The sequence below is a fragment of the Benincasa hispida genome, chromosome 8 (assembly GCF_027475165.1).
Source record: "Benincasa hispida cultivar pf3 chromosome 8, pf3_genome.v1.1, whole genome shotgun sequence".
NCBI classification, from domain to species: domain Eukaryota; kingdom Viridiplantae; phylum Streptophyta; class Magnoliopsida; order Cucurbitales; family Cucurbitaceae; genus Benincasa; species Benincasa hispida.
The window spans coordinates 46,394,290-46,466,378 of NC_143485.1; the positions used below are offsets into that span (position 1 = coordinate 46,394,290).

Genomic DNA, 72,089 nt, shown 5'->3' on the forward strand with positions numbered 1-72,089 from the left:
CCTAACTTTGACAACCACCTTCGCACTACGAACTCCGATGACCAATTGGCTACGACAACAAACTCCGATGACCAACTCCGACAACCACCTTTGTAGGCTCCGACAACCATCCCCGACTACAAATTTCGATAAAAACGACGTTCAATGATCACCTTTGAGCGAGCAACTCTGATGACCAACTCAAAGCTTTGACAACCACCTTCGACGACAAACTCCAACAACCAACTCTAATACCACATTCATGCAACTAACTTTGGGCCCTTACAGTCACCTCCGACTACAATCTCCAACGAAAATCATATTTGATTATCAACTTCGATGACCACTTTCGTCCGTCCAACTCTGGGATTCAAAAACCACCTTCGGCTAAAAAATCCAGCAAAAATCATCTTCGATAATCAACTTCGACAACAACTTCCAACTACTATAAGACTGATAACTATTAAAGTATGTTGTAGGGTTGTTGATTATATAAAAAATATTATTTTGTCTACATTAAGTGCAATATTTATACGTAATGAATTCACATATCAAATGAATGTTAAGAGTATTTAAACGGAAAGTATGTATGTAGTTGAAAAGTATGTAATATATAACAAAAAAAATCATAAAATGAAAAAAAAATTCCTCGAACATTTTTTAGCAAGAATTAGTGAAAAATAGAGATTTGTTCTCTGATAATCCTCCAAATTTAGAGGGAATGAAAGTGAAACTGTTGAAGAAATGTGGTGACATTCCATTGGCTGTTACGATGATATATGAGATCTAAATAAAAATATATGACATAGTAAAAATATAGAGTAACAATAGGAAGAAGAAGAAGATGATAATGAAATTCATGGAGAAAAATTGTCTAGAAAGTCTTGGTTTCGCTTTAGTTTCTCATTTTATTTATCCATATTTCTATAAGAAATGTAATGAGTTAATTGTTGTTCATTGCCCCAAAAAGAAAGAAAGAAAAAAAGAGAATTTCTAAAAATTAAAAGAAAAAAAATTACAATCCATATTTTATTCAAATAAAGATCTGTAGAATTATTGAATACAAAAAATTTCAAACAAAAATAGTACTCATAAAAGCATATTATTTAGAGTTCAAAAAATTGCATAAGATATCCAGACATATGTACTCGACTCTGTACCCCAAACACAGACATATAAACTCAGACTAAATAACTATGCACCCCAAACACAAATATCCACAGACATATGAACATCTTATCTCAACGTAGCGTCCTAAACAGCCCCTTAATAGTAATTTATAAATGAGAATAAAGAGTAAAAGAGTACATTCTTTAGTAAACAATTAATTTTGAACCACATACCTCGTGGTTACCTAATATACTTGTATACCTATTGAGCTATGTTCTGTTTGGCCATTAGATGATATATTTTAATTAAGCGTCATACAATTCTTAAATATTCATTTTATTTATTTTTTTAAACAATTTATAGAGTAGGAGAATCAAAATTTTAATTTCAAGGTTGATAGTACAAATACTATACCAATAAAATTATGCTCACATGGTGAATTTTTGTTTTTTTTTTTTTGTGCGGATATTTTTCATATGTGGGGTCTGAGTTTGGCCAATTCCCAATTCTAAATTTCATGATTTAAAATATATGGAAAGTTTTCAATGAATGCCAATTATAAAATAGGGTATGGTTGACTATAATTAATAAATACTTTTTATATGAAAATGGTATTATATTTTTAATGGGCTAATGTTTGAAATAAGATGGGGCTATGTATTTTCTGCATTAAGGTTAGATACTTATCGAGAAAGATTTTAGTATAACACGTGATCCCTTACATCATGAGCAGCTGAAATGCTAATTAAAAACAAAGTTCATCGAAGTTTGGTGATCACTTTGCAAAAAGTAACAAAAGAGGACAAAAGAAAGGAAAAGGAAATTGGTAAAAATAACAGCCACTTTGGAACCAATGATATACAAAATATTTTATACACGATCCGATATAACTTGATGTTACTTGATTTTTTTTTTCCGAAAATAACTTGATATATACTTTATTTTGATTTTGAGTTCTGATATATTAATGTGATATTTTTGATAACCAATAATTATGTACTGTTCTTTACTGTTGATGTACCAAGAAGCTTCTTTTTATTGTATTCGGTATCTTTGATAGAATTATGTCGTGTTATTATAGATTTTAGAGACAACATATTTTTTTAATTACCTAAATTTCCTTCTTCTATACCTGATATAAATTTTAATCTATCAACAAAATACCATATGCAGTGCGAATCTAGAAATTTTAAAGAGAGACACTTTGTAAAAAAACTACAAAAAAAAATAATAATAATAATAAAATAAAAATATTCATAGCTTCGTAGATCAACTAATTTAATACATACTACAATTGTCCTATACTAGTTTTTATGTTTTGAAATTGATCCATGATAACTTTATTATCTAATTTATCTAATAAATCTTTCTCAATAATGTTTATTTGTGAGTTGTGAATGGTATAATACGTATATTTTAATGAGTGACAAAAAAATTATCTTGTAGCTTAAAATTAATTAAAATAAATATATGCATATGCAGGGTGAATATGAAAATTGCTTTTAGAAAAAGGAATGATACATTTTCAATAAAATATTGTTGAAGGTGAGAATTTAGGTTGGAAAAAAAGATCTATGAACAATAGAAATTAGTGCTGGTTTTTTCTCCTTTTTAAATCTTTGTTAAGGCGACTACTGGAAAATGTTAGTCAATGTTTTTTTTCTTTTTAAAAAAAATACCATTTTGATAAGTAAATCTAAAATTTAGTTCTTTAAACTAATTTTTATTAAAATTGATTAAATAATAATGATAATTTTCATGCAACAAAATAAAATATGTGAATATATTTTCAATATTTATAGTAAAAATATTATAGATAACAATTCTATTTTTTTAAAAAAACAACAATATACTAGTGTGACTAAAATTGAACGAACTTCAAAGTATGAAGATCAAAATGTATTTTAATCTTCTATTTTTTTTTTTTTTGGTGAAATTCTACCCTTATTTTATTTTATTTTATTGGGCAGCATGGAAGCACCTACACACACGCATGGCAAAGAGTGACACGGTACACACGCAGGAGATTAATAAAATTCAATTTTAAAGTGTAAAAACTAAAAATCAAACCCATGACCAGTAGTAGTATCATAGTGTTCCTCCTGCCGCTGCTCCACAAGCAGATTTTGGAATTTTATCTAATTTTTGTATATATACAATACTCAGAATTTGTATTAAAAATGCAAAAACCGACGTGCCCCCTCTAGTCCTTACGTGGATTCGCCTATGTTAATGAATGCTAATATTGAAGGATCTCTTATTCAAGAGAACTAGTGAATGGAAGTAAGATTTTTCCAAGCCTATTGTAAAAGAATAAATGCATTCACAAACATATAAGAACAATTATGCATCTTAGAGAAAATTACAACATGCTTTCTTAACTTAAATACAAAGGGAATCAAGCGACGTACCTTTGAAGAACTCTTCTTCACGTAGTCCCTCGATCTACACTGGTCAAGTGTCCCAGCAAAGTCAAAATGATAACGAAGCAACAAACACCCAATGTAATCACGAACTGTCTGATCCTCGAACGGAATCCCTCGACACTACCACTCAGTTACCTTGATATTCTCAGAGTGAGAATCTAGGAGGTGTGGGCTCTGTGTGAATTTGGTAGAGGGAAGGAGAATGTATACGATCGAGCTACACGATTGAGTAATTGGGAGAAAGGTTTAGTCTATCGTATAGACAGTGGATACTCGATCGTCTAGTAACGAGGAGCAATCGTCTAGCAAACTCTCGCTCTCATCGCAATCATCTAGCAAACTCTCGTTCTCGTCGAGTAAACTCTCGCCCGGTCGCTTACAGAGAAACATCTTCACTCGTTTTGGCACTCCACGTGCCATAATAAGTGACGAAGGGACCCACTTTGTGAATCGTATCATTTACAAACTGCTGATTAAATACAATGTCCACCATAAGATCGCCACCGCATATCACCCCCAGACAAACGGACAAGCCGATGTTTCTAACAGAGAAATCAAGTTGATTTTGGAAAAGGTGGTGAATCCATCATGGAAGGATTGGGCCATAAAGCTTGATGATGCGTTGTGGGCATATAGGACTGCTTATAAGACACCCATAGGCATGTCGTTGTATGCGTTTGTGTTTGGGAAGGCTTGTCATCTGCCGTTGGAACTAAAGTATAAAGCAATGTGGGCAGTTAAGAAGCTTAACTTTGATTTGAAGGCTGCAGGGGAAAAGAGAAAACTTCAGCTGCTAGAGCTAGACGAATGGAGATCACAAGCTTATGAAAATACCAAAATTTACAAAGAACGCACGAAGCGATGACATGACAAGCGTCTTTGCGAAAAAAAATCTCCAGGTAAATCAGAAGGTATTACTGTTCAATTCTAGGCTACGACTCTTTTTGAGAAAATTGAAATCGCGTTGGTCCGAACCATTCATAATTAAGGTAAATGGACCAGCGCATTTAAGGTAAATGGACAAAGAGTCAAGATGTATCATGGAGGAGATTTTCAACGTGAGAAAACCTCTGTGGACTTGAGGAAGCCAGAATGAAGAAGAAACATGTGGTCCCTGCGTTGATAAGAGACGCACATTCATCAGGGACGAAATATATCCTTTTTGAGTATCCTTCTTTTTGTTTTTCTTTCATGAATCTATCTTAATTTTTGCACGGTTACTACTCTTTATAATTGCCAACTCTTTCTTTCATACTTTTTATCCTCTTGATATTTATCACACTGATCGTAGTAAATGATTGTGATGGAGCAATGCAATAACCTCAAACACGTGACCGGTTCGATCAGCCCATCGTAATCAAAGAATCAAGCCACCGCAGGAAAAGATGCGATAAAAAATTATGCGGGCGACAAAGCAAATTTGGGGTTTGTGTCTTTCCTTGCCTCATCTTATTTCAATTTTACACTTCCCGCATTTCAATTTAATATTGCTGAATTCTACTATCGCACCCTCTTTAGTTTGACTCAATCTTGAATTTTTTATTACTTTATTTGGTCGCCGTATTCACCTCTTGCCAATTATGACTTCAATGATGATATTCATGCCTTTGTTTCTTACCGCATGTACTAGAGTCAAATTAATTTCAGGACAATCAATTCATGAAACATTTCTAAAATTTAGCGGTCTACCAGCTTTCGGTCAAAACTATTTTTAACGAAATTTTCTAAGTCCATTGCATGAGTTATTTCGTTCCTCAACAATGAGGACATCGCTGTGTGTTAAATTTGAAGGTGCTAGTAATGTTATTTTCAACCTTGTTACTTTTAGAAATTCGATTTAAAAATAAAAATAAAAATAAAAATTGTATAACGTTGAGATCGGATCCTACTCGTAGTTGGATGCCCACATGACACCCGTGGGGGCAGGCCAAAACGAAGGTGTGAATCGTGATCAACACAGAGACCAAGTGATTGCAACTCCGCTGCCAAATAAAGAGATGGGCATGAGTTTTAACTGAGAAAGAGCGCTTTGCTCGTAGTTGGATGCCCGCATGACACCCGTGGGGGAAAGCCAAAATGAAGGTTGGGCACTCGGATCAGTGCAAGATCACAAAACGAATATCTGAATTACGCAAGGGTCAAAATCACTTGAATTGAACAACTCGATTTGAGAAAATTTGAAATAAATCATGCGATGTCCTGGAAACGAGTAAAGATTTTTTTTAAGGTTAAGCTTGCAGTCCCTAAAGATTAGAAATATTTTAAGAAAAGATCAGGATAGAAATTAAAAAGGCATTGATTCAGCAATTTGAATAAGGCACCTTGAGAAGTCTAGGTAGGGTAAAGGCACCTGATTTTTCTAAAAGAAAATCTTTAGTTTGTGCTTGAGGACAATCATTATTTTAAATTTGGGGGTGTGACAACTGGTAGAAATACAAGTTATTACAACTCAAATTAATAAAACAATGAGAGAAAACGATGGTAAAATAGGCAATATTATGTCTGAAAGTGCCAAACTGAAAGGAATTGCGATTGTAATGCTCATCGCATAAAAACAGTTAATTTACCTTTTTTGTGCAGGTATAATACGATGGCGCATATGAAATTGCGATCTAAAGGCACAGTACGATGGCGCATATGAAATTGCGATCCAATGGCACAACGCGACAACGCACTTAAAGTTGCGATTGTGAGAAGTTTCTCAAAAAGTGATCACATAAAGACCTCGCATCAAGGTGACAGCATAATAAACCATGATGGGACGTAAAGCTGATAATAGATTCGGAATTTAGTTGACAAGCCATTAAAAGCCATACTATAGCAAGTACATTGAACTTTCGGTGACTTTTAAACGACGCAACAGAGTAGGGAAATTAATGCCACCCATCATTGTAATCATTAGTAAGAAAAGCAGCTTCACCTTGAAATCTATAAATATCGAATGCCACCAGAGAGAGAGGGATTCACACACATACATATACATATAGATAGAGGATGGAGAGAGCAAGGAGACGAGGTGAAGCCGAGAGAAATTGCTCCTGGACAGATCGAGGACTGCCAGAAAACAATACAAAAGAGAGAAGGCCAACCCTTGCGAGAGTAAGAATCCACAACTAGAACAGAGTTGAAGTGATAAAGAGCAGTGTAAAAGACCACGGGAAGCAAGACATTGCTTACCGGGCTTGTTATTTCTCAAATTCATTTGTTATTTTGAATTCACTACTTTATTTGCAGAAAATGGAAACTTCATTTCGATTTATGTTCAATCTCTCCATACCATGCATGAGTAGCTAAGTTTATGAATGAGTTAAGAAGTACTTAGCTAGCATGATTTAAGATATGAATTTTATGCGATCATCTTGTTTTATGTATGCATCATTCATCATTTGGACATACTTGAGAGAATAGTCTAAAGATAGAATCTAGGCTTGAGAGAGTCGGATTAGAATCTAGGCTTGAGAGAGTCGGATTAGATCACATAAGCAAGAGTAGAAACTTAGAAATAAGTTCTATCTGTTGTTTCCCATACACATCGCATGCGTACTAGAAATAGGAAATGTGGCATTTTGCATTGAGGAATGTAGTACTAATATTTGTGTATAGCATGATCGCATAACTTGTACACAATCTTGGGAAATGTTAACTAAAGCCCTTCTCAGCCCCTTCATCGCATACTTGTGATAACTCTACGCTTTCATCACTCTGCGCTCAACTCCGACGCATAGGAAAATATAAATCAAAATACCATCTACATCTTTTTCACCACCGCAATAGAATCAAAGAGTCTGTCGCATATCTATTTAGTAGTCCCTATGTTCGACCTTGGACTTACCAGGAACCTAAGAAGGCTTATACTTGGGCTTTGTTAGGAAAACTTATATGATCATCGCATCTGCATATCATCGCATACATACATCACCGCATCATAAATCTACGCATCAATGGTTATTGGGTTTTTATGGTAACCGTGAGATAAAAGAAAAATGGTTTTCCTAATTTTAGTAATTGTTGAAAAGGTTTTCATAAAAAGTTTTTTGAGATTTCTCTCTCGCGTAAAGGATCTCATGGAGTTGTCAAGTAAATATAGATTTACTAAACGATAGCTTGGGTGAGCTAAACGATCGTGCAGTCGCGAGCTAAACGATCGTACAATATTTACTAAACGATTGCATAGCTTTTTCTAGACGATCGCTTGCTCAAAGTAAACGATCGTGTAGTGTCTGTAGGCGATAGACCGATCTAAACGATGAGCTAAACGATCGCATAGCTTTTGCTAAACAATCGCTTAGATTTAGTTAAACGATTGGGCATCGACCTATACGATAGGTCTTCGTCATCTCCTGCTTGCCTAGTCGTGTACACGATCGGTGTTTCTTCCTTTGTCTGCCTCTTACCAAGTCCGAACAGAGCCAACTCTCTGGATTCTCACATCGAGAATACCAAGGTCGCCTTCTTGGTGGTGTCTTACTCAACTCGACACAGTCATGGTGCTATGGAGGCCGTTCGTGCTGTGCTAAGGAGTTCGTGACCGAGGCGATCATTGAGGACGAGCACAAAGTGTTTATACCGTGTTGTGGTTGTATAGATCAAGCGTTCGAGGATGCTGTTGTTTGAACGGTCGTGCACAAAGGAGCGTGGAGACACATCCTCAAATGTTCGTAGAGTTTTCTCTTCGTACATTTGAGTTTTCATGCTGTAATTTTCGTATTAATTGCATAATCGTTCGTTTTGTATACGACTGTAAATGTAATGTTCATTCATGATTTTGATTTGGAATAATCTTATTTCCGCTACTCATGGAAATCTCGAATATGATTTCCTTCACTGAGATCGTAGGCTCATGCTTCTTAACCAAAATGTCATTAAGACTGGCCAAGATATAGGCTCGGGCCTTCTCATTCCCACGTGTCCAACGTTCATAGGCCTCTCGAACATTTCGAGTGGCGTTTTGAGGTGGAATATGAGGACACTCCTCTATAAGGACAAACCTGAGATCATCGATGATTAATATTGTTGTGATCGTGTGTTTCCAACTAGCGTAGTTTTTGCCAGTCAGTTTGTCGGTGCTAAGTAGAGCTAAGGTAGCTGTAGCCATATTTACGTTGCTAAAAAACGAAAAAACTTAATAAGTCTATGCAATACCACATTTTAACACCAATTTTAGTTTTAGCAAAATAGTTTCCAAGTATCCTAAGTGAAAAGACTTCTATTTTGCAATGATGACCCAGCGAAACAGGACAAACGTCACCGGTGGGGTGATCAGATGCCCCTTCACTAGGATGAGACACTCTTTACCATTAGGCAGAAACAACTCTTGTAACTGCACCTAACAGTCACAATTCTTTCGGTTCAGATCTGTTAACCCTTAACAATTCTGCGTAAGTGTAACCCGTCGTTTTCGACCCTAAAGTCCCGCCCTAATGCGCCCACCATAGGGAAAAAGCAGATTAAGATAAGAGACTAAATTGACCTTATCCTATACAGGAGACAGATAAAGAATTGTGGAAAACTGTCATCCTATAGGGGGACACTCTCAGGGTGCCTCAAGGCGATGAACAGAAATGTTATCCAACCTAACGAGAGAGACCGTGGGATATGTTGTCGCACGTTCTGCTCCCACTTACCATGAACATTCTCTCCATCCACCTTGATATTGACCTACCCAGATACCATCCTTTAGGGGGACACTCCCAATGTACCACAAGGAAGAGGATAGATCTCACGGTGTGAACATAAAGGAAGAAACGCGAAGAGGTTTAAATGAAGTATTATATACCCCCAGTACTTCCCACTGAATGTTCTACCTAAGGATTATTAACTTAGACCATCCGACTACTAATTTTATCTAAGTCAGTTTAATTTGCTAAAAGACAACTATTGTCTTTAAAATTAAATAAGTTCAAGTAGTCACATTAAACTCTTTAATGGATTGTCCTCAAATTTACATGCATGCATCAAATCTATCTAGTGCACCTTTCCAGGTAGGTTCCGAGATAGGAGTGTTCCATTTCCGTCAGCTAAAATACCCCAGTCTAGACAGAACCCGCCTTAGACAAAAGGTCCCTTATAGATAGATTTGCTACACTTTTAATCTTTTATTACTCAATTTAATCCTGTTAAATTGATTAAAAGATTAAACCTTAGGTTGATAATCTTATTAGAACCATGATCTTAGATGTCACACCCCGTTCCAGATATCCCTTCTAACCTAGAACCAAGCGTGAAGACGTTAAACATCACTTCTCTCTATGACATCTAACGTCCAAACTCTTAACATATCCTGTACTTAAGATCAAACCCAAACTTCCAAACCAATTTTCAAAAATAATCTATGTTAATTGACAGAGTTTAGGAATTTGATTCAATTTAAATCACAATACTGTTTAAAGAGATTTATAAACCAACAGAAAAGATTATTTTGAACAAAACCTCCCATGACATGTAACTCACAAGTTTTAGCTATTCTGGAATACTTTCAAATACATGCACAAACAATACAACAGATGTTTAACAACACTAGTGGCGTTTGACGGCTCAGTAGGCACCAAGAACTTGTGCTACCTGAGGCTGGAGGAAAAACATAAAACATGGAAAGCATGAGCTAAAGCCCAGTGAGTGGTAGTTTAATATAAACATAAGTTATCGCTTCCTAAGTCATCAATAAACTTTATCAAATCATTCAATAAACCATTGAACAAAGTATAAAAGATTCAACATCTCAAACACGTGCTAGTAAAAAAGTGCCATGATCAACTCTCATAAGCACATTATAAAGCATTCAGCCGTTATAAAAAACCCACACCAACTCTGTACCCAAATACTCATTTACAACGACGGGATACTCTAGACAAAGAATGCCCCCCGCGGTGTAAACCAAATCACAAGGTCGTACGTGCACGCAGAGCTGCCTCAAGGCTAAGCATAGATATACACCACAGGCCCAGGTTACTCAGGACTCCCCGGTATACTCTGGCCACATCTGACCCTGGTGGTAGCCCTCTGATAGCCTGGGTTGTTAAACTCGGATTTCTATTTTCCTTACTTAAGCAAGTGATAAAAGGAATTAACTAAGTGAAAGTTAAATCCTAAGTTAAGGGGAGGGAAATTTCTAAGTGTTAAGTAGATTTTCCTTGAATAATTTAAGTTGAGTTTTAATTGGTAAAATTGTAACGAAATTTGTATAATAAGTATGTTGATGAGAAAGTTAGTGTGGAATGGTGAAGAAAGAATGGGGATTTGAAAAGAAAAATATGGAATTGAGTTGGGAAAGTTGGGAAAAATGATAAGTGGGTTGAGCTAGTGTAGAATAATATGGGAATTAAGTTTGGAAAATTTAAGGAAATTTCGGCTAAGTATAGAGAAGTTATGTGAAATGCGTTATGGTTAAAGAATTAAGAAAAATATGGAAGTTATGTGTAATGCGTGTTGTGCACAAAGAATTGGAAGGCAAATGACTAGTGGCACAATCGTGTAAAAATTGCACGGAGACAAACAATGTTTGCAGTAGCTAAGAGCAAGATCGTTGAGAGTGAGCTCAACAAGATCGTTGAGGGCGAGATCATTGAGAGCAAGATTTTGAGCGAGAGAAAGAGTGAGATTGGAGAGAGCAAGACCAGCGAGAAAGCTGGAGAGAGCGAGAGTGGAGAGAAAAAGAGAAAGCTGGAGAGAGCGAGAGAGAGAACGAGATTGGAAAGAGCAAGACCAACGAGATTGCTGGAGAGAGTGAGAGTGAAAAGAGCAAGATTTTGAGCGAGAAAGGGGGGGGGGGGGAGGGGAGCGAGACCAGCGAGAAAGAGCGACACTGCCGAGAGTGGAGAAAGTGACACTATCAAGAGTGGAAAGAGCGAGAGCGCCTATGCGTTAGCCTTGCTTTGTCCGGTGCTGCATTCGAACATCACGCCCATGCCTCGTCTATGCATTAAACGGTCAAGCAAGCTTCTGGGCGATGTATTTAGACGCGTTAGGGTGGATTATGCATTTAAAAACCCTAATTTGAATACAAACAAAGCTTGAAGACGTAAGGGCAAACGTCAATTAAAATCTAGGTGTCCGATTAAGAGAAATTCTTAAATCCTAAGAAATTGTGTTGGATGTGTTTGGGAAGAACACATTGAACCAAGGTGAAGTCAGCTTATGTTGATAAAGGGAGGATTAAACATTTGGCCATATAGCCAAATAGGTGCTGTCAATCCCACGAGCAATTTGAACACCTATAAATAGGGAGTTGGGATTTCATTTTCAAATCACACAAAATTATAAATTTCGTAGAGAAAGTAGAGGGCAGTGAGGGTTCAGAGGAATGTGTCAACTTTGGATGAGGAGATCTTCCAATCTACTTGTGCATTTGGAGTAATTCCAAAGCTATCTGAAAGCTCTGGAAGTCTAGTTTTCAGAGTAGAGCTGCCGGAGGAAAAGGCTCAAAGGAACTGGGCTAAAGGTTGAGAAGAATGCAGAAGGGTCAGACTGTCGGATCAGTCTGGGCCAGTCTTGAAGATTTTGAGATTCGGCCAAACCACGAGGAATTCTAAGCTGAAAGTTTAGGGTAAGATTCTAAGACATTTTAGAATAAGTTTGTAGAAGGAAGTAATTCCAAATAAGGTTTGGAACTATGAGTAATCTAAGTTGAAAGTTGAATCTGGATTCTAGGGGTGAAAAAAGGACCCAAGGAGCTACTAGAATGAAAAGTTCCTAAGAGTTCGAGGTGAGTGGCTAAAATGTTTTCGAACTAAAATGTTTTTAAGCTGTTTTGGATTACAACATTTACAGAAAGCATATTTGTGAAAATAATTCTCATGTCTACTAGTTTTATAAAGTGGTTTCCAAGCAAGTTTGAATTGTGATTTGAACGCATGCATATTGTTGAAAAACTATTTACATATGTTGATTTTATCCAGCATGCGCTATCATCTTTAAAGCCATGTTGTATATGTGTTATACTGTACATGCTTTAAAGATAAAAGTTGTTTATAAATAATTTTGATAAAATGTGATGCCAAAGTACAAGGAGAAGGCATCCACCCAACTAGATACTTAAGTACAAGGAGACGGTATCTATTGGTACTGAAGTACGTTTGAGAAGGTACCAAGCCAACGGGATAGTGAAGTACATTAGAGAAGGTATCCTAGTAGCTCGATACTGAAGTACAAGGAGAAGGTATCTGAGCAGTAGTACCTAATGTGGCCACAGGTGAATAAAGTCAGAGATTGAGCAAAAGGGTTCTCTCTGGACTAGTAGTTGGTGTTGGGATTATTTTATCAGTTATACAGTACTTTGATTTGAGAAATGATTTTACTGTTTTATGTTTAAAACAGTTTTATATACATTACGCTTGGAAATTGTTTATGCTGCATTAAATTATATTCCAGATAAAACTATCTTCTGAAATTATGCATGAGAATTTACTATGTTTTCTCGGTCACTCATTGGGCGTAAGCTCACCCCGTTTTCAAATGTTTTTATCTTTCCCCCCCACAGGTAGCGGTCAAATCCTCTGAAGACAGCTCAGTATCTGCTCTGCCACTAAAGGACGAAAAGACTTGTAACTGTTTGCTAGGTGGTTACTGTTAATATTGTACACATGTTACTATTGTTCATATAAGGACTAGGGATTGTGGGTTTTGGGACTTGTAAATCTAATGTTGTAAATACTCTAAACATATTAAGTTTCTAAGTTAATAAATTGTGGGCCTACAACCGTCTCGTTGCATATAATTTGTATTTGGTATCAGAGTTATTCCGCAAGAGTTTTTAGGCAGAAAATGTCAGCCTAAGGGTTGATAACTGCTGCAGTCACGCCTTTCTCTAGGCTAAGAGGGTGATCTGGGACGGGGTGTGACATGGGTAGCGCTACAGGCGCAGGTTCCTCTGGACTTCCTGGTATATTGTAGCCACATCTAACCCCGGTAGTCATTTGATCGCCTGAGCGATGCTACTAAAACACATTCAAGTAGCACGGGAAAATAACCATCTCTCGGGTAGCAGAATTAGTAGTTTGAAACCACTTTCACAAACATTCAGCATTTTTAAATTCAACATCAAAAGGTTTTCATATAAAACCATACAAGTCACAATTGTGTAAACTCTTGTTCCAAACTACATTGTCATAAATCAGGCTTATATAAACCAATGATAGTTCAGAAATCCTGATTTAAACATTTTTGAAATATTAGTCAAGTAAAACAGATCATGTCATCACATTTCATAAATCATAGTATACTATCATATATAATTACTTTATATATCAAAACATTCGAAAATAAACCACTCACTGTTAATCGGGTCCTCCTCATAATTTCGGTTTCTCCATCTCCCGTTTATCCTGAAATAATATTGATAATCCTCTAGTTATCCTCCACATGACCATAATCCAATTATTTGAAAATTAATTTTCAAATATAATGAATTTCACTTAAACTTTTTCCATCTCCCTAATTTGATTCAAGGTAGAGTTTGATTAATAATTTGGTCATTCAATTTCTCTAAAATTAACTCAAGACCTTAAAATTAATCTTCAATAAGAACTAATTCTATTCCAATTTTCCCCAATTTTTCTCATTAACTCTCATTAGGGTTTACTTCAAATTAACCCCTTAATCAACTTCATAGTTGACTTAGGATATCAATTTCTTCTAATTTCAAATTTAAAGTATCATAACAATACCAATTGGATCCCTAATTATGCTTGAGAACATCTCAATTAACCTGAAATTGATTTTTTAGCTTTTAATGACGGACAATAGATGACAAACAAGAGTCAAACAGCAAAGTCAACTCTTTCTTCAACCTTTAGCCCATTGACCTCTGTTTTTCCGATGAGCGTTTCAGACTTAAATTCATCATTTTCTGGCCATTTAAAGCTTAATTAACGTATGCAAACCTTTTACCCATCCTCTTAATTAACTTACCTCAAAGTTTGGACGTCCGAATTGCCCTAGAACTCCTAGAATCGATCAAACTCTCCATGGTACCACTGTTTTTCCAGTGAGAAAATGTAGAATTTTCAAAAGTTAAAATCAGAAATTCTAGCCAATAACGATCAAATTAAAGACCATAGAACTCTAGAAGGATCTTATAAGTAACTTACCTTTAAATTTGAAGCTTCGAATTAGCCTCTTACTCCACGAATTTGTTAAAAACCCGAGCATCCTCTGTTTTCGCAATAACTCTAGCGCCAACGTTTTTCTTCGTTTTCCTTACTTCTCTGGCCAAATTTCTTCAAATCAAGCCTGCAAAGAGCTTCTTCTTTACTTCCTCTTTAATTTTCTTTCATTTTGCCCAATTTTCCTTCACAAGAACGACCCTAATTTGAAAACAACTTTGTCCTCTTCTTCGGTCGGCCAAACTCAGAAATTTCGTAATTCCCTTTCTCTCTTTGTTTTCCTGCTTCAATTTTTGGTTTAACATGTGCCCAGATGATTAACCCTTAACCTCAAAGCCATCCAATGTGAAATTTCAATAGAAAACACCTTAATTTTTCCAAAATCTCTCAAAATCTCTTTTTTTTTTCTTCTTCCTCTCTGTTCTCATAATTTTCCCCTTAATTTCCTTTTACTTCCAACACATTTATGCCCAATAAGTCTTAAACGAACCAAATTTACTTTAAAACTCAGAAATTACCAAAATTTTCCCACTTTTCAAAATGTTGACTTTTTTTACTTTGATTTTGACCATATGACCATTGACTTTGACAATTGACTTTGACCTCTCCTGAGCATGCAAATTCATCATCAAATTTACTTTACATGCTTAACTAGGTTCGTTACCTCAAATTATTCCTCCAATCCTTATTTCATCTTCTTAAATGAAACAAACGTCAATCCAAATACTTTTATTTTTAATTATAAAACTTAACAAGAGATCCACATCAAACTTTATCTCAAGTCCCCAAGTTCAATCTCAACTATGTGCTTCCTAATATTCCAAGAAAGAGTAGAAGAAGAAAGGGCTTATATTAGATCTATCCCCACCAAGTTTTAAAACACTTTTAAAACCATGATTCAAGCCTAAGTCCGCATGCATGTCTTTCTTATAGATTTTAGTTCTAATTTCCTTATAACTCTTATAAAAGAAACAACCAAAATCCAACCACATTACCATGCACAATTAGGTATTTATAACACTTATAAATTTTAACCTATGTGTCATACTTCATGCAATGTCCATTCATTACTATATATAACTCTTATATACTTGTAATGAACCAAGCAAACATGCTTCCATACACCCTTATACTATAACACTTATAATATAAAGATGATGCATGTCTATGCTTAATGCATGCATAAATATAACTCTTATATTATATGATGCATGAGCATGCTCTTATGTAATTTAAATCATGCTTCTCTAAATCATAACACTTACTATTAATGATGATACATGACCAATGCATAACCTAATGTGGGATTTCAACTATATGGCATACTATATGACATATAATCAAACATACATCTAAGTACATTCACAAAAGATTAATGGATCGAGATGAAAAACCTAAAAAACCGGAAATAAAATTCTATCTATTACATTTCTCCATTGAGCAAACCGTTTCATAGGTGAATTGGGTCTTGAACCGCCTGGGCAAAACCTCCCTGATCATTTAGTAAACTGATTGAGTATACACGATCGTTTAGCTACGATCGAGTACCATTTACAATGCAATGAAGCATGAGGCACTTGATCGTTTAGCGCACCAAATAGAAACTCACAAGTCTAAATGATCGTTTAGACGACGACGTTGCTGAGAAGCATGATCGTCTAGACGATCATATAACAAGCAATAAGTAACAATTTAATCCGCAATCGTGTAGTCAAGAACTAAGCCATGAAGCTTGTTGAGCTATATGATCATCTAGTACACACGCATCAACATGCTCCCGAGTATCCGATACTCAATGATCGCTTACCCCATCGTTTACACGACCCGACCAACACTTGGTCGTCTTCATCCTCAAAGTACAATAACTTCTTGCCTTGAAGCCAAGCCTCATCACAGGTGACTCAACAGAGACTCAAACACTTTGAATTTACAGACTGATAGCAAGTTAATACGCCAAAAAACACAAGAGCCTTTACAATTAACTTTGAATGTAAAAGAATTAAATAATTAGAGGCACCATCCCAAAAAACTCCATTAATCCACATCCACAAAACTATTTAACAATTAAACATAGTATAGACATACTCTACCCACCGAGAAAGTAAATGTTATTATATACATCAATGAATTTGGAATATCAGAAACTGGCTCTGATACCAATTGAAGGAACTCTTATCAAAGAGTACCTATGAATGAAAGCAAGATCGTTCCAAATTCATTGAGACGGAAATATCGCATTCACAATCAGGCATACGAGTTATGCATCTACGGACAAATTACGACATGCTTTACAAATTTAAACAACAAAGGAACGAGCGACATGCCTCTAGAAGAACTTTTCTTCCCTTGAAATCTCGCTCTCGTTCAAGCCAGTAACTCTTGCTATCACTGAGATCGTCAAGTCTATCGTCCACCAAATCTCTCTGTTGCTCACCACTAAACCATCTTCTTCATGAACAGGCAACAAGGAGGATAACCACTCAGTAACCTCAATATTCTCGAAGTGAGAATCCAAAAGGTGTGGGCTATATTGGATTTGGTAGAGGGAAGGAGGAAACAACGATCATTTACTACAACCAAGCAAGTGGGAGAAAATATGTGTCTATCACATAGATAGGTGCTTGATCGTTTAGCAAAAGGTGCACGATCGTTTAGTAAAACGAGGTTGATCGTTTAGACGATCGTTGAGGTAAATTGCTCGAGCGCGCGATCATTTAGAAAAGACTATACAATCGTTTAGGAAATATGCGCGTGTACACGATCGTTTAGGATAAATTGAGCTATCATGTATGCTCTCGTTTACTTGACGATGGGCAGTGTACTAATTCGTGTAGCGATTATCCGATCTTAATGCAAAATGAAAACTATTTTGATTTTATCCTTCAGTTACAAAAACTGATTGTAACTTCCCACTATCTTGTTCGGTTATGTAGAAAAACCACCAACAACTATCTCATAATGTTTAATTAAAAATAAATATAGTCATATTATATTTATAACTTATAGTTTAATATCACATCATATGAAACATATAAACTATATTATTTTCTCCTCTAATAGATATAAATCATATTTATATCATTTTCCTCCAATTAATGTATCTTATACATCATGTCAACTATATCATATATAATTGACCAATTTAGTTATATCATATATAATCAAACTTCTTTTTGTCAATTTGAACACTTCAAACTGACCAAAAAACTGATTCTCAACTTGAATCCATTGAGCTATCAATGGGACCTTATGGACCTGTGGCTTGAAGTTCCAACGATACATGAATAGCTGACTAAACTCTTTAGCTACGAGATCTACCATCCGTTAACTGTCAGGTATTCCACTAAAGACCAACAGTCACTCTTCTCACCACAGATATATTTTTATGTCCATCGGATATAACATCGGATATAACCAATCAACAGTACGATAACCCTTCACAGATGCTCATAAGTACAGTTGGGCCAATTTACCATTTTGACCCTATAGTTACATCTAACTTCTTAAGAACCACTGATCCCTCTAATTAACATTACAACATAGTCTTAGTGTGGACACCTCTCGGCCATGAGAAGGTGTGTGACCCCACATCATTCAAGCCCCGGAATCAGCCTTTAAGGAAGCAATCTATCTACTTACCCCTGCTTCGGGGAAAGAATGAATTTCATCTTGTGTAGCTTAGTTCCCAGCTCCCAAATCAGACGAAACCCCAAAGTGTTAGGTTTGAATCGACAATCTGGCCACTCGCACCCATGCAAATCAAAGAACCGCCCTCAAATCCAGGAGTTCCCAACTCAAGATTGAGATCATGTTACCTATGGTTATCCTAATGAAGTGAAGTCTCTGTCATGAACGACATTATATAACGAGATTATAACACTTCATGGTCCGATCTTATACAAACTCCTTTGTAAAGGACGCCCCCGCCCGCATGTCTCCACATGGATGATCAGGATTAGACCATCTATAGCAAGTCACAACACTTGTAACTATTCTACAAAGCGAGCCGCATTCATAACATTACCAATATAATGTTTTCCTCCTATATCCATATACTGTAGACCATTTTGGTTATCACTTAAGACATGATCTACCTATATTTCTTCACATACATGCTTAAGTTACAACGACAACCAGAGATCTTAATTTATTGGTTTGTGGTAAAACAAATTAAACATCTCATGTTTCATAAACAAAAGTGAAGAAAATATCATATATTATTACATCACAAGCGTTTGTTCAATACAGTGTTTACAAACTACAGAACCCAACAAGAGTTTAGGGCATCAACCCCAACAATAGTTCCGTCCATAAAACCTAGTTTGTTATTCACGGTAAGACCAATAATCATGGACTGACTCCATAAAGTTTAATTAGTTTCCGTAAGCAGATTTGAAAGAGGAAAATGTTTGTGCTATCAAAAGGATGAAGAAAGTATGGATTAGCATATTGTTCTAGAACAATAGATTGATCAGCTGTCAAGAAGAATTATCAAGGTTTGAAGTAATTTCAGAGTCTTCTGAATCGGAAGGAATGATGAAGAACACAAAAATAACTATCTTGACAGAAACATACAGAAGATTTCAATTGATACCATATTAGACACTACGTGATAAAATTACTCGTGTTAATTTATTATCATCAATGGATGGCATATATATAGCAACCAATACAAAACTAACTGAGGTAACTACAACACTAACCATAGTTAAGAATAACAAACTCTAACTAACTCTAATAGAGAAACCCTGGAAAAAATCTACTGGCTTAACAAGAGACACCCTATCATTGTCATATCAATAAATTCTAAGAAGACAAATGTAATTCTTTAGAAGAAGAAAAAGCGGTCTTACAGAGGGAGAGAGGAGCTTCCACTTTCCAAATTCAAATGTCAGCTACGATTGAAGAAGAAGAAGAAGCTTTAAAATGGTCTTCAATGGCGCCCCAGCACTGTAATAAATAAGCCGATTCCAAAGAAAAAAAATGAAGAACAAACAAGTGATGGTAGTGAGGAGGGGAAAAACATAAAGAATCGAGAGAAGAAACCACAGATGCTGAAAAGAAGAAAAATAAAATTTGAAGGTGCCAAAAAATCCCAAAAAATTTAAAAACTCACTATGGACGCTGAAAGAAGAAACCACCAAGAAGAATGTTGGAGGAGAGAATTGTGGGCAGAACGTGTTGTTTTCAGGCAAACTACAATCGTCGATCCGGTGGTGGTGATGAGGAAATCGGACTCGTGGAAATGAGGGAAAATGGAAGGGGAAATCGAAGAAAGGGGAAAGAGGGGAGGGGAAATGGAAGGGGAAATTGAAAAAAGGGGAAAGATGGGAGGAAATTTGGGAAAATGAAAATTGGGGGGAAAGGGGAAAGGAAAGCATGCCTGTAGTGGAAATTTAAAAATGGGTGGAGAAGTTAAAAAATAGGGAAATCGAGAGGGGGAAAATGGGCCAAAATGTTTTCACTTGATTTTTTTGCACTTTTAACGACGAGGTAATATGTTGCTACAAATTATTAACCTTTAATGACATTAGTGCATATTTCAAATCTTTTTAATGATGCTGAGATAAATTTTGTTGTTAATACTATATTATGCAACATGTGTTTTAAAGCGCTGCTATAAGTTAACTTTTTAACAACAAAAATGATCTGCACCATTGAATTTTTGTTACTAAAAGTGATTTTTTTTTGTAGTGATGTTTTAGTGATTGTCTCTGATTACGTCTCACATGATGTCTCACAGGATGCTAATTTTACAAAATATTTTTTTCCTTATCTGAAATATTTTGTATATTATTTTCTCTTGGCTGCTTTCCTTGTTGATGGTCTACCGAACTTGAATGAGAACTTTTTCTGCTATTTAAGGTAAGAAGTTATCTTACCAAGGTTGTCACTTGTGTGTTGTGAGAGTAATATTATTGTGTTTTGTCACATAGGAACTAATCTCTCTATATTCAAAAGTTCAGAAAGCAAGAAATACATTCAGTCTATATCGACTTGTTTTCTCATTATACTAGAGGTGTTTGAATCATCCTTGAAAATCTATCATTGTTCTTATGGGGAACCTAAAGCATTATTGATTGAGAAACGATTCTCATATTTAGGAGGATCCTAAGGTAACATTGACTGAAAAGTTATATTCATACTTAAGGGAAGTCTAAGTTCTTCAAGTGAAGGTGCATTCACAAGAAGAAAGTTGAAAGATAAAGTCTTGGTAAGAGGGTGTCTTCACACTTAGGGGGGGCCTAAGTGTTTCTTCACTAATTTTCACATATTAAAGGGGAGCCTAAGTTTTATTGAGAGGTGTCTGATCACATCTAGAGGGAGCATAGGTGATCAACAATAAGTTAGGCTTTATGTGTGATACTATAAAATTGTTATTACTTTATAAATAAATACAATATTGTAAACGTTTGACTTTTTATATTAGTGAATTTATCTTTCTCGGGCACACTACCTCTCAGACATAGGTGGTATATCACCGAACTAGATTACCAATTTATGTGTATTACTTGCTCAATTAGCTATTGGCACTTTGTTTGGCGTTTCAATAATTTTCATCAGTAGAATATTCGTGTTCTATGTGATGAATCACCTAAATTTTATTCCAAGTTCAAACATCTTGACGTTGAATTGACGATATATAAAAACTCCTAAACTATTTTCAAGTTGAAACTTTAATCTTTTAAATTATCATTAGATCTCGTAGTGTGTTGAATGGGTAACGTTTTACCAAATATTTAAAAATACAAAAAATTAAGAAGAAAAGGAAGATATTTATTTCCTGATAAGATTTTTTATTTTTTATTTTTATTTTTAAGTAGCTCTTCCATCCCCTTCGCTCCTAATAAAAAAAAAAAGTGTCAAAGATAAGGTAATTTTGAAAATATAATTAGATACCTATTAAAATGATCAAATTACATAATAACTCAATACAACATTATGTAGAAAAAATTATACAACCTCAGTCCTCAGTAAATAACCATTATTAGAGACGTTGGTTAAAGAATTAAATAGGATACAAATTCAAAAGATTTCTCCCATGCCATCCAACGATTATAAAATTATTATCAGTTACACTTTCACAGCCTAGTCCAATAATTCTTCGATCTAGATGACTTTTAGGTATTTGTTTTTCTTTTTCTTTAAGAAAATAGGTTGGATAGAGAAATTGAAATTCTAATATCGAAATCCATAAAAGAAATTTATACCAGTTGAGTTATGCTCATGAGTAAATATGATTATAGTTGTAGTATATATTAAAAAAAAAACAAAAAAGAAGCAGTTACGAGATTTATGCATGAAGTACACCTGTCTCCAAAAGGATATAAATGAAAGTTTCCTTCATTCATGAGTGATCAAGCAAGAAGCATGAGCCAAAAAGTTGAGCTACGCCATCAAAATAACTGACAAACTTTTCCGTTATAACATTTACCCTTATCACTCCTATAAAGCCACAAATTCCTCCACAATAATCCCAACAAATCTCCTTTACAAGTTCTCTCTTTTTATAGCCCTACATATATATAGCCCACATTCCCCACACAATCTCTCTATCAAACCTCCATTTCAATATTACCTGTTCTGATCATCTCATCTCCTCTTTGATCACCATGATCACTGAACAATGTCGGTTTGCCATGGCCACCGTTCTCATCGTCGTACTCATATTCCTCAAATGTTCGAAGGAGATGGTTGTAGCGGAAAATTACAGGGTTTCGGCGGTTTTCGTGTTTGGGGATTCTCTTGTGGATGTTGGCAACAATAATTTTCTTCACTCAGCTGCAAGAGCAAATTATTATCCTTATGGGATTGATTATGATGGTGGTCCTACTGGGAGATTCTCTAATGGACGAACAGTTATAGATATGTTTGGTACATATACTTAACCTTTTTTTTTTTAGTCATTCATAATTCGTGATACTAATTTTAAGAGTTTGTGTGATTAACATGCAGTGGACATGCTTGGAATTCCCAACGCTCCAGAATTTGCAAATCCGGACACTTCCGGGGACAGAATATATAACGGCGTCAACTATGCTTCGGCGGCTGCCGGCATACTCGACGAGACTGGCAGACACTACGTATGTTTTATTTGTGGGCTGTTGTTTTCGTTATATTCTTAAAGCTTAGTGTGATTTTAAAATGATTACATTATTTTTGTTATGCATATATTACTTCTACCGAAATTTGAACATCTAATCCCAAAATATATAGTCGATATCAATTAGGACAAATGATATTTAGGATTAGGAAACAAATAGGTGAAGAATAAGGAACTATAAAGTTTAAAGAGTTGTGAACTTTTGAAGCTCACAGTGTAAGTAGTTAATAAAATATAAAATTGATATTTTTTTAGTAGTATGATCTATTAATTCCTTAGATGAAATAAGAAGTGGAACTCACAACTTCTTGGGTCAAACTTTGACTTTAGAACATGCATTTAATCATTCATTGATTTTACAATTTTAAAAGCAATTCTCCATCTCAAAATTTGAATTGGTTTTGAATAACTTATTTAAGTAATCTTGAATACAACAAAAGTGATTTTAACCATTTTAAAATATGATTCCCAAATACATCTAATATTAAATTGAATAAAAAGTTTGAATGTATAGTAAAATTAATTTTGGTTAAATTTAATTTATTTTTTTTCTTGTTTTTTCACAATTTCTTTATCATGTTTTTCAGAAATACTTTGTTTTCATAGTGATCACATCCCAAAAACCAAAAACAAGTTTGTAAGACGATCATTATTTCGTTTATCGGTTTTGGTTTTTGAAAATTATATCTGTTTTCTCATCATTTTTAGTTTTTTTTTCTTTTTAAAAAAATCATTTTTAAAGTAAATATTTGAATAATTGACCAAATTTTAACAACAAAAGTTATTCTTTTAATTTTAAAAACTTGCTCTAGATTTTGAAAACACTCCTAAAATGTAGATGGCGAAAAGAAATTAATAGGTATAAGTGATGTTTATAAACTTTTCAAAAACAATATACATTTTTCAATAAACTTTTTCTTATAATTTTCAAAGCTTAGAAAATCTCGATAATATAATAAATGATTAAATTTACTAGTAAAATTGGATTTATAAATCAAAATAAGCATAAGTCAACTGACATATGACTTATATTATCAATCTTGAGTTTAGAGGTTCGATTCCTTCACCTCATATATTATCAAAAGAAAAAAAAAATAGTATTTACAAGCTTGAGCATAAATTTATATCAGTTATTAAGATTGATTATATATGTAAAAAAAACATATGATGTATTGGTGTACTGTGTGAGTACAGGGAGATAGGTACAGTCTGAGCGAACAAGTGGTGAATTTCGAAAGCACTCTAAATGAGTTGAGGAGATCGATGGGGAGTTGGAATCTTACTCGTTACTTATCAAAATCCATAGCTTTTTTGGCGTTTGGAAGCAACGATTACATAAACAACTACTTGTTGCCAAATCTGTACACTTCTAGATTCAGATACACCTCTAAACAATTTGCCAACCTTCTCCTAAACCGCTACACTCGACAGCTTCTCGTAAGTTTCTCATATATCCAAGCGTTGTGCAAAACTAGTAGTTATGAAATAATATAGCCATGCATATTATTGTGTGAATGCATGCACAGGCACTGCAAAGCGTAGGGTTGAGAAAGTTTGTGGTGGCCGGTGTAGGGCCGTTGGGTTGCATCCCAAACCAGAGGGCAACCGGCGTTGCCATTCCAGGGCGGTGCGTCGATAGTGTGAACGAGATGCTTGGAGCTTTTAATGAAGGGCTGAGATCGCTAGTAATTCAGCTGAATAGCCAGCATCCTGATTCCACCTTTGTGTATACAAATATCTATGGCATTTTTGGCGACATATTGAACAACCCCGAAACCTACGGTGAGTATGGACTAGGCCCAATTTATTTTAGTTCAAGTTCGGAAACATATATAGTTTTGGTTTCTGAGTCTAGTTTCTAATGGATTTTTAAGCTTCAATGTTACATTTAACTATTGATTTTTTTTTAATTTCTTTTTACTTTTATTTCTGTTACATCCCTAGATATTGGTTTTGAGTGTTAACAGCTATTAATTAATTGTAAAGAAAACTTGAAAATAATTAAATTAGTTTTTGTTACTATTCCATAACTATTGAAAATAACTAACAAATCTACCATTATAATTATTTTAAATTAATTAACTAAAAGTTCATGCTAAAAACTAAATAAAAAAAATGGATATTAGTGAAAATTTGAAAATATAAATTTAAATGTAAAATATTGAAATTGAGGGACAAAATGAGAACTAAACTCAAAATTCAAGGATAAAAATTTAAAATTTTGAAATCTAAAGATCGAATGGAAATAATTTTTTTTTAAAAAAAAAGTAAAGCCGTAAAATTTAGAAACCTAGACTAAACAAAAAGTAGATTCAAAACCTAACTAGGACCAAAGAGTAAGTAATAAATTGTGAAAATTAAACTCCCATTTGGTAACCATATAATTTTTATTTTTGGTTTTAGAATATTAAATCTAGATTTTAAATTAAATTTTGAAAATTTTAAAATATAATTTCAAAATTTTGCTTTTGTTTTTAGAAAATGCTTAAGAATTCAAATATTTATATAGCAAATATAAAAATCATAAGTAATAAATTGTGATAAAACAAGTATATTTTTTTAAAATAAAAAAAAAATGGTTACCCAAGGATGTTAAATTGTTTGGGATTAATTAATATGGTTTGTTAATTAAATGAAAATGCAGGGTTTAGAGTGGTGGACACAGCGTGCTGTGGAGTAGGTCTAAACAGAGGCCAAATCACATGTTTACCGCTCCAATTTCCATGCCTTAACCGAAAGGAGTACGTGTTTTGGGATGCCTTTCACCCAACTGAAGCTGCCTCTGCCATTCTTGCCGGCCGAGCTTTCCGAGGTCCGCCCTCCGATTCTTATCCCATCAATGTCCAACAGCTGGCCCTCATCTGAGCACCGCAAGGTTGCAGTCGGTGTCGCCGCCTTCTCTTTCGTCTCTCTCTCTTTCTACTATGTTTTTATATTCTCTCTCTGCTTGTGTGTGTGTCTGTTTTCTCATGTGAAAAAATACAGTGTAGCAATATGAATATGTTAATCTCACTCTTGTTTCTTCTTTTCATCTTCCTAAAGGGATTGTAAGTTTGAATCTTGTTTTGTTTCAAGTTTATGTTTTATTTTGGTCATATTAATTTAGACAGTCTTTGTAATTTTGATTTTTCTTTTGAAATATATCCAAATTTTAGTCTTATATGTTAGATATTATGTGGTTAGCAATATTTATTTAAGTATCACAGATGTTATCTGAGTTTCCTCTGCGTTTGTGGTTTTCTAGCAAAGGGATGTTCTACGTAAATGTAGATTTTGCAAAATATACTTTCCTTATCGGGTTTTTCCTTCTGCATTATTATTTGCAGATTCTTTCCTTTTTTTAGTCTGTAACTACTATGAAAGTTAAGGTTGCTCGTATGTGTTTCCGTTATGCATATTTATAGGACGATGGGTTATCTGGTTCGAGTTGGTCGTTTTGTCTTTACGAGAGCAACATTGAAAGTGTATCGGTCATGTAAAAAGGAGAGAGTTGCATCATTTGGAGACACACTCCGATCTGTTTACTTTCTGTATGGTGATTCATCTGAGAAGGGATTCTCAAAGCTTAGGAGGAGCCTAAGCTATTCAAGCAAAGGGGACTTTGCTCCTAGAAGGAAAGATACAATTCAAGTGAGAATGAGTCACACAACTTGAAGGGAGTTTGAGTCTTGCAAAAAGGGAATCTTGGTTTTAGGGGAAGCCTAAGTTTCCGTGAGAGGAAGTCTCAAACCTAGGGGGAGCTTAGGTATATGATATAGTGATTAAACTGTCCAAGAGCCATTATAATTGTGTTATCATCACAAATAAATACTTTCTTTCTTGTGCACACTGCCCCCCAGACGTAGGTGGTTTACATCGAACTAGATTACCAATCTCTTGAGTTCATTTGCCCTTGAGTATTTCTTGTAATTTTTGTGTGGAATATTGTAACATTGTAAGTAACGTAGCTATCTCGTAGTAGTCAACTCCTTTCTTATTTTCAATTAGTATCAGAGCGGGTTACCATTATCCTTGATGTTGCGATTCGGCCTTTATCAAATGGATGGAGTAAAGGAAGGAGATCTATTACACACCCTCTGTTCTGGATGGAACAAACTATGCATACTGGAAAGCGAGGATGTCAGCCTTTCTAAAATCCTTAAACAACAAGTCCGGGAAGTCCATTATTGTTGGTTGGACCCATCTGTAAGTGGCTAATGAGAAAGAGTCCATGAGCAATTTTGTTAGAATGTTAAATTTTGGAACTAATTGCTTAGAAAAAATCTTGCCTGAAGGCAAGTCTTCTAGAGCTGTTGGTGGTATTGGCTTTACTAGTTCTAAGTCTGGCAATAGACATCAAAGTTCAGATAAAGGAAAACAAAAAATTGTGTTTGTTAGAAAGCAAAAAAACATGGAAAAATGCTCAACCATAATGTTCTACTCTAGTCACTTTCAAAGCAAGAATCATTCGAGCAGAAAGAAGTGGATCTGTCACTTCTGTGGAACTTAGAACATAACTCACGATCATATGGTTATTTCAATATCAGAAAATCTCATTCTCCTGTAATAATGCAAATTTGGAGAGTAAAAAAAAATCCAAACCTCTATATTGTTGTACTTACATTCCTTAGATCTTCAACCAAAGGGGATCGGTTCTTCGTTAATGGTTGTTCTCGACATATGACAGAAGAAAGAAGTTATGTTACTAATATCAGAAAAGTAAGATTAGGACAAGTTACATTTGGTGATGGAGCAACAGAAAAAATCATTGGAAAAGGAATTGTCCGAGTATGGAACTTTTAATTGGTCCAATTTGATGATTAATCCATCATGTCACCACCTTAGGTATTTTTTAATCATCTATTGGGGCCTTATGGGACTCATGCAAGTTGAAAGTCTCAACGAGAAGGCGAGTGACACATGGTGCCTTAAATTTACAATGGGTGGATTATTCATCCATGGAAAGAGTCAAAGGAGATTTTTTAAATCAAAATCCCAAAAGATGCTTGAGAAAGTGGTAACATGACGAATAACCATTGATTAATACCTGAGGTATTTTTTTTAAATCCACCAATTGTAAATATTCACCATTGATTAATTATCCATGGAAAGAGTCAAGGGAGATTTTTTAATCAAAATCCCAAGAGATGCTTGAGAAAGTAGATGTAGGTTGAGTTTAACCAAATCACTATAAGAATTACGGTGCCTTCTTCTCTATGTCTTTCCTAATTATTTTTACATTTAATTTTAATTGCATGTTTTTGTTGGTTGAGATTGATTGAGAATATTGTTACATAATTTTCAATTTGTAAATTAACATAAATTAGAGTTTTTATTAATTTAATTTGAAAATATCTAATTAGATTAAATTGAGCATATTTTTCAAAAAGTTTAACTAAACCCTATTCACCCCCTCTAGGGTAGCCATACCGATCCAAAAATTGGTATCATAGCAAGAATGCTCTATTGAAATTTAATTTTTGTGATAAACTTCATTGTTAGATCATTATGGCAAACTTAGTTACACATGGAATTGTAGAAGGCCATTCTATCTCTAGACCTCCTTATTTTGATGGCTTAAATTATGCATATTGGAAAGCTAGAATGAAAATTTATTTGCAATCTATTGACTATAATTTGTGGTTAATTGTTGCTAAAGGTCCATATGTTCCCATGAAAAAGGTTGATAATGAAGATAAGCCTAAATTAGAAGAATTGTATGATGAAAATGAAACGAAAAAGTATTCTTTTAATCCTATGACTATTAGTTGTTTGTATTGTGCTTTGAGCACAGATGAATTTAATGGAAAATTTATGTGTTCTTGGGCACAAGAATTTTTTAATACTGTTGAGATTACTCATAAAGGAACAAATCAAGTAAAAGAATCTAAAATTAGCATGCTCGTTCATACTCTTGAGACTATAACTGATATGTTTACTAGAATTACTAACATTATCAATGCTTTGAAGGGACTTGGTAAAGTCTATACAACCTCTGAAAATGTTAGGAAATTCCTTAGGTCTCTACCTAAGACTTGGGAAGCAAAGGTAACAGTGATCCAAGAAGCAAAAGATCTCACCAATCTTCCATTTGAGGAACTCATTGGTTCATACATGACCCATGGGATTACTGTAAAGGAGCACTTGGAGGATGGGTCCAAAAAGAAGAAGAGTATTGCATTAAATATCATCTCCTTAGAAGTTGACTCCGAAGATGAGGATGCCCTTGACAAAGATGACATTGCCTATTTTTCATGTAAGTACAAACATTTCATTAAGACGAAGAAGCAATTAGAGAAACACCTATCGACTCAAAGAGAGTTAAAAGATGAAAAGAGCAAAAAGGATGAGGTGATTTGTTATGTATGCAAAAAGTCGGCTCATACAATAATGGATTGTCCACTCCTCAAATCATCTAAGTGAAGGGATCGAATCACAAGTGGAAGCGTGTATCACGTTGCAATTTTCTTTTCGATTTTACTTAAACAAAATATGGTATAAAAATAATAACATAATGGATAAAAATCAAGAATAGCATGCATTTAAGAGAAGAAAAGGGGGAAGAGCTAAACCTTACCTTTGTAATTCCCAAATTCTTCACGACTTCCTCCACATCTTCTCTAGAACGTCTCTTCAATGATCAATGAACACCATCGTAAGTGAAACCTTGTTATTCTCTGGGATCCCAAGAATTGTTTCCAAGACTTGGAAGAGGAAGAAGAAGTAGTAGAGAAAATAAGAAAGATTTTGAGAGAAGTAGTAGGAGACTAGGATTCAGAATTCATAATTCAACTGTGTCACAAACATGGGCCATGAAGACCTATTTATAGAGAGAAGGGGTGACCTCCTTCTCCTAGTCTTTCCTTCCCTACTCTAGTTCTAATTTAATTAAATAACTTTTATTTAATTAATTAGTCCAATAATTAAATTTTTGAGTTTGGTGTCCTAATTCCCCGGAGTCTTGTAGTTTGTAATCTATACACATTGTTATGAATAAGATAAGAGTTATTTTATTTGACATCTACTCATATCCAATAAACAAAGCTTCATGGTTATTGTATGAAAACTTAAGCATGTATATGAGATATACAAGTGGATCATACCTTAAGTGATAACTTAAATAAGTATGTAGTATAAGGATTAAGGAGGCATACTTGATCCTGGTGAAACTACGGATACGGCTCGCTGTGTAAAGGTTTGCAAGTGTTATGAACTACTACAAATGGTAGATTTTGACTATTCATGTGGAGATATGCAAGCGGAGGTGTCCTATACAAAGAGTTTGTATAGGATTGGACCACGAGATGACTAGTCTTTGTATATAACGTCGTTGATACTGGAGACTTACATCTCACCTAAACGACCATAGGTGACATGACCTGAATCCTGAGTGTTTTGGAAATTCCTGCCTTTGAGGACGGTTCTTTGATTAGTATGGGTGAGAGTGGTCAGATTGCTAACTTAACATGCCTACCTTTTTGGAGACTTGTCTAATTTGGGAGTTGGGAACTCAGTTACACAAGATGAAATTCACTTCTTCCCCAAAGCAGGGGTAAATAGATAGATTACTCCCTTAAGGGCTGATTCCGGGTCTTGAACATAATGGCCACAACTTCTCTTTGGAAGAGAGAACTCAGTCATAGTAGGACTATGACTTATGTTCATCAAAAGGGTCAGTGGTACTTAAGGAGTTAGATGTAACTACAGGGGCATAACGGTTATTAGCCCAACTGTACCAACGAGCGATCTATGAAGGGTTATCGCACTATTGACTGGTTGATATGGACACATAATATATCTGTAGTAAGGAGAGTTCAGTTGTCGGTCTTTAGTGGAGTGCTCGACAGTTAACAAATAGTGGATCCCGTGACTAAAGAGTTTAGTCAGTTATTCACGTACCGTTGGAGCTTCGAGCTACAGGTCCATAAGGTCCCCTTGGTAGCTCAATGGATTCAAGTTGAGAATCAGTTCTTGGTGTTGATTTGAAATGTTCAAATTGGCAAGAGGTAATTCGATTATATATGATATGATCAGTGTGGTGTATGAGATACATCGAGTGGAGGATTGATGTAAATGAGATTTACATTAAGTACCATGAAATAGAAAAAGAGTTATGGCTTATATGTTTCATGAGATGAAATATTAAAACTATAGGTTATAAATATACTATGGTAAGTTGGTTATCATATATATTTATAATAATACTAATTATTGGATAATTATCTCTTTTTCTCTAATAACCAATTGAGTTGGAGGTTATTGGTGGTTTCATGGTAACCGGGAGATAAAAGGAAAAATATTTTCCTAAATTTAGGAGACTTGCTAAAGTTGTTGAATTGAGAGTTTCCATTCTCAGAATTACTCACGGTTGGCTGTCAAGTGGATTAGATTCACTAAACGATAGCTGAAGAGAGACTAAACGATCGTGGAGTGACAGTACACGATAGTTCACTTAACTGACCTTTAGCTAAACGATCGTGGAGCTTTTGCTAAATGATCACATAGCATTTGTTAAACGATTGGGCATCATCTATACGATAGACTTTGTCATCTCGATTGTTCTTCCTCTGGTCTCGTCCTCTAACCAAGTCCATACAGAGCCCACACTTCTGGATTCTCACATCGAGAATACCAAGGTAGTCATTGTGGTGGTGTCGTACTTAACTCGACATAGATCGAGGTTTGTGGAGGTCATTCGCCGTGTTCGTGATCTTGGAGATCATTGTGTTTGTGGTCGTTGTGATCGTGCTGTGTTGCGGTCGTGTGGACGAGCATTCGTGTGTTGCAGTCTTGGAGATTGTTAGAGCATTCGTGATCGAAGTAGGTTGAAGATGAGTCTTCAAAGGTATGTATAATTCTATCCGTTGATCTTATGTAAAGCATGTTGTAATTTCGTTTTGTGCATGACTTGTAAGTTTCCGTTTCTTGATTGTAATTATGTATGTTCAAATACGAATGTAATTTGGAACGATCATTTTACTGCTCATGGAAATCCTCGCGTCCAGTTTCCTTCATAAATAACCATATATATTAAATCTAATTTAATGTATATTATTAATTAATTAAAAATAAACATCACATGTTTATTTATCTCTACTTATCAAAAATTAATAAATTAATTAATTAACTAACTATTAATCAATCAATTAAACGACTATATTAAATCATATTTAATATAGAATTAATCAACATATAATTATCACATATTTATATGTATACATCTCCTCAATATTTGAATCATATTCAAATATTTTTCTCTCTTAATTATAGATCACATCTATAATTAACCATATTATATTAATCTCATTAACATGCAATTGATTTGAATAATTCAAACCATTTCTCTTATATATCCTTTAGTGAACTAACAAGGGTATGGACCTACAGATTAGAAGCTCCAATGATGTAAGATTAATTAATTAAAATCTTTAATTAAATTAATCAATTTTCATTAACTATCAGTTACTCCACAAAAGATTGATAGCTCCACTCTTCGTACTGTAGATTTATTCCTGTGTCCACGGATATAACTAATTAACAGCGAGTCGGCCCTTCACAAATTGCTCAGAACTATAGTTCGATCAAAATGCCATTTTACCCCAGCAGTTACATCTAACTTCTTAAATATCATTGATCCCTCTAATGAACAAGTAGTTTATAGTCCAACTATAAACTGACACCTCTCTAGCTAGTGAGAGGTTGAGGCCTCAATGTTCAAGACCTGAAATCAACTATTAAAAGAGAAATTTATCTACTTTCCCTAAAGTCGAGAAAGAAGTGAATTTCATCTTGTGTAGGCGTGTTCTTAGCTCCCTGCTCGGACAAGTCCCCAAAATCATAGGTTTGTTGAGTCGGCTAACAAGGCCACTCTCACCCATATAAATCAAAGGATTGTCCTCATAGGCAGAAGTTCATAACTCACTCAGGATTAAAGTCAAGTCACCTATGGTCATCCTAGTGAAATGTAAGTCTCTGCTAGTAACGGTGTTATATAGAGAGACTATTCATTTTGCGGTTCGGTCTTATAAAAACTCTTTGTATAGAATACCTCCGCTCACATGTCTTCATATGAACGATCAAAATCAAATCATTTATAGCACTTTACAACAATTGTAACATTTACAAAGTAGGTCGTATTTGTAGTGTCACCAGGATAAGGTACCCAACCTTATCCATCTACAGACCGTTTAGGTTATCACTTAAACATGATCTACATGTATGTCTCCACATACATGTTTAAATTTCTTAAAATAACCTTTGATCTTAGTTTATTGGATTGATTTAATGAAATCTAAACATCAATAAAATACTTCTTATTTTATTAGATATATAATTTGTCTTTACAAACTACAAGATACACTCGATTTAGGACATTAACTCCCTCTTGTCCTGTAAGTGGAATGTACTGCATCAAATACAATACAATGAATAACTGGAGTATAAAGTATTAAATACAAAAAGTGGGAAGTACAGTATCAAATACAATACAATAAACTAGGGCATACGAAATACCTAACAACATTTCCCATTTGCCGTAGATTAAGTAACTCATATCTCGTAGATCTATGCTCTCTAGGTGACCCTAAAAAACTTTAGCCATGAGAGCCTTTGTAAATAGATCAGCAACGTTGTGCTTCGAGGTAATCTATGTGATAATCACATCTCTTCGTTGCATATTCTCTCTAATGAGATGATACTTGCACTCTACATGCTTTCCACATTTATGACTACGAGGCTTCTTGGAGTTTGCCACTGCACCGTTGACGGGCAAAGTCATATTTGGAATAACTTCCAAACCTGTCAAAATTTTTTTGAGCCACACAGCTTCCTTAGCAGCTTCACAAGCAACTACATATTTTGTCTCCATTGTGGAATCTGCAATGCATCCTTACTTAATGTTATGCCATACTATAGCTCTTTCATTTAGAATGAACACTGGTCCTGATGTGGATTTCTTAGAATCCTTATCAGTCCGAAAATCAAAGTTAGTGTGTCCTGTAAGGATCACATCCTTAGCACCATACATAAGCATATAGTTTCTCGTTCTCTTAAGATACTTGAGAATGGCTTTTACTGTTGTCCAGTGATCAAATCTTGGATTGGACTGATATCTACTGACCACTCCCACTGCATGACAGATATCCTAGTACATAGATACATAAGGCTACCTACCATAGATGCATAAGGAATTCGTCTCATCTTCTCAACCTCTTGGGGTGTCTTAGGACACTGTTTCTTAGAAAGAACAATTCTATGCCTAAAAGGTAGTAAATCTTTCTTAGAATTCTGCATCGAATACTTGACAAGAATTTTGATAATATAGGATGCTTGAGACAAGGCTAGCATTTTGTTTTACAATCCCTTATAATTTGGATCCTTATAACATATTGAGCTTCACCCAAATCTTTCATTTTGAACTGAACAGCTAACCATTCATTTATTTCTATAAAAAAAACCTACATCATTCGTAATGAGTAGGATATCATCCACATAAAATACCAAGAAAGCTATTAAACCATTAATGATTTTCTTGTAAACACAAGGTTCATCAACATTTTGATTAAAGTCATAGGTTTTGACCATAGCATCAAACCTCATGTTCCAAGATATAGATGCCTGTTTCAATCCATAGATGGATTGATTAAGCTTGCAAACTTTTTGCTTTTGACCATGTATTATAAATCCTTCTGGTTGAGTCATATAGATTATCTCTTCAAGAATACCATTCAAAAGGTAGTCTTAACATCCATTTTCTATATCTCATAGTCATAATATGTGGCAATAGACAAGAGAATCTGGATAGATTTTATCATAGTAACAGGAGAGAAGGTTTCTTCATAGTCCACCCCCTCAACCTGGGTATAACCTTTTACTACTAATCTAGCTTTGAAGGTTTGCACATTTTCATCTACACCTCTTTTCCTCTTGTAGATCCACTTGCAACGTATAGGTTTTACCCTATCAGGATAGTCTACAAGTTTTCAGATAGAATTAGAGTACATAGACTCCATTTTTAGATTCTTGGCCTTAATCCATTCATCTTTGTCAACATCTTTGATTGCCTTATTGTAAGACAACGAATCCTCAACATCATCATTAATGATGTTTTGGGCTTCTGTTAAAGCCACATAGCGAACAGGTGGATTCACAACCCTCCCATTACGTCGAGGCAATCTCAACTCTTGAGATGGATTAGTTTGACTAGACGAACCAACATTAACCATTCTTGTTGATATACTAGCATCTTCAACAACTGTTATTGAAATTTCAGTAGTGTTTTCAAAAAAATTTCTTAAAACTATTTTGCTTCGTGGTTTCTAGTCCCCTCTAAGAATGTAACGTTTGTCGATACAAACACTTTATTTTCATTTGGATAAAAATACCCACCTCTCATTTCCTTGGGGCGACTACAAATAGGCATACTTTTAGACGAGCACTACAAGAATGTTGGCCTTTAATGTCGGTTGGAAAAAGTGAAACCAGATGTATAATGTCGGTTTTGTTTTTTTAAAAAAAACGGATCTTTAATGTCGGTTTTAAACCGACATTGTAGGTATACCTTTAATGTCGGTTTAAAACTGACATTAAAGATCCGTTTTTTTTTTAAAAAAAAACAAACATTAAACATCCGACAAACATTAAACATCCGACTTCCCCCAATTTTTTTCATTTCCCTCTCTTCTCCTGAAAAACCCTCCCTTTCGCCGACTTCCCCTTCAATCTGTCATCACCGATCATCCATAGCAGATCTGGATCCACCATAGCAGATCTGGATCCACCATTTTTTTCATTTTTTTCATTAATCAGATGTTGCACAGGCATTGACCGGATCTGGAATTTTGGAGCTGGAAGGCTTGACTGGACTGGCGGGTGATTCTGCGCAGGTGAAGGTCTTGACCGGATCTGGAAAAAAGGAGCGTCAAAGCTCACCAGAGGAACTGGGGTTGGGTATAGAGAACCCGATCTTGAAGCTCACTAGAGGAACTCACATGGCGAATAAAAGGTTTTTGCTCAAGGGGCACCTATTTGGATTGAGCGAGTAATTTTGGAGCTTCTTCTGAAGCAACTTCATAGTATTTATGTTGTGGTAAGAGATTGACCAGAGGAAGAATTTATATTTTTTAAGGATGTATGATTTCCAAAATATATTGTACATATCTGGTTTAAGAATGGGATCAATATTGATCGACTGGTAGTGTAGAGCATCTTTCACCGATGAAACTGTGTGAACACCATTTGTAGTGAGTTTACACATGAGTTTGTCCATCTGCCCGATGTCTTTAGGAATCGCAAAGAGTGTTTAGCACGATTCCGTTGATGGACTTCTCTGTCGAATAGAGGACTTCTGGGTTTAATATCCCATTTTGATTGCTCAAAGTTCTAGACCGCTTTAATAGAGTCATTTGGGATCATTGATAAAGGAAAGAGTCTAGGGAAGCTATCAGAAAGAGGACTTTTGTCGTTCCACATCACTCTCCAAAATGAACTTTGTTCACCACTATTGATCTTCCACATGACGATATTTGATTTGATCCAGTTAAGGCCCTTAACAATGGACCTCTAGGTGGCTTTCAAGCTACTGTACCTTCCAACCAAAGGGATGTCCATTTTTGGCTAAATTGCTGAATTCGTCGTAGCCAAGTCCATTTCTGGCTGAGAAGTTGAAGATCGTTGTTCTTCCAAACCCTTGCTCTGATCAAGAATGCAAAAGTAGATGAATATGTGGTATGTCCTTTATGATAATACACCATTGATTACTGAATTATGGTTGTTTTTATTAACATTATCTTTCTCTCATGTGAATCTATCAGGTAGGATTTGATGGGCTTGGTGGAACTGACGAATTCAGCACAGAGGAATTGGAAGATAGATTGGCAAAAAGTCAAGTCATCTTCCATGAAGGTGAATCATCCATAAATGCTTCAAAATCTAGTGCACAAACCAGGAGAAGTGTACGACAAAGTACAAGATCAGACTCATCAGATTCAGAATAAGTTAACATTTCAGGTGTTGGAGAGCTTACTAGTATGTCGTTCTGTATTAAAATTTGAGAGTATTATCAATATCTGCAAGTTCAATTATGTCTTTACAATCATTTTATGAATGGCAGAAATGTGGCATTCTTACTTGTATCAGTGCACGGAAGCACATTTTTACTTCATGATATCTCTAAAGTTCTTGCAGTTGCTATTTATTAGGAAGATAAAGTTATGGGCTAGAGAAACATGAAATCATCTTGTGTACCGAATCATGTGGGGGAGTCTTTTTTGACTGAGCAGTTACATGTTTTGTGTTTAACCTATAGTTTGTTATTTCCACCATCTTAAACCCCCCTCCCCTTCCCCAAGTGGTTGTTGTATATTTTCATGTTTCAAATGAGTTTAAGGTGAAGAAAGAACTAGAGTTTCTCTTTGGCTATTTGATCCAGTTTATTTTAAATTTGGCTTAGATGTTCTGAATTTTTATTCTCTGTTTCCTTTAGGGAGAAGTTTATTATCTTTCACTCCTTTATTGACCTGTGTTTCAGCTTGCATAAGATATGAAAAAAGCTGACTATAGGTGGACTTCTGAAACATAAGTTGATTACTTTGGAAGTTTAAAGGTTAAATTATAAATATCTCCAAGTTTGTGTCAAATAGTGCCTTAATCTCTAAAAAATGTTGTTTACTGTACATCGTGTCCGTTTGTTTCTTTTAGGTTATAAAACCGAAAAGAAGGAATTGTCTCATTGTTTCTCGTTATCTGGATCTAAAAAACTGACCATACACAATGTAAGGTCTATAGGTCCTCACATTAAAAAATTATTGTAATAAAATAGTAAGAAGACTAACGTGGTTATTAAATGGAGTCTTAACGTTTAAGCATTTCTGGGATTTTGAAGGACTTGTTTTTCTTCCTCATGTATTTTCGCCTGTTCCTTGGTCCAATCAAAGACTAGACAGGAAAAATAGAGTCTTAGTGTAGACCATATTAATTAAATTCTTTAAGTAGTTCATTTATGAAAAGCATCAAAAGCTACATGTGTATTTTTGGAGTTTTACTTAACAGGATCCAAAGTGGAAATGTTTCTTCTAATGTGCGAAGATATGATATATAAAATTTTAGGATCAAATTATTGATATCAATGTCATGATTCGATTCCAACGTATAGTGCTTTACTGTTTTCCATGTGCTCCATTCGACTATTTATTTGTAGTTTAGATTTGATTCAAGGTGCTTGATTTTGTGGATTGCATTATGGTAGTTTGTGGGTTATTCATGCACTATGGTAGTTTTTGTTACAACTTTTGAGATTTGAAGTACATTGTGAGCTAAATTTGCTTATTGATGTATGTATTCTTGAATATTCATTTTTTAGGAATTCTGATAGTTCTGTTGAGAACAAGTGGTTGTGAAATATTTTTAGGAGTGTGTTTCTTTAAACAGGTTCAAGATAAGTTTTTGGTTTTGTTGTGGTAAGCATCGTTATGCTGTCGAAAATTTTGAAAAAGAAGATTCTTGAAAAATGAGTAAAGATTTTGAAAAATAAGATTCTCTAAGATTTTGAAAAATAAGATTCTCTCATTTATTCAACTATTGAGTTTTCTTGTTTTGCAGGTGCAACAAAAGAGTAAAGATTTGGTATCGCAACCTCTTTATGCTCTTTCTTGTCTGATCATATTTTCACTTTCAATCCTTTGTCTTAAACCTTTTTTGTTTATGATCCTTTGAACAACAGTGGTCAGACAAAGATGCCTATAACTAGACACTACTGAAGCTGGAGGGGTCTGTTCAAGAAGAATTATGAAGGGATCCATACTTACCAAGTGGAGAGTGATAGTAAACTCATAGTGTTTGTAAAATCATACTGTTTGTATTACTTTTAATTTGTGTTTTCAAGGCCTGAATTATTGTATGGCCTTTTAAATTATAATTTTATAGCAGAATTTGTGGATTAAATGTAATAGATTTACAATCCATATATGAATAATATGTCATAGCCACAACGTTCGATGATGATGTATCATGTTATACTTTTTGACCAAAAAAATGGATTCGACAACGAAATTTCAAAAAAAAAAGGGACAGATTCGGGCTTCAATGTCGGTGAAGAATTAAAAAAAAAAACACAGGCTTTAATGTCGGTTGGAAATTTCACTGAAGGTCTTTAATGTCGGTTGCAACCGACATTGAAGGCTACGTTATTGAAGCCCTTTAATGTCGGTTTACCGGCATTAAAGGACTTTAATAACACTATCTTTAATGTCGGTTGTCAACCAACATTAAAGCCCTTTAATGTCGGTTTCCCGAATTTCTTCTAGTGGAGGTTCCAGCTTTTTGGAGTTTGTCATAAGTGTTGGGTTTTATGTCCTAAAACTCGCAATTTATAAAATGATAAACATTTTCTCTTATCAATATACTTGTTATTGATCTCATAAATTGTATGAAAGTCTAAATCCAATAAACTAAGACCCATGACTATTATATAAGTACTTGAACTTTATGTGGAGACATAAGAGTGGATCGGGTTCGAGTAAATAGTCAAAATGATCTATGGTACATGAATGAGGTTGGGTACCTTATTCTGGTAACACCATTGGATGCGCCCTACTCTGTAATTGTTACATAGAGTTGTAAAGTGCTACATACGATGTGATCCTAATTCGTACATGTTATGACATAGAGTGTGGGCGTCCTATGCAATGAGTTTGCATAAGATCAGGACCAAAAAATAAGTCACTTACTTTATAATGTTGTTTACTGTTTAAGACTGACTATTTCACCTAGATGACCTAAGTAACTCTATCTTAATCCTGAGCTAACTATGAACTCCTGTTTATTTGGGATTGCCCTTAGATTTGCATAGTTGAGGGTTGGCTCAACAGCGCCGACTCAATAAGACTCATATTTCAGGGGTAAGATCGGATAGATATCTGGGAACATAGGGTGCAAGACATAGTTGACGCCTACCCGATTTAGGGATAGGAGAAAGGTTGTTTTCTCAAGTACTGAATCCAGGTCTCGAACAAGGGGCCCCACCCTCTCACTGAGCTGAGAGAGTTTGGTTTGGTGATTGGATCACAAACCAGTTATTCATTAGAGGATCGGAAAGGACTTGAGGAATAAGACATAATCTCGGGGGTAAAACAGATATTTGACCCAGCCGTTATTACAAACAACCTGTGAAGGGTCGACTTGCTGATTATGGTTAAATCATGTGGACATAATATATCTACAGTGAGGGGAGTGCAACTATAGGCTTTAGTAGAGTGACCCATTAGTTAACGAATAGGGATTAATTTGGTCTAATGAGTTTAGCCAATTAATCTCGGATCGTTGAAGCCCATGATCTGTAGGTCCGCAAGATCCCCCTACTAGCTCGTAACAGACTAGCTCTAGAATAGCGTGATAAGTTAATTTGAAACGTTCGAACTATAATTAAGGGAATTTGTAATTATATGAGATATAATTATGCTTAATTTTAGAATTAAACGGAATAGGAGAATTTATATATTTAAATATGATTTAAATATATAAATATGGATATGTGTAAAAATTAATTTAATATTTGATATTAAATTAATTAAGTTTTATTTAATAATTAATTTATGAAATTAATTAAAATTTCATTTTTAAATCAAAATAGATTTATAAAATCAAATTTTGATTTTTAGATAAAATTGGAAAAATTGGAAAACAAAAATACAAAATGGAAAAATGGATTTTTCCATTATCCATCTTTGAACTAGCTCACACATATTGCAATATCTTGGCCTTGTCTTCTCCAAGTATGAGCTGCAACTCATGCAACTTTTCTCTTTGCATGTTGATCTGCAATAAAATGAAGAGATTGGAGTGAAAATCGGACATGCAAGCAAAAGAGTTTTGAGAGAAAAACTGGTTTGAAGAAAGGTTCTTCAACAAGGTTGCAGCAGTGAGCTTTTCTCCTTCATCCCTTGATTCAAGCTTGTTTTGAGTCCCACAACTCAATCTAGAGCACCAAAAGAATAGTGGGGAAGATCTTGAGGTGGTCTATAACAAGATATGGAGAAGATTGCAACTAGAGAAGGAGCTTTAAAGAAGTTCTACAAGAGGTATGTCTTGAAACCCATTTTTCTGCAGAAGCATACTTTATATTATGCCAAAATTATTGAATTTGAGTGCTTAGATGATCCTTGTGCTTCCGCTGCTATTGATACAATCCTACAATAAGCACATCGGCTGGACATTTCCAAATTCTGAAGTGGTATAAACTACCTTTACGGTCTCTTCACAACTTCAAAGGTGTTTTAGAAACATTCTTTGATGGAACGTTGTTCAAAATATAAATAGCAATCTCCACTGCAAATCCTCAGAATGAGTTAGGAAGTTTAGCATAACTCATCATAGACCGAACCATGTACAACAGGGTTTTATTTCTCCTTTCTGATACACCATCTGCTAAGGTGTACCAGGGGCTGAGAGCTGGGATGTTATTTCATGTTCTATCATATAGTTCTGGAATTTTAAGTCCATATACTCTCCACCACGATCAGATCATAGTGGTTTTTATCTTTTTGCTTAACAAATTTTCAACCTCAATCTTATATTCCTTGAACTTTTCAAGTGCTTCAGACTTATGTTGCGTTAGATATAGATACACATATCTTGAATAATCATTTATAAAAGAGATGAAATATTCATACCCTTCTCTTGCTTTTACATTCATCGAACCACAAAGGTCTGAATGTATATGTTCCAAGGCTTCTTTGACTCTATATCCCTTTCTAGTAAAGGGTCTTTTTCCATATTGCCTTAAAGGCATGACTCACATATAGGTGAATATTCTTCTAAACTATTTAGAGGTCCATTTTTCACCAATCTCTCAATCCTAGTGAGATTAATGTGACCTAACCTTAGATGCTAAAGGTGGCTATTTTTTTTAGGAGAAACCCTTAGTCTCTTAGCAGTTGTTTCCATTCTAAACATTTTAGTATTTAGGACAACCTTTGTAACTAATGGACTTAGAATATATAAGTTACTTTGTTTTGAAGAAAATACTATCTCCATTCTGTTTTTTAAAATAAAAACTTTACTTCTAGAGAAGGACAGAGAATGATTTTGCTCAGTCAAATAAGAAAAAGAGATTAATTTCCTTTTCATATTGGAAACTACATATACGTCATTTAATAACATATATCATTTCTTGTCTAAAAGTAACTTAAGCCTACCTACGACAATAGCTGGAATGGCCTCACCAGTACCAACTTGAAGAGTCATCTCCTCAACTTCCAATTGTCTCCGGGAATTAAATTTCTAATAGGAAGAACATGCGTGATTAGTAGCCCTTGAATCAACTATCCAGTTAGAATCATTATTCTCTACTAAGCACGACTCCATGACAAGTAAATCGAATTTACTGTAATTGGATCTTTTCCTATTCTGGAGAGCAATGGGATCAACTTGAACACCTTTATTATGAACTCCGAGTTTTTCTTTTAAGGTCAAACCTCTTTGATAAACTTCACTAGAGGTAGAAACTTATGAAAGTTTTGAAAGTTTCGATTTCCCTAATCATGTCTATAAGTTGGAAAAGGCTCTTTATGACTTAAAACAAGCTTCAAAAGCTCAATATAATAGACATACTAACTTTTTACTTGAGAATGACTTTAACATGAGAAAAATTCATACTACTCTCTTTATTAAGATCAAAGAAAATGATATGCTTATAGTGAAAATATATATGGATGATATTATATTTGGTTCTCTAAATGTATTCATAGTGAGTTTGAGATGAGTATGATGGGAGAACTTAGTTTCTTTCTTGAACTCGAAATTAAACAACTCAAGGATGACATTTTCATAAGTCAAGAAAAAATACACAAAGGATATGCTCAAGAGATTCAAATTCAATGAAGGTAAAATTTTAAAATCTCTTATGAGTACTACCACCAAGCTTGACAAAGATGAAAAAGGTAAATGTGTGGACATAAAGACTTATTGAGGTATGATCAGATCTTTACTTTATTTGAACGATAGTAGAGCCGATATCATGTTTAGTGTATATATGTGTGCTATATTTCAATCTTATCCTAAGGAATCACATTTGCATGTCGTCAAAAGAATATTTAAATGTTTGCTTGGGACTATTGATGTAGGCTTGTGGTATCCTAGAAATGTTGAATTTAATTTGATAGGATATTTTGATGCGGATTTTGTCGATAGTTTACTTGATCGTAAGAGTACTAGTAGGGCTTACCAATTTCTTGGTAGTTCTTTAGTATCTTGGTTTAGTAAAAAGAAAAATTCAGTTGCTTTATCCACTATCAAAGCAGAATATATTACGGTTGCTTGTTGTTGTGTTCAAATACAATCATGATTGGCTCGAGAGGGACTCGGTTTGGTGGTTGGACCACAAACTAATTGTTCATTATAGGATCGATGGGACTTGAGGTAGTCATAGAGGTAAAATGGTAATTTTGACCCAGTTGTAATTATGAACAACATGTGAAGGATCGACTTACTAATCATGGTTGTATCGAGTGGACAGAAATATATCTACAGTGAGGAGAGTGCAGTTTTGGGTCTATAGTGGAGTGACCCGTAGTTAATGGATGTCGATTAATTAGGTTAAAGAGTTTAACTGATTAATCTCGAAACGTTGGAGCTAAGATATATAGGTCCATTAGGTCCCCTTACTAGCTCATATCAAACTAAACCTTAGAACAGTGTGATAAGAAAATTTGAATTACTCAAATTCGGTTTAGGGAGTAAGCATTAATTATATGTGATAATTGACATAATCATATATAGTTTAATTGTGAAGTAAACTATATTATAAAGAGAGTTGGAAGTATTTAAAAATGATTTAAATATTGAAAATATGTATTGATATATATTTTGGTTTGAATATTATACATGAATAGAGATTCATATTCAAACGATCAGCTTTGAGAGAGATCAGGATTGGTGTGATTATTTAACTTGATATTTAATATTAAATTAAATAAATATAATTAATTAAATTTGTTTAAATTAATTTTATTTGAAATCAATTATTTGAATTATTTTTATTTTAAATTAATTAAGAAAATTGAAAAATCAATTCAATTTTTGGTGGTTTTGGTGGTTGTGGTTTTATGACTTGCTTCATGCATAAACTCACATTATGCCACCTTAATTTACACCTAATCCCACCTTAATTTTTTGTCTTCATTGTTGAAGAGGTTGCATGATTCTTCTTCTTTAAAAGGAGAAGAAAAGCTAAAAATTGGGGGTGGGTGTTCATGTGAAATTGCCATTTTTTTCCTCTCAAAATCCGTAATACCAAAAGCTCTCAAACTCATATTCTTTCTCCCAAATTTCATCACAATCAGTTCCCACGAACCATTCTAAGAGAATAATGGGGAAGACCTGTGTTCATGATTAAAAAAAAATCAATAGATTGAAGAATTTTGAGGTTGGTACTCTAAAATTCTATTTTTTTCCCTTATCTATGCATGTTTATGTTTGAAATTCCTGTAAATTAAGAGCCTGAGATCCGAATTGCTTCCGTTTGAGTGTCAAACATTCCTTTCAATTGGTATCAGAGCAAGTTTTGGGCTATTAATTCTCTTAAATTTCAGCTTGGTAGGTGCATTTTCATGAGATGAATGTTTTGTTTAGCTAAAATGGATAATTTTGGTTTTAGCTCTAGATTTCAAGCTTTAATTCATTACAAATGTTGTAAGGGCCCGTTTGTTTTTGGCTTTAATGCTTGATAAGTGTCTGTAATTTATTTGAGTCATTAGAGTTGGGAATAGGTTGTAATTAGACGAGAATGAAGCTAGAAAATGCAAAACATACGGTATATATATGTTTGCAAGCTTGTGTTTTCTTCCAATGAACATGAGAGGCATGGAAGAGCATGCTAATTTACTGGCTTTTCCTCTAAAAAATTCAATAACTCAGTTTGAGCGGTTTGGAGTGTTCCTTGATATTTTTAGGTTTTTTTTTTTTTATGAATTATTATTGTAATATTTCTATTGTTTCAATTCTTGGGATGCCAAAATAGGTCCATTTTGGTATATTTAATTATTTATGCATTGTGAATATATGATCTAATTAAATTGAGTTCTATGAATATATCGCATGCCATATAGATTAAAATCCTACCATAGAAAAATAAGTTTCATGCATTGAAAGTATTTTTATAAATGTTATAATGTAAAGTATGCATGAATAGAATTTCATGAGAATTAATATGAAGAGGTATATTAATTAATAGAATGTATGTTGTATGTTTTCATTTTCATTAACCATGATTTGTGTATGCATTATCTTAATTAAACGAAAATGAATAAAACATGTAACATGAAACTACCTTAGCTAACATAAGTGTTACATTCGTGTTTTAGATGGATGTTATAGGTTTTTGTTTATTTTACAAACGTTATAAAATATGATAGACATTTAAAACCTACAATAAAGATAAAAGCATGCCCACTTAGGATTAAAAAATTCTAATACGATTAGAAATTACAACTCTTTTTTTTTAAGTAGTTAAAAATCGGATAAAGACTTATAAAGCTAAAGTAACAAGAGAAATCACGCGGTGAGGTCTTGTCTAAGGTCGGGGGTATTTAAGTTGACGGCTTATGAAACACCTTATACTAGGAGATCACTCCGATACTTGAGTTAGGTTAACCCGATTTTAAGAGCATGTGTGAGCGATATGAGGTCTTAAATTATTTATCACCTGGACATCATAAGTAAAATCCTATGTAAACGTTATACTTGGGCAAATCACCTAGACTTAAGTATTTTTTTTAATAGTCGAAATATGCTCAAGTAAAAGTATACCCAACCGTTTAAAATTAGTGGGATGGAAAAGGTATATGCAACATATATCATTTTTTTCTCACACTCTCTGCGAAGTTCATACAATGAGATTCATACTCGGCCTCGTGTCACCCTAGGAGCGGTCTCCATTCGGAAGGTGTTTGCATGGGTCAATAACAAGGTGAATGGAGAAAGTATTTATAGTAAGTGGGAGAAGGAAGTGTGTCAACACATCCTACAATCTCCTCCATTAGGTTACACCGTAAGATTCTCATGTTTCATCTGCATGTTGCCTTGGGAGCAACTATCCATTCGAAGGGGCATAACATGGGAGTCGAAACAATGCAAACTTCAGAAATAGATAAGGTCTCTTAGGTTTTGCCCCAACATTGTTTTTTTTCCTTTCGCTAGCTTGTTGGAGCAAACCTCTGGTGTCTGAAAATGGTGGGTTACACTTATGAGAAATCGCTAAATGTTAGTAGTTTCTTGAGCAAAGTAACGATAACTAAATGCTATAGGAATAAGAGTTATTCTGACATTAGTATTTAGTCAAGAACGTCTTGGTTTAGTGAAGGGCTAATTGATTTCCCCTCGATAGTAGTTGCTTTGATTCACTGAAATATCATTGCAAATTAATAATGAGTTTTTTTTTCTGTATATTATTACTTTTGCTAAATCTGATTGGATATCCATGAAATGGATTAATAGAAATTCACTAATAGAATTTGTTCTATATTTCAGCATGTTTAGCTCACTAATACAATTACTCACCTCAACATGATTTGAGGTTCGTCTTAACAGAGGAATGTTATTTACTTCCTGACTCGCTTGCAAACCGAAAAATTTAGGATGCTTATGATAGATGGACAAGGGTCAACGATAAGGCCAGTATATATTTTAGTTAGTATATCTGATGTGCTATGTAAAAAACATGGGGGCATGGTCACCCCTAAGGAGATCATGGATTTATTACAGGCAATATTTGGACAACTGTCCTCATCTATCTGACATGATGCCCTCAAGTTCGTATACAACTCCCGTTTGAAGGAGAGTACTTTAGTACGAGAACCTGTTCTTAGTATGATGTCCACTTCAACGTGGCAAAGGTGAACGGAGTAGTCATAGATGATAAAAGTCAAGTTAGTTTCATAATAGAATCTCTTCCGAAAAGTTTCCTACAGTTCTGCACTAATGCAATGATGAACAAAATAGAATACAACCTTACTACTCTCCTCAACGAGCTGCAGACTTACTAATCTCTTATGAAGAGTAAGAGACAAGAGGGAGAGGCAAACACTGCTACTACTAAGAAGTTCCAAAGAGGATCGTCCTCGAGAACTAAGTCTGGACTTTCGATTTCTAAGAATAAAGATATTTAAAAGAAGAAGACGGATCAAAGGAAAGGAAAAGCTCTTACTACTCGCAAGAGCAAGGAAAAAACTTTAGATAAAGGAACGTGTTTCCACTGCAACGAAGATGGGCACTAGAAGTGTAACTGCCCTAAATACCTTGTAAAGAAGAAAGCTGAGAAAACTGAGAAAGCAAAACAAGGTAAACATGATTTACTCATTGTAGAAACATGTTTAGTGGAGAACGATAACTCTACCTGAATACTTGATTCAGGGGCCCCTAATCATATATGTTCTTCTTTTCAGGAAACTAGTTCCTGGAAGCAACTTGCAACAGGCGAGATAACTCTCAAGGTTAGATCGGGAGAGGCCGTCTCAGCTATAGTAGTGGGGGTGATCAAGTTGTTTTTGTAGAAATAGATTCATTTTGTTAGAAAATGTACTTTTGGCTTCTAGTATGAGGAGGAACCTTGTTTTTATCTTTTGTTTGCTAAAGCAGATGTATAAAGTATGTTTTGATGTTAATTTAGTGTTCATTAGTAAAAGAGGTACTGAAATATGTTCTGCAAAACTTGAAAACAACTTGCGTGTGTTAAGACTGACTGTGGTGAAATTTATTTTAAATATCGAGATGTTTAAAATGGTTGTAACTCAAACTAAAAGGCAGAAACTTTCTCCTAGTACCTATCTTTGGCACTTGAGACTTGGTCACATTAATCTCAATAGGATTGGGAGGTTGGTTAAGATTGAACTTCTAAGTCAATTAAAAGGTGACTCTTTACTTCCATGTGAGTTCTTTCTTGAGGGTAAAATGACCAAACGACCTTTTATTGGAAAAGGGTTGTAAGGCTAAAGTGTTAGGAATGTCCTAAACTCGCAATTCGTAAATGTTGTTAATATATTCTATTTTTCAATACAAATATTGTTGAGTATTGTATTCAATAAATTATTATTGATATTGCATTCTTTTTTGAAAATCCAATAAAAAATTCATGGCTATAACATAAATACTTTAACTTTATGTGGCGACATAAAAGAGGATCAAGTTTTAGTATATAGCCAAAATGGTCTATAAGTATATGGATGAGATTAGGTATCTCATCTTGGTGACACTATTGGATGCGGCCTATTTTGTATACTGATACAAATGATGTGATCCCAAAAACATTCATGTGGAGACATGTGAATGGGGAGGGGGCATCCTGTGCAATGAGTTTGCATAAGACCGAACCTCGAAATAGTCACTTTTATTTATAACAACTGTTTACTGTTAAAATTGACTATTTCAAACTCAATGACCTAGGGTACCTCGATCATAATCCCAAGTTAACTATAAACTCTTGTTTATTCGGGATTATCCTTTGATCTGCATAGGTGAGAGTAGTCCAACAGTACTACTCAATAACCCTCCCATTTTGGGGATTAGACTGGATAGATAGCTTAGGATATAGCTTTGCAATATAGAATTCACTCTTACCCGACATAGGGTTAGCAGATAGGTTGTTCTCTTAAGCGTTGATGCCTAGTCTTGAATAATGGGGCCTCGCCCTCTCATCAAAGAGAGGGTTATGGTTTATAAGTTGGACTATAAATCAATTGTTCAATGGAGGATCAATGGGAGCTTAAGAAGGAAGATGTATTTACAGGGGTAAAATGGTAATCTTTGATCCAACTGTAAATACGAACGACTTGTGAAGGGTTGACTTACTGATTATGGTTAAAATGGACAGAAATATATCTACAGTGAAGAGATTGCAACTATCAAGCTATAGTGGAATGTTTTGGTAGTTAATGAATAGTGATTAATTTGATTTAAAGAGTTTAACCAATTAATTGCAAATTGTTGGAGCTCATGATCTATAGGTCCATAAGATCTCTTTACTAGCTTGTATTTTCGACTAGTAAATTGAATAATCTTGGTGAGATTTGAAATTAGGGTTTAGAATTTGAAATGTTCAAATTCAACTAGGGTTTCTATTAATTGTATTTGATACAATTGAAATGTTTAATTTTATCAAAATTAAACAAAAAGCGAGAATCCATTCATGTTTAAATTATGATTTAAATATTAATTATATGAAATTAAATTCATTGTAGTGAAATTGGTGTTTTATTAATTTAATATTAGATATTAAATTAACAAAATTAATTAAAATGTTTAATTAATTAGTTTTATCTAAAATTAATTAATTGAATTAATTTTTATAAAACTAATAAACAAATAAATTAGTTTATTTATTAAATTGATTTTAGAAATCATTTTTGAAAATAAAATATGATAAACGAATGGGAAATTTCCAAAAGTTGGAAATCTCCACTAAAGGTGCAAGCACCTTATTTATCAAATTTCAATCAATTCATGAAGAAGGAGTTGACCTTCATGCAAGCTTTGAGATTGGATGTTGAAAGCTTTATAAATTGGAGTGTTAGGTTGAATGATTAACCAATCATTCAAAATTTCTACAAAAATTTTGCAGAATTAGAAACCCCCAGCAAACCCTCTTCAGTTCTATTAAAACCAGTTCAATTTAATATTTCCACCACACAATCCTTGCAAGAGAATAGTAGAGAAGATCTTTGTGGTGGTCTACTTGAAGATTGAAGCATCTTTTCGTGGAGCTCAATTGGTTTTGAAGAAGGTTCATCAAAGATATTGTATTTAACAAACTCTTATGAAATAGTTTTTCTAAAGCATGTTCTAAACTCAAATTAAGTGTAATTAGAATGCTTATTGATTCTGTTTTTCTCCACTGCATGTTAGTTTACTCCATTTCAAAAAATCCTTAGAGCCGTATATTTGGATCTTTGTGGACCAATGAATGTCAAAGCTTGAGGAGGGTATGAATACTTCATCAATATTATTGATGATTATTCTAGGTACTGCTATATCTACCTATTGCATCATAAGTTCGAAGCCCTTGAAAAATTCAAGGAATATAAAGTTGAGGTTGAGAACCTATTAGGTAAGATGATTAAGACACTTCAATCAAATCGAGGTGAAAAGTATATGGGCCTAAGATTCTAGGACTATCTGATAGAATGTGGAATCACGTCCAAACTCTTAACACTTGGTACACCTCAACAGAACGGTGTATCAGAATGGAGGAACCCTATTTGACATGGTTCGTTCTATGATGAGCTACTCAGTTGCCTGATTCATTTTGTCGATAAGCAGTAGATATTATTTTATATATTTTGAATATGGTTCCCTCTAAAAGTGTTTCTGAAAAACCTAATGAGTTATAGAGAGTGCGTAAAGGTAGTTTATATTATTTCAGGATTTAGGAATGTCTTGCACACGTGTTGGAGCCAAATCCAAAGAAATTGGAACGACGTTCAAAATTATGCCTATTCATAGGATACTCCAAGGAAACGAAAGGTGGTTTGTTTTACGATCCTCAAGAAAACAAAATGTTTGTATCGATAAATGCTACCTTCTTAGAAGAAGACCACAATAGAGATCATCAACCTCGCAATAGACTAGTATTAATTAAAATTTCCAAAGAAGCTACAGATGAATCAATAAGAGTGGTTGATCAGGATGGTCTTTCAACAAGGGTTGTTGATGAAGGAAATCGGATGCGGGATTTCCGTGAGCAGCAGAAGGAAGACTATTCCAAATTACAATCATGAATCAACAAATCATTTATAGTCGATTTCAATACAAGAGGTTATACAATTTATAGAGAAATTACAGCATGAAACAATAAATGCACAGAGGGAAAACTGTACTAACAACGGCAGAAGCGTCTCCACGCTCCGATGTGCACTTTGATCGAACAACAACAACCACGAGCACTCGATCTACACGACCGCAACACCGCATGAACACAGCACGAACACTTCGCGCTCATCCTCAATGATCTCCTGGGTCACGAGCTCCTCTGCAATAGCGAACGGCCTCCACAACACCACGAACGGCCTCCAGAAAACCTCGACGGTGTCGAGTTGATTCTGACACCACCAACAAGGCGACCTTGGTATTCTCGATGTGAGAATCCAGAGGGTGGGCTCTATTCGGACTTGGTGTGAGGCAGACGAATGGAGGAAACAACGATCGCGTACACGGCTGGGTAAGTGGAGGAAGTCGAAGACCTATCATATAGATCGATGCCCAATCGTTTAGATAAAACTATGCGATCGTCTAGCAAAAGCTATGCAATTGTTTGGCTCTATCATCTAGCTTGGTCTGTCGCGTATAGACTCCACACGATTGTTTACTTGGGCCAGCTATCGTCTAGCAAAGCTATGCGATCATTTAGTAAACACTACACGATCGTTTAGCTCACACCTGCACGATCGTTTAGCTCACCTAGCCGTCGTTTAGTAAATCTATATTTACTTGACGACTTTCGTGTGTTTCTTTTTGCCGGAGAGAAAACTCAAAATCTTTTCAAACTTTTTTGTGAAAACTTCTTCTTCAAAAATGGGAAACCACTTTTCTTTATACTCACGGTTACCATGGTCCAATAACCACCCACTACATTTGGTTATTTAAAAGAAAAAATATTAATTATCTAATAATTAATATTATTATAAATATAAATGATAACCCACTTATCATACTATATTTATAATCTATAGTTTTAATATTTCATCTTATGAAACATATAAACCATAGTTCATTTTCTATACCATGGTACTTAATGTAAATCTCATTTACATCAATCCTCCACCAGATTTATCTCATACATCATATCGATTGTATCACATATAATCAAAATACCTCTTGTCAATTTGAACATTTCAAATCAACATCAAGAACTGATCCTCAACAGAATCTAAGCTGCCAAGGGGACCTCATGGACCTGTAGATCCGAAGCTCCAACGGTACATGAATAACTGAGTAAACTCTTTAATCACGGGATCCACCATCCTTTAACTTCCAGGCACTCCACTAAAGACCGACAGCTGAACTCTCCTCACTACAGATATATTATGTGTCCATCTTAACCAATTAGCAGTGCGACAACCCTTCACAGATTGCTCGTAAGTACACCTGGGCCAATAACCATTATGCCCCTGTAGTTACATATGTCTCCTTAAGTACCACTAATCTCTCTAATGAACATAAATCATAGTCCTACTATGATTGAGTCTTCTCTTCCAAAGATAAGTTGTGGTCACTATGTTCAAACCCCGGAATCAGCCCTTAAGGGAGCAATCTCTCTGCTTATCCCTACTTCGGGAAAGGAGTGAATTCCGTCTTGTGGGTTGAGTTCCCAACTCCTAGATCAGACAAGTCCCCAAAAAGGTAGGCATGTTGAGTTGGCAATCTGGCCACTCTCACCCATACTAATCAAAGGACTGCCCTCAAAGGCAGGAGTTCACAAAACACTCAGAATTGAAGTCATGTCACCTATGGTCATTTAGGTGAGATGCAAGTCTCTAGTATCATCGGCGTTATATACAGAGTCTAGTCATCTCGTGGTTCACGTCTTATAAAAACTTTTTGTATAGGACACCCCCGCTCCACGTCTCCACATGAATGGTCAGGATTTACCATCCGTAGTAGTTTACAACACTTGCAAACCTCTACAAAGCGGGTCGTATCTGTAGTGTTACCAGGATCATGTATCCCACCTTAATCCTTATGCTACAGACCAATTTAGGTTATCACTTGAGGCATGATCCACTTGTATATCACATATACATGCTTAAGTTCACATAAGATAACCAAGGAGATTTGTTTGTTGGATATGAGTAAGTGTCAGAATTAAATAACACTTATTTTATTCATTGAACAATGTGTATCTTTACAAAACAACGAGACTTCGGGAGAATTAGGACACCAATCCCAACAATCTCCCAACTGTCCTAATGACTCGGGAGACTAATGTACAATACAATATAAAACTTTACAATATACAATAAACTAGGGCATACCCCAGTATCATCTCCCACTTACCCTAGACAAGATGTCGCATATCCCGCAGACTCAAACTCTCCAGGTGACCCTTGAACACTTTAGTCGTGAGGGCCTTTGTAAAGGGATCAACAATGTTGTGCTCCGATGCGATCTGCTCGACTATCACATCACCACGATGCACAATCTCCCTGATCAAGTGATATTTTCGTTTTATGTGCTTACCTCGACGATGACTCCGAGGCTCCTTCGAATTTGCCACAGCCCCGCTGTTATCACAATAAAGAGTGATAGGCAAATCCATATTTAGATTTATAAGAAACTTCCTCAGCCAAATAGCCTTTTTAGCTGCTTCAGAAGCCGCTACGTATTAGGCTTCCATAGTGGAGTCCGCGATGCATCCTTGCTTGATGCTTCGCCAAACTACAGCCCCTCCATTCAGAGTAAACACTGACCCCGATGTCGATTTACGAGAATCTCGATCGGTCTGATAGTCAGAGTTCGTGTATCCTATAAGGATCAGATCCTTATCTCCATACACAAGCATGTAGTCCCTCATTCTCCAAAGATACTTGAGGATCGTCTTGACCGCTATCCAGTGATCAAATCCTGGATTGGACTGATACCAACTGGCAATCCCTACTGCATAGTAAATGTCGGGTCTAGTACACAACAGTGCATACATCAAGCTTCCTACAGCAGAAGCATAGGGAATCTGTCTCATCTCCTCAACCTCTTGAGGCTTCTTAGGACATTGATCCTTAGACAAAACGATTCCATGCCTAAAAGGTAACAAACTCCTCTTGGAATCCTGTATCCTGTACCTGATCAACATTTGATCAATGTATGATGTCTGAGACAAAGCTAACTGTTTATTCTTGCGATCCCGAATGATCTGGATCCCGAGAACATACTGTGCCTCACCTAAATCTTTCATTTGGAACTGGGCAGCTAGCCAACTCTTAATCTCAGTCAGATATCCTACATCATTCCCAATGAGTAGGATATCATCCACATACCAGGAAAGCTACTGAGCTGTTGATGATCTTCTTGTAAATACAAGGCTTATCAACGTTCTGGTCAAAGCCAAACAACTTGACAACAGTGTCAAATCTGATGTTCTAAGATCATGATGCTTGTTTCAGCCCATAAATGGACTTATTAAGCTACTCTTTGCTCTTGATCTGGAATTATGAACCCCTCTGGATGAGTCATATAGATGGTCTTCTCAAGATTACCATTCAAAAAGGTAGTCTTGATGTCCATTTGCCATATTTCATAATCATAAAATGTGGCTATAGACAGGAGAATCCTGATAGACTTTAGCATGACAACAGGTGAGAAAGTTTCCTCATAGTCAACTCCTTCAACCTGGGTATAACCCTTTGCCATGAGTTTAGCCTTAAAGGTTTACACCTTTCCATCTACACCTTTCTTTCGCTTATAGATCTACTTACACCCAATAGGTTTGACCCTATCAGGTGGATCAACAAGCTCCCAGACGTTATTGCATAGACTCCATTTCCTGGTTCATGGCATTAACCCATTCATCTTTGTCAACATCCTCCAATGCTTTCTTAAAAGACAATAGATCCTTGACCCCATCATTTGTAATGACGTTATGGGCTTCAGTCAAACCCATGTAGCGATCCGGTGGGTTCATAACCCTCCCACTATGTTGAGGTAGTCTCAACCCTTGAGCTGGTTGACTAGACGTCCCGACCCCAACAACTCTCGGCCTATTCAAAAACTCTTGTTGAACCCTCAAAAATCTCAGTCTCACTAGAGATCTCACGTAAAACGAGCTTACTTCGTGGCTTATGATCCCTCATGTGATCTTCTTCCAAGAAGATAACATTAGTGGAAACAAACACTTTGTTCTCATTCGGATCATAGAAGTATCCTTCTCCCGTTTCCTTGGAGTAGCCCACAAAGAGGCAAACCTTCGAACGCGGTTCCAACTTCTTTGTGTTAGTCGCTAGCACATGTGTCGGACAGCCTCAAATCTTGAAGTGGCGTAAACTACCTTTACGGCCTCTCTATAACTCAATAGGTGTTTTAGAAACACTTTTTGAGGGAACTTTATTCAGAATATAACATGCAGTCTACACTGCATAACCCCAAAACAAGTCTAGAAGATGAGCATAACTTATCATAGACTGAATCATGTCCAACAAGGTCCTGTTTCTCCTTTCTGATACACCATTCTGCTGAGGTGTACCTGGTGCCGAGATTTGGGACGCAATCCCATGTTCTATCATATAGTTCTGGAATTGGAGGTCCATATACTCTCCACCACGATCAGATCGTAGTGTTTTTATCTTCTTACTTAACAAGTTTTCAACTTCAACCTTATACTCCTTGAACTTGTCAAGAGCTTCAGACTTACGTTGCATTAGGAAGAGATACCCAAACCTTGAATAATCATCTATGAAAGAGATGAAATATTCATACCCACCTCGAGCTCAACCATTCATCGGACCAAAGAGGTCTGAATGTATAAGCTCCAAGGCTTCCTTGGCTCTGTAACCTTTTCCAGTAAAAGGTCATTTGGTCATCTTGCCTTCAAGGCATGATTCATATACCGGCAAAGAGTTTTCTTCTAAACTCTTTAGAAGTCCACTTTACACCAACTTCTAAATCCTACTAAGGTTGATGTGACCTAACCTTAGATGAAAAAGATGGTCGTTTTCCTTTGGAGAAACCTTTGGTCTTTTAGTTGTTGTTGCCGTACTGAACATTTCAGTGTTAAACATATGACTAACGACCTTAGTACATATAAGTTATGTTCCATTGAACCATAAACAATCTCCATTCCACTCTTGAAAATACACTTTATTCTCAGAAAAGGAGACGGTATAGCCTTGTTCAATGAGACAAGAAACCGAGATTAAGTTCCTCTTAATTTGAGGAACTACAAAAACATTATCTAGTAACAGATAACATTTCTTGTCAACAAATAACTTCAGTCTGCCTACAGCAACAGTTGAAACAATCTCACCATTACTGATAACAACCAGAAATGTACGTTATTACAGTGCTAAGTTATTAAACAGTGCAAGGTTACATTGATAAAATATGTAAGATTGCGTCCAAAAAGCATTAAGTTCATAATATTGCGGTCGCATGCGTCCATCGCATTAAAATAGTTTACTTATGTATTTTTGTGCAGAATATGCATTAACGTAATGTGGAAAATTCGATCACAAGAAATCAACAGCTGAGCGCATCAAAAGATTGCGTTTTCGCAAGGCTATACGGTGTTTTGCGCTCTGTTGAAGAAGGTTGTCGCATAGAGCTGGTGCAACTTGGTGGGCACATCTGGGTGAAAAGCATAATAAATCATGATGGGACAGAAAGCTGATGACGGTCGATTTTGAATTAAGTTGACAAGTCGCTAACGAACTACTATAGCAAGTACACTCAACTTTTTGGTGACAAATATTCGGCGCATCAGATAGAGAATTAATGCCATCCCATCAGTGCAATTATAAGATAGAAGAAACTTTTTACCTTGAAGCTCTATAAATACCGAAGGCAACCTTCAATGAAGGAGTTCGGACAGTTAGATAATTTTCCCTTAGATAGAAGTAACCTTGTTCATAGTTTTTCTTTTACTTCGAAGGCAGAGTGAGAGAAGGGAAGAGACGCTGAAAGATCGCTCTGGTCAGCTCGAGAGAGAACCAAAAGGCATGGAAAAGCATAGAGAGGGTCAACTTTCACGAGAGCGAGACTATCTTTTGAGCATAGTAGTGAAGAGTAGTGTAAAAGCCTTGGGAAGCAAGAGATTGCTACTAGGCTCTTTATTCTCATTTCGCATTGTTATTCTGTATTCAAATTCTATATCTATAAAATGGAACTTACTTATCTACATATGTTCACTCTCTTAAAAGCACGCATGAGTAGCTAATCCATCGAATGGGTTGAGAAGAACTAAGCTAACATGACTTAGGACCCTAATTGCATGCGATCATCTTTTCTTATGTTGCGCCCAAAACCTCTTTAGAGCTACTCAAGAGAGAGTCTAAAGAAAGAACCTAAGACTTGAGAGAGTTAGGTTAGAATCTAGACTCGAGAGAGCAAGATTAAATCTGCATAAGCAAGAGATAAGAACTTAGAGATAAGCTCTGTTTGTCAACATGCATCGTATGCACCCTAGAGATAGGTTATGATATTATGTGGTCACCATCACATAAATAAGAATAGAGGGTTATGTGTAGGTTCTATAGACTTTATCGCATATATCACATGCGTTCTAGAACTAGAAGCCGTAGCATTTGCATTGAGAGATGATTTTCTATTGTATGTGTGTTGAATGATCGCATAACATGAACGCAATCCTAGGAAGTGTTAGTTGAACCCCTTCTCAACTCGTTCCCCGCATATTCATCGCATCTTCCATATTATCAACTCTTGTCTTAACTCCGCCGCATACTTTTTATACCGCAAACAACAACCCAAAAATAACTCTTGAATTATTGGTTACCGCAAAGTTTTCTTAAAAATTACTACCGCATACTGTTTTCCTTAGTTCCTAAGTTTGACCCTGAACTTACTAGGAAACTCAGTAGGATTTATACTTGGATTCTGCTGAGAAAATTTGTTGCACAACGCATTTTCTATCACCGCAATTTCTTTCATAAAATCACCGAATAAAATAATGCATCAAGTTTTTTGCGCCGTTGCCGGGGACTTCGGCAATTTAGTGTGCTAACGATAATTTTTCTGATTTCTTTGCAGCTCTCGATCTCTGGTGAATTACAACCCAAAGATTGAGAGGACGTTTCGACGAAGGCTGAGAGATAGCCGCCAACAACAACCACTTGAGAAAGATATATGGCGGAGTAACCTGGAAACGGAGCATCAAATGAAAACAATGTCATGACGAATCCAATCCTACATGCAAACGATCGCAATAGGCCCATTCGGGACTATGCATCGCCCAACCTCTACAATTTCTCCCTAGGAATCATGAGGCCTACCCCTGATGGATCTCGATTCGAAATGAAATCGGTGATACTGCAGATGATCCAGACTGCTAGACAGTTTGGAGGAAGTGTGGCGAGGACCCACACGCCCACCTTCGGAGCTTCATAGAAATATGCAATAGTTTTGTGTTCCCGAATATCTCCACCGAAGAAGTTCGATTAACTTTGTTTCCATTTTCTTTGTATGATCAGGCAAGACAATGGGCTTATTCTCTCGAACCGGAAGAGATAACTTCGTGGGAACAAGTCGTGGAAAAGTTCATGAAGAAATATTTCCCACCAACCGAGAATGCCAGGAGAAGGAAATTAATAATGAATTTTGAACAAGGAACTGACGAATCGCTCAGAGATGATTGGGCGAGGTTTAAGAGGCTAGTAAGAGACTGTCCACATAACGACTTACCAGACTGCTTGCAGATGGAGATTTTTTACTGAAGACTGAACCTTGCTTCGCAGACCGCTGCCAATGTGGCAGCAGCTGGTGGTCTGCTTGACAAAACATATGAGGAGCCCAAAAATATACTTGATCGCATTTCCAAAAATCACGAGGACTGGTAAGAAAGCGATCAAAGATCAAGAATTAAAGATAGTGACGTGAACAATGGGAACATTGCATCCCTTCAGAACCCAATGACTACGATGATGAGTTTGATACAAGGCATCGCAATTAATAATACGGGAGCGAAAAAAGGGCAGGTCAACACAATTTCTCAAACGACCGCAAGTGTGTCATCTGTGGAGACGCTCTGTCACACCCCCTCCCTAGCCTTAGCCCCAAGACTTGGAAGGGAGCATGAGGGTATACCAATAGTATTCCAAAACAACATTTTAATTTAACATTTCCCCCTATCTATTAAAGACTTTAACATGTTTACCATAATTTATCTAAGTTTCATACATATAGTTCAATTTCCTATGTTTCTTTATCACATGATTCGAGTCGTGCCTTGAGAATTTACCAAGTCCTGGTGTTTTGGTGGTTTGTAGACTCCTTCCTGAATGCTCCGCTTTGCTACCTGAGGGGGGGGGGAGGAGAGGAATAGAAGAAAACATTTGGAAGAGTGTGAGCTACTAAGCCCAGTGAGTGGTGCTTTTTAAAATAATAATCACTTTGCAAAACATATTTTTGGGAAGTCAATCACATAATCACAAGTTCAGTATAAATTATGCATGATCATGTGTAAATTCATTCAATCATCATCCTCCAGTTCCATGCTATACTTGGCATGTTCATATCATGTACATACTATTAATCATAACAACTTTTTATGGAAACTTTCCTATAACCCACTTTTCCCGTCAATGTGCACATAGACAATTCTTTTCCCGCTAGTCATGCTTAGGTAACTTGACTATATTTCCCGCCGGTCGTCACCGACTATTATTTCCTGCCAACCAAGGCCGACTATATTTTCCCGCCAAGTACCTTTTTTTAAGCATGCTAACTTATGTAGTCCGGGTATAATCTCAGTTTCCATAAAAATTTCACAGACAATATCATGGTAAGCAGCATAACATCATCAGCATGCATTTTGCACTTACATATGCATATATTCACATATCAATGTATAAAACTAAATAACCACTCACCGTAAGCAAGTTTTTCCACTAAAATCACCTTGAGAATACCTTCCCTACTCCAATTTAACAAAATCCTAAAATTAGCCTCTTTAGAGGTTATTTGGACTGTGGTAGGCAACTGAGCATTTGGTTGTGAGCAGGGTGGGTGTGTTGTGCCACACAGGGGCTGATGCATTGGGCGTGCATTGCACGGTGGGGCTGCTACGTTGGGCATGATGCGTCGCATGGTGGGGCTACTGGGTGGGCTAGCGCGCGGGTTGTGTCAAGCGAGGCGCGCTGTTGGACGGACGCAGTGTTGCAAGACGTACGCGCAGGGTGCCGGATGCGTGGGTTGGCTGTGCGTCCGGGCTGGCTCAATGCCTCACCAACGCAACCTATGTTCCTTCGCACTCCAATTAACTTGGCAGCCTAATAACTCAAATGTAACACTCCAAATATGCTCTCAACACAAGATTTTGGTGATGATATGAATAAATCCCTCTCTCCCAACCCCTCTATTTATAGCCATTCCAAACTCACCCCCTTGTGACAACTCAACTCCCATTTGTCTCACTTTGGAGCTGCCAACACTTAGCCTACTCCAGCCTAGCCTTGAGTTGTTCTCACCTCAACTTGCCAGCCAAAATTTCCTTTTTTGCATGTAATCTCTTTCACCCACCTCCTACTTAGGGTGATAAGACCTCCATTGCATGTAATCTTCTTTGTCCACCTCCTACTAGAACTTTGTGTGATCCTCTTTTTGCCACCTAAATCACTTAAATACTGAAACATATTCCTCTATTTAAATTTTTAAGACTTATGATCGTATAACTATTGGCATCTCTCCTTGGAGTTCCTTTCCATCAATTAGCCTTACTCTTTGTCCTTAACGCATCAACTTACCTCCATTGAAATTCCGCTTAGCCATTGCATGAGTTGGCCATCACCAACGCATAGGGTGGCCACTCACCCTCGACGCATGGCTTGCTAGGTATGCTTGCTCGGCCTACTTGGCATAGACGCACAGCGCTGACCATCGACGCATGGGCGTGCTGCCTAGGCGCTTGCTTGCTTGGCCGCATAGACGCGCTCAGCTGCATAGGCACGTTCGGTCGCATATGCGCGCTCGGTCGCATGGGCGTGCGCTTGGCATAAGGCATTGATGCATGGCTACTCGGTAGACTTGGCAATGCTTGACGCATAGGATGGGTGTCCGGCTTGCCCACTCGACACATAGGCAGGGCGCTCGGCATACCTACTCGACGCATAGGTTGCGCGCTTGGCCTCAACGCATGGCCTGTGTGCTTGGCATCGACGCATGGCCTGTGCATTTGTCATCGATGCATGGCCTATGTGCTTGTAATTGACACATGGCCTGTGCATGCCTTTGCATTGGTTGTATGCAAGTCCTAAGCCATTTTTCAAGTCTTCTTGCTTCCATTCTCCATGCACTTCTTGCGTTTAACATGCCTAAGCCTTCCATATGCTTTGGCCCATTGGTCACCTTTTTGGATAATTTACTATTAATGTTTTTCATTCTTTGCCCCAATATCCTTACTTAGGATTTTTATTCTCTATTCAACCTCCCACTTTAGATTTAGTGTTAGAGTCTTACACGCTCATCCGATGGAAGAATGCCTAGGAAATCCGCAGTTAATATGCTTCATAAAGAATACCCCTATTCTAACACGTACAACCTCAGGTGGAGAAACCACCCCAATTTCGCATGGAAAATCAACAACAAAGCTTTCAACCAGTGGCGCAAAAAGAAGAGCCACTCAGATTTTTCCTGCGAACCAACGATCCAACACATAACCAAGCAAGTAGTTCGCAGACACCGCAATCTTCATCCTTAGAGAGCTTGTTGAAGCATTATAATTAGAAGAACGAATCAGTGCTTCAGAATCAAGCAACGTCCATCCGAAATCTAGAAATTCAGCTAGGACAGATTGTGGGCGAGCTCAAAAATAGACTGCAAGGAGCTTTGACGAGCTCAATTGAGCTTCTTTGCAACGCTGAGGGACAGGGAAGGAATAATGCTTAGCAGTCTCCTTGCTAAGCGACAAAATGATTGCGGAAGTAGGGGAGAAACCCATAACGACCAAGGACCCGTTGACTTATAATTCGGAAAAGCCCGAGAAGATGAACCCCGAAGTTGCATCCACCCTGAAGCCTTTAGAACATGAGACAGAAGAAGTCCAACTACCACTGATGCTCGTATTTATGAAGTGGAAATATGGATGATATGCGTTGATGGAATTGCGTTGTGCACTCAAGTTTCCCCAGCAAAATTTAAGTGTAAATTCCTCCGAGTTTCCTGGTAAGTCCAGGGTCGAACACAGGGACTTGTGAAAATAGATTGCGTTGGTAATTTTGATGAAAACTTTGCGGTAACCGGGTAAATAAATAAAGTGTTTTGTTTGTTGTTTGCATTGATGAAAAAGAAATAAATAAATGCGGCAGATTTGAGAAAAGACAATTGCGTTGATAGATACAATGAGTATGCGATGAACGGGTTGAGAAGATCTTTAGCTAGCGCTACTTGGGAATGCGTCAGACAATGTATCATGTTACTACCATGCACAGCAAGTCATTTTCCAATGTAAATGCGATGCTCCTAAATCTAGGATGCATGTGTTGAATGCAAAGTGTCCATAGAGCTTATTCCTAAGTCTCTACTCTTGTCCTATGCGATGATGCAAAATGCATGAAAGCAAGGTGACTGCATACAATCGTACCCTAGCTCTAAGATGCATGGGATGCGTTGATAAAAAATAGTGCTCATTCCTAAGTGCCTATCTCTTATATTATGCGTTCTAATCTGACTCTCCCGAGCCTAAATTCTGACCTGACCTTTCTAAGTCTAGATTCTGTCCTTAGACTACCCTCCCGAGTATCCCTAATGGACGAATGAAGCATACATAAACAAGATAATCGCAAAGAATGAAGATTTCCTAGTTGTGCTAGCTAAATGCTTCTCAACCTATTCAATTGATTTAGCTACTCATGCATGAATCACAGAGAGTGAACAGATATAGAGAAAGAAATTCCATTCTCATAAATGAGTTGAGTACAAAATGACAATGGAAGTTGAACATGAATCCGGATGCGACAGGCGTTCTTAATTGGCCTTTCATTCAGATGCGCCCACCATGTTGTGTTGACCAAGTTGTGGCGATCCTTCTCGGGCGAATGTTTGCGAGCACGATCAACGCAAAGCCTTACGGTGAAGTTGTGCTCGACCAATGAATTCCTACGATCGCAATCTTTGCATTGCGATAACGAATATTCTGCACAAAAATAAAAAAAAAATCAATAGTTCCAGTGCATTGAACACATGCGACCGCAATATTACGAAATGGATGCTTAATGGACGCAAAGTAATATATTTCATCAACGCAATCCAACATTGTTTAAGAACTTAGCACCATGATAACGTGCATTTCTGCCCATTATCGCACCCCCAAATTTAAACAATGCTTGTCCTCAAGCATAAGCTAAAGATTCATTTAGCAAGTCCACCACAAAGTTCTTTTCCTAGACTTCTCAAGGATACCTCATTCAAATCCTATATACCAGAATTTTCTTAAGTCTTATTCAAGTCTCTTCTTAAAATATTTCTAAGATCTAGGGACTGCAAGTTTAACTTTCAAAAGGACTTTACTAAATTCTGGAACATTGCATGATTTATTTCAAAAAAAGAAAATTTTTCTACCGGGGTGTCAAATGATTTTATCCTTGCACAAAAAATTTTCTTCATTGATATATTTATATATATATATTTGACCTTGCGCTGATCCGAGTGCCTCGCCTTCGTTTTGGCTTGCCCCCACGTGTGTCATGCGAACATCCAACTACGAACAATGCATTCTTTCTCAGACTAAACTCATACCTATTTGGCAGTGGAGTTGAGGTCATTTATTTATGCGTTGATCCTGGTAACTTACTTTCGTTTTGGCTTACCCCCACGTGTGTCATACGGACATCCAACTACGGGTAAGTGCCTTTCACAACTTAACTCTTATCAACATGGGTTTCCCATTGCCTTGACAGTGGAGTTGTTATTCTCAAAATATTTTTTTTTGAAAGAAAATAGTAAGGTCGAAAATAAATACCTCACCCCCAAATTTAAAATGTGGCAATGTCCTCATTGCCAAAAGATTAAAATAAGTCATGCGATGTTCTAGAATGCGTTGTAAAGAGAGTTTGAAAGAAAGCTAGCAAACCGCTAACTTCTAGAAATATTTCATGAGGTGACTATCTTAAGATTAAGTTGACTCTAATATATACGAAAGAAATAGAAGCATATTTTTCATCATTGAAATCATACTTGGCAAAGAAAAAAATGCGGTAGACTACTAAATTTATCTATGTCAAATAATTGCGGTGATAAAACTTGTAAAACTTACATGCGGAAGAGTACAACCCCAAATTTTGTGTTGTCGCCCGCATTGTGTATGTCATCCATCCTTGCGGCCATCTATCTTTTGTGGATTGCGGTGATGGAGTTGGATCATTTGCTTCTTCATGTAATATCTCTGCAATCCTGTGCCTTAATCGTTGTAAACAGACAAAGAGAGGATCAAATGATTTTAAAACAAAACAATTTTTTTTTTATATAGAAATAAATTAAGTAAGATTCAGATAGCTAAAATAAAAGTAAATTAACGAAGGGATAAGAGTTCAAGAATCATGTAGGTGAGTAGTCCGGGTTTTTCAACTTTGTGGAGGCTGTTTCTGGCTAGAAATCACCTCCACAATATCCCTTGACCTGCTGTCCATTAACCTTAAATATCCGGCTACCATCCTCGGTGCTCAACTCCACCGCACCATGCAGAAATATTTCTTTAATGATGAAGGGACCGGACCAGCATGATTTTAATTTCCCCGGGAAGAGCCGCAATCTTAAATTGAAGAGTAAGACCTTTTGCCCAACTTAGAGGTTCTTACCGCATGCGTTGATCATGCCAGCGCTTGGTGTGCTCTTTATAAATCTTTGCATTTTCATATGCGTTGTTTCTCCATTCTTCTAGCTCCACTAGTTCAATTTTTCGCGCTTTTCCTACCTTCTTCAAATCAAAATTCAGCTTCTTTACCGCCCATAGTGTCTTATATTCTAGCTCCAAAGGCAAGTGACATGCCTTACCAAATACCAGCGCATATGGGGACATACCTATGGGTGTTTTAAATGCGGTTCGTTATGCCCACAACGCGTCGTCAAGCTTTGCCGCCCAGTCTTTTCATGAAGGCTTTACTACATTCTCAAGTATCAACTTAATTTCTCGATTAGACACTTTAGCTTGACTATTTGTTTGCGGATGGTATGCGATGGCCACTTTGAAGAGGATATTGTATTTACGCAGAAACTCCTTGATATTTTGATTGATAAAGTGGGATCCTTCATCACTTATGATGGCACGAGGAGTGCCAAAACGAGTGAAAATATATTTCTTCAGGAACTGGGAGACTACCGCCGCATCACTTGCGGCGCATGCTATTGCCTCTATCCACTTGGAAATATAATCGACGGCTAATAAAATATAGTGCTTACCATTCGAGGGAAAGAATGGCCCCATGAAATCAATCCCCTATACGTCGAATAATTCCAGCTCCAAGATAGTGTTCATTGGCATTACATTTTTCCATGAAATGTTACCTATGCATTGACACCAATCACATTTCATTGCGTAGTCAGCAGCATCCTTGTATAATGTAGGCCAAAAGAATCCACTTTGCAAAAATTTGACTACAGTGCACTGCCCTCCGATGTGCCCACCATATGATGAGTCGTGGCATTGTGACAATATGCGTTGTTGAGCAGCATTTGGTACGCATAATCGAATAATCTGGTCTGTACCTCTTTTATACAGATTTGACTCATCCCAATAATAATGTCTGCATTCATGCTTGAGCTTCTTCTGTTGGTGATAGGTGTAATCTTCAGGGAATTGTTCGCAATCCAAATAATTGACGTCCACATATCAGGAAAATTCTTCTATGTGGAATAGCTGCTCATCCGGGAACATAGCACTCACCTCAGTCTCATTGCTGTCAACTTTAGAATTTTCCTGTCTAGACAAATGATTCGTAACCTAATTCTCTGTCCTCTTCAAGTCAATTATTTTGATATCAAATTCTTGAAGCAGGAGAACCCATCTGATCAACCTCGGCTTTGCATCCTTCTTTGTCATTAAGTATGTGATTGTCAAGTGATCGGTGTCGATGAGTACCTTGGTTCCCAACAGATATGCATGGAATTTTTCCAACGTAAAAATCACTACCAGGAGTTCTTTCTCTGTTGTGGTATAATTTGTTTGAGCAAAGTTTAAAGTTTTAATCGTATATGCGATGGGATGCAAAATTGTTTTTCTCTTTTGTGCTAAAGCTGCCCCCATCGCATACCTGCTGGCGTCGCACATGATTTCAAATGGCAATGTCCAGTCCGGTGCAATCAGTACGGGTGTGGCAATCAACGCATCTTTTAAAACTCTGAATGCATTGAGGCAGTTGTTTTCGAACTAAAATTTTTCGTCAGCCTCTAATAATGCACTCAGTGGTCGTGCTATCTTAGAAAAGTTCTTAACGAATCATCTGTAAATTCCGACGTGCCCTAAGAAGTTTCGCACAGCCTTCACGCTAGTTGGAGGTGGAAGTTTTTCGATTGCGTCGATCTTTGCTTTGTCCACCTCCAAGCCATCCTGGGAGACTTTATGTCCCAACACTATACCCTCCTTGACCATGAAATGACATTTTTCCCAGTTGAGTACCAAATTCGTCTCTTCACATCTCTTCAGAATTTTCTCTAAGTTAGCTAGGCAGACTTCATAAGTGTTTCCATAAACGGAGAAGTCATCCATAAATTTTTCCATTGAGTCCTCGAGATAATCTGAAAAGATCGCCATCATGCACCTTTAGAACATGCTTGGCGCATTGTAGAGGACAAACGGCATGCAACGAAAAGCAAACGTCCCATATGGGTATGTGAATGTGGTCTTGTCTTGATCTTCAAGAGCTATCATGATTTGATTGTATCCGGCATACCCATCCAAGAAGTAGTAAAAATCATTCCCTGCTAGTCTGTCTAGCATTTGATCGATGGATGGTAGAGGAAAATGATCTTTCTTTGTGGTCGCGTTCAACTTGTGGTAGTCCATACATATGCGCCATTCAGTGATGGTCCTTTGTGGTATTAATTCGTTGTTCTCATTTGAGACTACCGTCATTCCGCCCTTCTTTGGCACACATTGTACATGACTGACCATGTATTATCTGCTATGGGATAGATAATGCCCACATCTAGCCATTTGATAATCTCCTTCTTGATGACCTTTTTCATCACAGGGTTGAGTCTACGTTGATGTTCAATTGTTGCTTTTTGGTCGTCTTCAAGACGAATGTGGTGCATCCAGTACGCAGGGCTAATTCCTTTGATGTCAGTGAGCGTCCAGCCAATTGCTCACACATGTTTCTTAAGAATGCTCATCAACGCATTCTTCTGTTCTTTATTGAACGTAGAGGAAACGATTGCTGGCAGCTTCTCATTCTGTCCTAGAAATGCGTACTTCAAATGGGTTGGTAGGTTCTTCAATTCAAGTGTTGGTGGTTCCATCAGGGAAGGTTGTGTTATTTTTCATTTTTCTTTTGACTCTACTTCTTGCGTTATGATCATTTCTTCTTCTTTTTTTGTTTTTGCTACAATCGCATTGCAGGCAACAACGGATGCGTTGGCATCCTCTTCTTCACACTTTTCATCAGACTTTTCTTCTTCAATCAAATTCAGGTCATCATCGGAATCTTGCAAGTCTTCTTCATCTGGGAATTTCATGGTACGAATTATATTAAATTTGAGCTTCTGTCCGTTTATGCTCAAAGTGATTTCTCCTTTGTGCACATCAATTTGAGCACGACCCATTGATAGAAAGGGTCGCCCCAAAATGATGGGCACATCTTTGTCAGCCTCGTAGTCTAAAATGATGATGTCAGCTGGCAAAATAAATTTATCAATCGTGATCAGCACATCCTTCACCTTACCTTCTGGATGAACCAAAGATCTGTCAACCAATTGGAGAGTCACTGATGTGGGCACAAGTTGCCCCACATTTAATTGTCTAAAAGTTGACAATGACATCAAATTTATGCTGGCTCTCAAGTCACACAAGGCTTGCCCAATATAGAGTCCTCCTATGGAGCAAGGAATAGTAAAGCTCCCAGGATCGCTCATCTTCAATGGAATTATGGATTTGAAACTTTGCGTTAATGCCACCGTGGCAAATTTTCCAACGCCCCTCTTCTTAGTTACCATGTCCTTCAAAAACTTGGCATAGGTAGGCATTTCCTCAATCGCTTCACTGAAAGAAATGTTAACATGTAATTGTTTTAACATAGATAAGAAGCGTTGGTACTGTACCTCTTCGTTTTTCTTCTTCCTTAGTCTCTGAGGAAAGGGTGGTAACTGGACTTTCACGGTTCCCGTTTCATTAGGCTTCAAGGTCGACGTAACCTCCGGTTCTACTACTTCATTTTCTCTTTCTTCTTCTTGCGTTACTGATAACTTGTAAAAAACATACAAGTTATCTTTGCTCTTAAGTTAGAACAATTAGGGTTTTTAATGATAAATTCTCCTCATTTTTAATGGAAATGCATGGATTTACTTGAATAATAGAAAATTCATGTAAAAGAAGTTTTATCACTGATTATCGCGGCGCTAACACACTACTTTGAAGGATTTCAACGCAAGAACTGACAAAAACGCATTAGACAAGCGTCGACGCATGAACCATGTGTCGGAGGGAATTCAAAGTATAGAAGATTCGTTACTCTAGGTTGATTGTGTCACATCACCACTTTCAAGCATGGGCACCTGCAACAGGCGGCGTCTGAAAAGCTTCTAAGAGGTCAGGCGGTCAACCAGGACATGGAATTTAATGCTGTCCATGGCATGGATTTAAATGCAGCCCATCATCCAAGTGGACGAGACCAGCGCCTATAAATACTTGAAGACCCTCCAAAATTAAAGAGACAATTAGAAACTCCATACTCTCTGTAAATTTTTTTTAGACTTAGTTTTAGCTGTACAAATTGTGCCGAGGTGTAAGATAATCGAAGGAACTGAGAACTATCACCACCATCGGCCAGGGAGTGGAGAAAGTTATTCTTGAGAAAGATACTCTGTCCTCGGCTCTTTAAAGTGATTGTATACAACAAGATTGAGCCAAAAAACTACAAGAGATTGTATTCTTTGGCTTGACTCATTCTCTCTCTTAATATCATTTTCATATCATTTTGATTGAATATAGTTCTTTGTAAAGACTCATCGACCCTTTGTTAAAGTCATATATTTGATCCTCACTTTTGCTACTGTTTGTCTTCTATGTTGAAAGCATTAGTACCTCATGCATAATTCTATTTCAACACCTAACCCAACTTGACAACTTGGTGAAAGCATCTTTAACTTAGTTGTTTGAAAGAATAGCTAAGTCGCATGAAGCAGAACATCTAGTATAGCTAGAGATAGACTTACTGGTGTTGCTTGCATTCTAAGTTAGACGCATATAACCTAGAGATAGACTTGTATGTCATCTGCATTGAGAAATGTTGAATGGAGTCTAACGCATGAACAGAATGAAGCAAACCATCCCATTTCATCCACACTACATAACTTGTATACAAGTATCTTTAACCGGCGCGTCCACTTACAAAAACTCCATTCTCACATGAACCATCATTTTCCACTTAGCTCTTTTGTATCACATTGCACAGGCACAGCATGTTAGTGTAAATAACACATCTTTTGCATTTATTTAGGAAAACCCCTACTGCAAGTAAACGCATTCTCTGTGTTTAATGAACTGAATCCCTGTGTTCGACCCTGGACTTTCTAGGAACCTAGATTAGACTTATACTTGGGTTTAATCTAGGAAAACTTGAACGCCATTTTAAGGAGTTGTGTGCTCTCTATGTATAATTCTAACGCCCCGACGCATTGCACATATTTGGACGCATCAAGGCACAATACAACACTCATACTTAGAATTTATTTTCCAATATGCTTTACTCTAAGCACTCCTAACACACACCACATGATAGAAAATGGAACAAGTTTTTGGCGTCATTGCCAGGGAATTCAGCAACAAGAACTAACCAGAAATTCCGTATGTATTTGTTATAGGTTCAATTAAGGGAAGTATTACAAGCTACACCTAGGCTTGTAAACGTGTATGAACAGGGAGAACACTCTTGAATTCAGATACGACCCCGAGATTGAACGGACCTTCCGGTATAGGAATAGATCTAACCATCGTCGAAGGTTGAGGCAACAGTTACTCGGACAGCAAGAAAGGGAAAGAGCAATGGCGGAAAAACAACAAAATCAGCAACTGGCATACGCTGCACAGAACCCAATCCTGATGGAAAACAATAGCACGTGTCCTATGAGAGAGTACGCATCCCCTATGCTATATGATTTCTCTCCAAGAATCATATATCTGACGCCTGATGGAACCAGGTTTGAAATGAAATCTATTATGCTCCAAATGCTCCAGACTGCTGGGCAATTTGGGGGTAGCTGTGGCGAAGATCCTCATGCTCATATGAAGTGTTTTCTGGAAACATGCAATTCCTTTGTGATTCCTGGAATCACATCAGAGACAATCAGGCTCTCCTTGATTCCCTATTCTTTGCGAGATGACGCAAAGCATTGGGTAAGTTCATTAGAGCCTGGGGAAATCACCACATGGGAAAAGTTTATGCAGAAATACTTCCTACCTACCACCAATGCGAGGAGGAGTCGGGAAATCATGAACTTTGAACAGGAAGACACTGAGACTTTGACCGCTGCATGGGAGCGTTTCAAGGGCTTGGTCAAGAACTGTCCGAACCATGGACTACCTTTGACTATTCAGATGGAGACATTTTATGGCGGACTAAACAGGGCGTCACAAATGGCAACAGACGCAGCAGCAGCCAGAAGACTGATGGACAAATCCTATACTGAAGCTAAAGAAATATTAGATCGCATTGCCAAAAATAACATGGAGTGGGTAAATGACACATACGATGGAAGATATGACAGATGAAGAAGATCTCAGAACATTAACTTTGTTGATGCCAACGTAATAGCCATACTCTTCGCTCAAGTGGCTACCATGACCAACCTTCTATAGAACATAACACTAGGTAACGCACCAAACCAGTAGAAGGTGAATCAAGTAGAGGCATTAGGGCAACCTGGGGTAACCTGTGTGGGATGTGGAGATTTTCACTCATATCTTGAGTGTCCTTAGAACTCTCAGTCAGTATGTTTCATCAAGAATAACCCATTTTCTAATACTTATAACCCTGGATGGAGAAACCATCCGAATTTTTCTTGGACAGGAGGAAATCAGCAAGAGTACCACCCAGGCGCGAGCCATCAGCAAAGGAATGGACCGCCACCTATCTTTCAACAGACGCATCAACAGCATAAACAGCCCTTCAATAGAGGCGGCCACGCATCGAGTTCTGGAACTACGCTGGAAAACCTATTGAAGGAATCTATAGCCCAGAACGACGCAATGCTGAAGAGCCAGGCGTCATCAATCAGAAACCTGGAACTCCAGGTGGGCCAGATTGCAAGCGAGTTGAAAAGCAGGCAGCCAGGCGTTCTACCCAGCAATACAGAGACACCTGGGAATAATAACGGGAAATAGCAATGTCATGCAGTAACGTTACGGAGTAGAAGAGCCCCTTCAGAAAGAAAGATGAATCCAAGAAACAATAGTCCTTCGAAAGAACGCATTACATGTACAAGGGATCAGGAAGAGAGAATGCCAGAAAATACAAGCCATTTGAAAATCGGCACATCTAACGTGGGAAAGTAGGAGGTGCTTCTGAACGCACCATTCCCCAGGCGTCTGATGAAGAAGAATGATGAACATCAGTTCAAGTGCTTTCTCGAGCTCCTAAAGCAGCTGCACATCAACATTCCACTCATAGAAGCTTTGGAGCAGATGCCAACATACATGAAGTTTTTGAAGGACATTTTGACCAAAAAGAGAAAAGTCAGTGAGAAAGAAGTAATAGCACTAACGCAGGAATGCAACACATTAGTAAGCAACAAGCTACCACAGAAGCAGAAGGACCCAGGGAGATTCATAATTCCTTGTTCAATTGGAGGATTAGATGTGGGTCATGCGTTGTGCGACCCAGGAGCAAGCATCAATCTCATGCCCCTTTCAGTTTTAAAGAAGTTGAGGATTGGCGAGGCACAACCTACTTCTGTCACCCTTTAACTCGCTGACAGGATAATTAAGTACCCGGAAGGGAAGATTGAAGATGTTTTGGTAAAGGTTGACAATCTTATATTCCTAGCAGACTTCATTATTCTGGATTATGAAGCAGATAGGGAGGTTCCAATCATCCTTGGATGCCCTTTCTTGGCTACTGGGAAAGTTTTGATTGACATACATAAAGGTGAGCTAACTATGCGCGTGGATGATGAAGAAGTGAAATTTAATGTGCTCAATGCATTAAAATTCCCAGACTGTGATGATTGTTAGCTAAACAATATTGAATAGACTGAAGAAGAGACTCGAGTATGTGAAGTTCTCGCGCTGGAGGGAACCCTGAAGGAATCCGAGCCGCCAAGTCTGAGTGAGCGGCAGACAAAGCCAACGCGTCCTTCACTCGAACAACCACCTGAACTCGAATTAAAACAGTTACACGGATATTTGAAATACACTTTTCTTGGAACTAATAATACATTGCCTGTTATCATTTCCGCTAATCTCACAAAGCCTAATGAAGATTTACTCTTGCAGATGTTGAAGAAACATACACGCGCAATAGGGTGGACGCTTGCAGATATTCGTGG

At 36.5% G+C, this 72,089-nt stretch overlaps 2 protein-coding genes and 1 long non-coding RNA gene across 5 annotated transcripts in view; 2 read left to right on the forward strand and 1 right to left on the reverse strand.

The window, feature by feature from the left end:
* Positions 1 to 9,950: 9,950 nt before the first annotated feature.
* LOC120069325 (uncharacterized) lies at positions 9,951 to 20,042 on the reverse strand. Of its 3 annotated transcripts, none has more exons than XR_016531110.1 (6): positions 19,731 to 20,042; positions 19,468 to 19,564; positions 14,600 to 16,533; positions 14,421 to 14,485; positions 13,785 to 13,834; positions 9,951 to 10,082 (listed from the first exon to the last, which is right to left on the reverse strand). It is a non-coding gene; the product is annotated as an uncharacterized LOC120069325 (long non-coding RNA). The 3 variants fall into 3 exon arrangements; XR_005479504.2 differs by having other exon boundaries at positions 14,600 to 14,895; positions 19,731 to 20,032; XR_016531111.1 differs by having other exon boundaries at positions 14,600 to 14,741; positions 19,731 to 20,031.
* A 2,077-nt stretch (positions 20,043 to 22,119) lies between these two features.
* On the forward strand, positions 22,120 to 25,792 carry LOC120069333 (GDSL-like Lipase/Acylhydrolase superfamily protein). Its single transcript, XM_039021070.2, has 5 exons — positions 22,120 to 22,489; positions 22,571 to 22,698; positions 23,913 to 24,155; positions 24,245 to 24,500; positions 25,363 to 25,792. Exons 1-5 carry the CDS (start codon positions 22,228 to 22,230, stop codon positions 25,581 to 25,583), a joined length of 1,110 nt encoding a protein of 369 aa, XP_038876998.1. The 5' UTR covers positions 22,120 to 22,227; the 3' UTR covers positions 25,584 to 25,792.
* Positions 25,793 to 71,133: 45,341 nt separating this feature from the next.
* Positions 71,134 to 72,089, forward strand: part of LOC150034629 (uncharacterized) — a 3,179-nt gene continuing 2,223 nt past the window's right edge. The window contains exons 1-3 of the mRNA XM_090316803.1: positions 71,134 to 71,476; positions 71,591 to 71,733; positions 71,794 to 72,089. The exon at positions 71,794 to 72,089 is cut by the window's right edge and continues 356 nt beyond it. Coding sequence (XP_090172929.1) covers positions 71,134 to 71,476; positions 71,591 to 71,733; positions 71,794 to 72,089 — 782 coding nt within the window. The remainder of the gene's footprint in view (positions 71,477 to 71,590; positions 71,734 to 71,793) is intronic.

Excerpts from the sequence above, each read along its gene's own strand:
- LOC120069333 (XM_039021070.2), top strand. The coding sequence starts at position 22,228 with ATGATCACTGAACAATGTCGGTTTGCCATGGCCACCGTTCTCATCGTC. Across the intron at positions 22,490-22,570 it reads AACAGTTATAGATATGTTTG|TGGACATGCTTGGAATTCCC; the intron begins GTACATATACTT and ends ATTAACATGCAG. Across the intron at positions 22,699-23,912 it reads ACGAGACTGGCAGACACTAC|GGAGATAGGTACAGTCTGAG; the intron begins GTATGTTTTATT and ends GTGTGAGTACAG.